This window comes from Muscardinus avellanarius (genome assembly GCF_963383645.1).
Source record: "Muscardinus avellanarius genome assembly, chromosome: 9".
Taxonomy (NCBI): Eukaryota; Metazoa; Chordata; class Mammalia; order Rodentia; family Gliridae; genus Muscardinus; species Muscardinus avellanarius.
The window spans coordinates 44533404-44605492 of record NC_137795.1 but is presented as its reverse complement, the minus strand read 5'-3'; the positions used below and the strand labels follow the sequence as shown (position 1 = coordinate 44605492).

General features: G+C 40.7%; 1 protein-coding gene across 1 annotated transcript; it reads left to right on the top strand.

Annotated features, from left to right (window-relative positions):
- The first annotated feature begins 24307 nt into the window (after window positions 1-24307).
- On the top strand, window positions 24308-70668 carry PIK3CG (phosphatidylinositol-4,5-bisphosphate 3-kinase catalytic subunit gamma). Its single transcript, XM_080700951.1, has 10 exons — window positions 24308-26314; window positions 29614-29679; window positions 29789-30014; window positions 32171-32274; window positions 36773-36919; window positions 38689-38779; window positions 40475-40605; window positions 41614-41725; window positions 43681-43838; window positions 70200-70668. Exons 1-10 carry the CDS (start codon window positions 24320-24322, stop codon window positions 70476-70478), a joined length of 3309 nt encoding a protein of 1102 aa, XP_080557077.1. The 5' UTR covers window positions 24308-24319; the 3' UTR covers window positions 70479-70668.
- The last annotated feature ends 1421 nt before the right edge of the window (window positions 70669-72089 follow it).

The following is a 72089-nucleotide window of genomic DNA, read 5'->3' as shown; positions in this document are numbered from 1 at the left end:
TTGCAAATACCCTATGCAAATCCTGAGAGCTGCTTCCCAGAATTCCCAAAGTCACCCTAACCAAAAGAGGTCGCAAACGGTCAGGCCTTTGCCTTAGTCGGATGGCAAATTGGGGCTTTTCCCTCTTGGGACCCCCTCCCCTTTTGGTGAGCTGTTCTCTCTCTCTCTCTTGCAGGTCGTGTTGGCCCTGAGAGAAGGCAGAGTGCAACTGAGGGCACGTGGCTCAGGCACTCTTGGGTAGTGACCTGAAGGCCTCTGCTGACATCAAGGCTGACCAGGGCCCCTAGGGGTGACCTGCACCTCTTTTCTGGAAGATCGCATGGACTCTGGGAGAAAGTAGTTTGCATCTGACGGCACTTGGCTCGGGCAACACTCGGGGAGTGACCTAAAGGCAACTACTGGACACCAGAAGACCCGACAGCCCGAGTGGTATTCTGCCTCTTTTCCTATTCTCTTCTGGCAGATCGCTTGGACTCTGGAAGAAAGCAACCTGCAACTAAAGGCAGTTCGGCTTGAGCTACTCTCAAGTATTGTCCTGAAGGCAGCTGCTGGACCCAGAGTTCCAGCCCCTTTGGGGGCGTTCAGCCACCCTTCCCCATTCCCTGCTATTTCCAATAAACCTTTTACTCCCCTTCCTGAGGTCTACGGGTGTCATTCTTCGCTCACCGTAGACAAGAACCCTGTAAGGAAATGCCGAGTTTCTTCTCAAGAAACTCCGTTTCATCTATGATGAAACCCCAGGTTTCTTCTCAAGAAGCCCCCTGTTTCATCTTGGAGGCTCAGAAGAAACCCCCATTTCACTTCTCTAGATATAAGTTCTAAAGGCATGCATTTTCTCTGTTTTCTCTATTGCCAACATTCCAATGTTTGTCACACAAGAGATTCACTTGTTGAGTTGATAGGTTAGAAAGACTAGATGGGTAGATGGATGAATGGATGGGTAGGTAGGCAGATAGGTAGGTAGGTAGATAGGTAGAAGATTAGATAGATAGATAGATAGATAGATAGATAGATAGATAGATAGTAGACAGATAAATGGATGGATGCATGCATTTTAAGTGGCTACACTTCAAAAACAAACTGGATGTGGGAGATGGAAAGGAGAAAGCACCAAGGAGATAATCCAAAGCTTTCAGCTCAGTTCTTTGGGCAGCTGTGAATGCCATTAACCAAAAGAAGTAGAACAGGTTTGAGGGGAAATGAAGCATTGAGTGAGGAAACTATGAACTTGATTTTGGACTTCTGAATTCAAGTTGCCTATGAAACCTCCCAGACTAGTTGTTCACGAGGCAGCTGGGAATGTGGATATGAAGTGAAGGAGAAAGGAACTAGACATGTAGTGGTCATCTGAGTTTGGGTTATAGGCAAAGCCATGTAATTTTTCAGGAAGAGGCATAAAGGAGGAAGAAAGCTGTGACTGTACTTTGCAGGGAGAAAGCACCCCTTAATGGGCTAGCAGAGAAAAGGGAAGCAGAGAGATTTAGCAAAGGCAAAGGAGTAGGAAACCAGAGAGAAACTGTTACTAATTGGACTAAGGGAGTACATTTTCAGTTGATAAAGTGGCCTGTTTCCAATGCAACACCTTTAATGAAAAGACTAGTGAGGGAACCCCAAAGAAAATGTCTAGAACATTCCCACAGGAATTCTTATTATGTATCTTGGTGTATAATTTTCTTTTTGTGGGTCTAGAGATGGAACCCAGGGACGTTCAACCTCCAAGCTACACCCCCTGCCGTTTTATCTTTTATTCTTTATTTTGAAACAGGGTCTCATTCAGTTGCAGAGGGCCTCTCTAAGTAGCTGAGGCTGTCCGCGAACCGTGATCCTTCGAGCTCAGTCTCCCGAGAGTGCTGGGATTACAAGTATGCGCCACCACGCCCGGCTCATGGTGTATGATTTAGTAAACTGCTGTTACCGCTATGACTTGTTTTCTCTTCTTTTTCTTTTTGTGGTACCAGGGATGGAACCCAGGGGTATTCTACCTCCAAGCTACACCTGAAAAACATGTGCTAAGTGAGATTAGTCACAAAAAAAATAAGAAATCAGTGCTCTCCCTAATATGCAGGAGCTAGAGAGAAAATAGGTGATAGGAGGAACTCTAGATGAAGAAGGAGAAACTACAGATGAACAAATAATGCGACCCAACTGAGGGGAATTGGAGGGGGGAGAGGGAAATTCCACAATGTACATGATGTAAATTTGAAAGAGGTCAAAGTCAATCACTAAGCCAAACATGAAAAGGGAATGGGGTGGGAACTGAGTGATGTGTGCATGTGTGCCTCTACCATCTTGTACTCCATTAAGATGTATGACTACGAGCCAGGCATGGTGGCGCACACTTGTAATCCCTGCACTTGGGAGGCTGAGACAGGAGGATCACGCAGGTTCAAAGCCAGCCTCAGCTGGCTTAAGAGACCCTGTTTCCAAATAAAATCTAAAATAGGTCTGGGAGTGTAGCCCAGAGGTAGAAGGCCCCTGGGTTCCATCCCCAGTACCACCAAAAAGAAAAAAGATGTATGACTACAATGCACCAATAAAAAAAAAAACTTAATTATATTAAAAAAGAAAGAAAGAGGGTCTCATTGGTTTGCAGATGGCCTCACTAAGTTGCCGAGGCTGTGAAACTGTGATCCTCCTGTCCCAGCCTCCCAAGTACTGGTATTATAGGCATGCGCCACCATGTCCAGCTGACTTGTTTCCTTTTTAAAAATTTTCTGCCAGCCTTAGAATAATTTCTAGATCTAGAGACAAAAATTCTACTTCAGTAGTTGACAGCTTCAGTTGTCTCTGTGAACAGATAAAGCCATGTTAAATGGGACATTAATCTGAGTCATTTAATAACACCACAACTGCAACTGCTTGGGCTGATTATTAGTGTGTACTCACTAGCTAATGAGCTCCTGGCTTGTGTAATTAAAAATAAAACAATATCAAGTCATTGTATTGAATATGATGTGCAAACATAATAGTGTGTCATTAATTGGAGTAAATGGGGCATTTCAAAGAAGCAGCGATGAGCTCTTAGCTAAAGGTGTTAAGATTTTCTCTGGATTCCAGCCTGTCTTTTCTTCCCTCTCCTCTGTTCTCCCACATCCACTCTATCCACCCTGAAATTGCTCTCTCCACATCAGAACCCAACACTTCCTGCCTGAGTGCGATTTGCTCAGCGTGCTCATCTGCTGTTTCTGACCTGATCACCGTCCACCTACACCCTCTCTTGGTAAGCTGTTCTTTGGTTTCTCTGATACCAGTGCTTTAGTCTGAATGTTTATGCCTCCCCACCCCATCACCAAATTCTTCTGTTGAAATCCTAACCCTCGAGGCAGTAGGAAGGGGGGCATTTAAGGTAATTAGGTCATGGTGGAGCCCTCAAGGGCAGGATTAGTGCCCTTATAAAAGAAGCCTTAGAGAGCTCTCTTGGCCTTTCAGCTGGGAGGTAACAGCCTAAAGATGGCCCTCTATCAACAGCCTCACCAGACAGTCGGCCAATGCTTTGACCTTGGATACCCATGAGAAATAAATTTGTTTTTTACAGCTACCCAGCTTATAGTAATTTGTTATGTCGTAGCTCAAATGGATTAAAACAACAAAGTTCTATTGGTTCTCTCTATATTTCTTCTTTATTTCTATGAATGGGTGTATTTTTCTTCTTCTACTCTAACTGTAGCTGTCTCCTAAAATTCAATCTTTATTTTACAATCTTTCTACTATACTCGCCCCTTGTTTCCTCTACTTCTGTGTTTTTCCAAAATTTTTAAATTAGTCTTATAGCTTATAATAACCTTCTCTGTTATTTTTGCTGTTGTACAGAACAGTATCTTATATGGTTATATACAAAATATTATATACAGTGTACTTACAAGGATGTGGCCTGCTCAAGTAAGAGGTCATTTTAGAAGATTTTTTTATATTAGCAATAAAGATAGATTAGGATATGGATAGATAGATAGATAGATAGATAGATAAGGATATATAAGATAGATTAGATATATAATATATATGTATATATATAGAGAGAACATCTATAACATTTTGAGAAGGAATATATGGGAATATCTGAGGATTATCTAAGAATAAGATTGGGCAGAGTATAATTCAGATTGAGGACATGTTAAAATTAGTTCAATTAAGAAAATATCAACTCAGAAGTAAAATTATATTAAAATTAAATAGCTAATCTTGGGGCACTATGCTAGGTGATAATTTACATACATTTTAAAAGGCACTCATATTACATCTAATGGAAGCTATTATTAGAGAATTCATTATAGAGGTTAAAAGTTCATTTATTTATTTCACACATTTTATTCAAAAAGGATATAATTAATCTAGTTGGGCATGGTGGCACACCAGGTACCTGGGAGGCTGAGAGAGGAGGATTACAGGTTCAAGGCCAGGTTTAGCAGTTTAGCGAGGCCATCAGCAATTTAACAAGATCCTGTTTCAAAATAAAGAAAAAAGAGAAAAGAACTAGGGGCGCAGGTCAGAGGCAGACTACCCTTAGGTTCAAGCTCCGGTACCACAAAAAGAAAAAAGAATGCACTTAATCTAATATGATATGTGTTTTGCTACATATTTAAAGTATATCTTTTGTCTACAAGCTTTAAAGCCCTAAAGTCTTCTAATAGGTCTTTTAGGAAATAAAGTATAAGTAAAATTGACCCATTCATAAGATTATTAAGTTTTCAGTCAGCTGGGCTGACACTGGGCGTGGTGGCACAAGCCAGGTGTGGTGGCGTACAGTTGTAATCCGAGCATTTGGGAGGCTGAGACCGGAGGATCGCGGTTCATGGACAGCCGCAGCTATTTAGTGAGGCCCTTTGCAACTCAGTGAGACCCTGTTTCAAAAATAAAGAATAAGAAATAGGGCAGGAGGGTGTAGCTCAGAGGTAGAACGCTCGTGGGTTCCATCCCAGTACTATTAAAAAAAAAAAAAATCAGGTACTAGATTTATCCTGGCGCCTACTGTCAGAAAATTCTTAGAGCCGAAGCAAATCAGTGATTTGTTTAAAGAAATAGAGAATGGAAAAAGTTAGTCAAGTGCAATTTAAAAATAAAATTAATAATTTTATTTTTTTGTGGTACTGGTGTTCCTGGAAACCCTTCTACCTCCGGGCTGCACTCCCAGACCTATTTTATACTTTTTATTTGGAAACAGGGTCTCTTAAGCCAGAGAGGCTGGCTCCAAACCTGTGTGGTCCTCCCGTCTCCGCCTCCCAAGCGCGGGGATTACAAGCGTGCGCCACCATGCCCGGCTAAAAAATTAATAATTTTTTGAAACCTTGAGTCCCTTAGCCGGGCGTGGTGGCACACACTTGTAATCCCAGCATTTGGGAGGTTGAGACTGGAGGATGGCGATTTGCGGACAGCCTCTGCTACTTGTGAGGCCCTCCGCAACTTAGTGAGACCCTGTTTCAAAATAAAGAATTAAAAAATAGGGCAGGAGCTGGGTGTGGTGGTGCACGCTTGTAATCCCCACGCTTGGGAGGCAGAGACAGGAGGATCGCGCAGGTTTAAAGCCAGCCTTGCTGGATTAAGAGACCCTATTTCCAAATTTAAAAAAATATAAAAATAGGTCTGGGAGTGTAGCCCAGAGGTAGAAGGGTGTCCAGGAACCCCAGTACCAGCAAAAAAAAAAAAAAAAAAAAATAGGGCAGGGGTATAGCTCAGAGGTCAAATACCCCTGGATTCCATCTCCAGACCCACAAAAAAAAAAATTGAGTCTCAAATGCAATTAGTGATGTTAAAGATGTTGTTATCCCTTCACCTAGACTCCTTTCCCATTTCTGACAAAACTATCATTATTTCCCTGGCCCTGGCCCACAGGTTTTATACCTTAGATCGGGTTTTATACCCAATTCTTGCTGATATCCAGGCTGCCTATAACTATTACTCATTTTCCTGCTTCACTTTCAGAGTCTCTGGTCTAGGCCATAAGTACTACAACATAGATACTATGGATAAATGTCCCCCCAGAGGCCCATGTGTTAAGCCATGGTGTTGCTGGGAGGTGATGGAGCTTTTGAGAGGTGGGGCCTACTAGGAGGAAGTTGGGTCATTGGGGGAATTCTCTCAGCAGGTGTTGTGAGACTCCAGTCTATTCTTCGTCCTCTCTTTCTACTTCCTGGCCACCATTAGGTGAACAGTTTGCTCCCTGCCATAATATACTGCTTCACCATAGCCCAAACGCAAATAGAAACAACTCAGCATGGACTTAAACCTCCAAAACTGTGAGCAAAAATAAGCCTTTCATTTTAAGTGGGTCATGTCAGGTCTTTTGTTACAGTGATAGGAAGCTCATTGACACAGTGAGAATGACGTAGTTACTTCACTGATCCTCTGATCCTAATCTCACTACCTCCCACTATTCTTCACATGGTGAATCTGTCCTGTGATGACATGGTTCCTCAACTGAAGAATGTTCACAGGCTTACTGCTCCTGTGAAAACCAAACTAAGAACCTGAGATTAGGTCCTTTGACTGTAAAATAACCATGTTGGTCTCAAAGAGTAGTTTTCAAACATTTGAACATCCCAAAACATAAACCAAATTAAAAGTAGTCACTCAAGTTAAAATATACAAAACAACCAGATCCTACCCACTACCCTGCTCAGGTAGCTTCCACAGACTTTCTTATAGCTGTAACACTCTAGGAATCTCTCCTGAACTTATATTAATGTCTTCCATCAAATGGCCTTGTCTTTCTTCACCAAACTCAGGTTTTTCCATTTCCCCACAGGGTTCAGGACCGAAGTCCAGATGCCCACAGAGAAGGACAATCCCAACGTCCATTCCTCATCTAAAACATTTGCAGGTCCAGTGTTGCCAAATATTTTCATTTTTCAAAAAAGGTAGAATTTTGGATCTTTCTTTTAAAAAGAAGAGATTTATTTTCTTTAGTGTTTGGAGTTTTGATAGTTATTTGTATGTGTCAGTTTGGTCAGGGTATGGCGCCCAGGCGCTTAGTCAAACATCAGTCTAGGTATTGCTCTAAAGGTATCTTATACATCTGGTTAACATCTATGGTTAGTTGACTTTAAACAAAGAAGATTATTCTTGATAATGGGGTGGGAGACTCATCCAATCAGCTGAAGCCCTCCAGAACTAAGGTTTCCCAGAGAAGAAGTAATAAAGAATTCTGCCTCGAGACTATAAAACAAAAATCCTATCTGAATTTTCAGCTGGCTGACCTACCTTACAGATTTCAAACTTATCACGTCTCACAATCACACAGAACAGTTTCTTAAGAAATTAACCTCTAGCAGTCAGTAGACTTATGATGGTCTAGGTCTGGACTGTCCCCCAAAGACTCATGTTCAGAGGCAGGACTTGTAGGAAATGACCGGATCATGAGGACTCTGACCTCACCACTAGATTAATCCATTTGGTGAATTAATCATTTGAATGGACTACTGAGGGATGGGAGAAACTGTAGCAGGTGGGTCATGGTTAGAGGAAGTGGGTCATTGGGAGTGTCATCCCTCCACCCTGCTCTGCCTCTCAGGGGCCATGAACAACAGCTTTCCTCTGCCACGCCCTTCCACAACAACCCTCTGCCTCACCTCAGGCCTAGAGCAACAGAGCTGGCCAACCCTGAACTGCAACCTCTGAAACCGTAAGCCAAAATAAAGCTTTCCTCCTCGTCATTGTTTGTGTCAGATATTTTGGTCACAGCAACAAAAATCTGACTAACACAGAGACAGAAACAGTCTATGTATGTGTATGTATGCTTTCTATATATACATATATGTATGCTTTGTATATATACATAATATGTATATATTATGTTATTTATCCACATATTATGTTATAAATAACATATAACACATGTGATATATATATATATATATATATATATATATATATATATATATGTCGCGTCCCTAGGGCTCCGGCCCACAGAGCCCCAGGAAAGAAGACACAAACGCCGAGTCTGTTGACGATGCTTCCTCTTTAATGCTTCCCTTTAATGCTTCCCCAGCGTTCCCCTGCGTTCCCCAGCGTTCCCCTTCAATGCGCACAGCAGGCAAATATATCAGTCTCATAACCCCTCCCTCATCACTCCACCAACCCCAAGCTTCCCGTAGCTAGGGCATGCGCATTTCTAACCCTCTCATAGGCGGGCTGGTGGTAGCACGAGGCGCTGCGTCACTAATCATCCGTAGGACACCTGATAGAGCTCACTGCGCAGGCTCAGGGCACCGCCAGCCTCGTGAGCCTCGTGACTTGGCAACATGCCTAGGCGCCATCTTGAGTCCACGCTGGCAACAAGCCTGGGTGCCATCTCGGTCCAGCCGAGTGGGCCCCGATATATATCATACACAATATAAATGCACATGTATATTTTACTGGTTCTGTTTCTCTAAAGAACACTGATAAAGTAGCTGACTCAAATTTTTGTGAAACTCCAAGTGGGCCAAAAACATGCATGGACCTCATCCTATCTGCCAGCTATCCATTTGTAACCTCAGTTCCCTCACAGTCAAGCCCATCTCCTCAAGAGTCACTTTCACACACAATCGTTCCCACCACTGTACCCTCCTCTGTCCTAGAAAGCCTCTCCTGTTTTACCTTCCCAGACATCAACTGTTTCCTAAGGACATGAAGCTCCAGGATCTTCTCTTTTAGGAGGCTTCTGTGATATTTGACACCATGATGATTTCCACACATTGCTTTTAATTTCTTCTGTATTGTGTGTGTGTGTGTGTGTGGGGGGGGGGTGCTGGAGATGAAATCCAGGGGCCTTCTACCTCCAGGCTACACTCCCAGACCTATTTTATATTTCATTTGGAAACAGGGTCTCACTAAGTTGCAGAGAGCCTCACTCAGTAGCTGAGGCTGGCTTTGAACTCACACAATCCTCCTGTCTCAGCCTTCCAAGTACTGGGATTAGAAGTGTGCATCACCACACCTGGATAATTTATTCTGTATTTAAACTATATTATTTTTAAATTGCTTTCAAAAGAATATCCATCTTCTCTCCAAAATAATAATAAATCTTTAACCTGTGTAAATCATACTGCTTTATTCAGGCACTTGTACTGAAAACCCATTGCTCTGAAAATTAGAAAACACAAGTTCTAGCCTCAAGTCTGCTATGCTTTTAAGTTAATTACATTGGAAAAGTCACCCAGTACCTGTGGGCTGGAGTTTCTTCATTGGGAGAAATTAATGGCTAAAATCTACCTATTGATTATCATGTGCCAGTCACTGTTCTATGGATTTTATGTATATTCATACTCTTAATCCTCAGAATTTTATAGTTTTTAAACAGAATTGCAAAGTAACATTTCCAAGTCAGACTTGCAAGCAATAGAACCAGATGGGTTCCTGAGTCCATGTTCTCATTATACTGGACAAACTCATAATGCATATTGCATAATTCCTGGCAACCCTAAATTTTAATGATTCTATTTTTAGAATAACCTTCAACATGTTCTATGCTATAAGACATAATACATATTTAATAAATAATTGTCAAAATAAGTCAGCTAGTTTTCAGTTCCATTACCATGATGGGCTGTCTGTTTGCTTAAGCATGATAGACTAGACAAAGGTCATTTTCATCGATCACCAGTTATGGGTCCTAATCACAAAGACTCCCAAACTCTGATATGGCCACATAATGCTATGTACACATTTCATGCTAGATTTAGAATGTAAGTCACTTATGGTCCATATTTTACCAAACACTATGTGTTGCCTGGAATTCGTTTCTAAGGCAAGATCTTATGTGATTTATCATATGCTACTACTGATCATGTAATTGATATCAAAAAAGACAGTTCCAGCTGATAGCACAACCCCAAAAGAAATAAGGTGGTTCATTGGTTTCTTTGCAAACAGAAATGGAAACAGAGACCTTAACCGACGGGACTTAACCTGAGGATGGCATCAATAACCCTCTCATATTCCAATGGCCTAACCCAGAAGTCTTCAGAAAATAATTCTTGCACACATTAACAGATTCTAAGCTCTGGGAACTCAGCTGAAACATAGCACAGGCCAGAGGGCTAAAGAATTATTCATCCTTCATTGACTATGCAACCTACAGTCAATGAAGGATGAATAACCAACTATATCCCTGACCAGTAGAATAGTTCTGAGGCATTTTTCACATATTTTCTTGAAGCACCCTAGAAACATTAAGCCCTCTTGTACCCAGAGTGGTCATCCATATACCCTTTGTGAGCTTTCCCCTCTTCTCTGCCTCACCATCTCATTCTTTCACCATGCTTCCTGGAATCACTTCCCAAATAAACGTATTATATCCCCATCCTTGTCTCAGTTTTGGAGGTCACTGTCTTGGTTGAATGGAGACTAAGATACTGAGCCTTCTGCTCCATGTCTCTCCTACCTCTCAGTTTCTAGACCTGCAATCTTCAAATCAGCATGGTGTCACATTCCTCGTAGCAGCCATCTGATGGTTATTTGGGGAAGCCACCAATTGTGCATGATGATGCTTTATAAGATTGTATGAACCCAGCATTTCATTCCCCCTCTTATCCGCAGGGGATAAATTTCAAGACTTCCCTGTGGATGCCTGAAACTACACATAGTACCAAACCCTACCTACATATACTGTTTTTTCTTATACAAACATACCTATAATAAATTTAATTTATAAATTAGGCACAGTAAGAGATTAACAACAACAATTATAAAAGAATTATGCAACATGCCATAAAAAAGTTGTCTCGATGTTTTGTGTTCTCTCTCTTCCCACCCCCTTTCAATTGCCATGGGGCAGGTGACATGGTTATGCTGGACAAAGAAATGATGTATGTCCCAGACAGGAAGGAGCCAGATAATAAGATTTTATCACATTACTCAGAACAATGTGCAATAGCAATATAAAATTTTGAATTTTTTAGTTCTGGAATCTTCCATTAATATTTTCAGACCATGTTGGCCATGAGTAACTGGAAACACCAAAAGCAAAAGCATCAATAAGTGGGAACTACTATGTACTTGAACACACACACAGAGAAAGAGAGAGAGAGGGAGGGATGGAGAGAGAGAGAGAGAAAGAGAGAGAGAGAGAGAGAGAGAGAGAGAGAGAGAGAGAGAGAGAGAGAACCAAAATAACCTTTCCTAAAATGTATTCCAGGGAAGAGCGGTCTACAGAATTTTAATAAATTTTACTTGAAAAAACATCCTAATGTCCAAAAAATTTTGGAAATGCTAGGTTATTTTGCAAGTAGGAGTGTATTGTACATAACATGATTCTTTTGTGCAAAGAAAAAAAGGTATATGTTTTCTGTCACTAACCTCATCTTGTTCTTTAGCTTTTATTCCTACCAAAAGAGAAAAAAAATGGTGTTCCAAATGCACTGTTAATGTGTCATTCAAAAAGAATCAGAAAGATATCTAAAAAGAGTAGCCTGTCCCCACACGTTACTCCCTTAGCCAGGATAGACCTATATACGTTTCTATACTTATTGGCCTGTGGTCGGGCACCATAGGATTGTTTCGCTCTGGGCAGAGTAACCATGGATGGACCAGACCCAGGATCATATGTTACATCTGTGGTCACCAATGCCACCAAGCTTATACCCTGCACTCACAACTCTGAGTAGGAACAAGGCTTACACTACTATGGGCTGCCTATTACTGAGGTGAGTTATGGCCCAAGACCACTGCAACCTGCCACAGGTGATGTTAGCTGGAATCGAAATCTGGAATTAACTGATTCTAGAGCTGTTGCAAAGACTTAGTTTATAGGAAGTTCTGGAAATAAGAGTATCTGCACAGAGTTAGGCCTTACTAGCTCAGCACTAAGTTCCAAGGCAAAATCGTGTGCCTAATGCTCTGTCCTACCTCCACCATACTGTGCTATGCTGCCTAAAGTTAGAGTCATTATTGGTAAAGGCAGTCCTTTGGCCACTTTGGCTGATGCTAAGCTGGGTTGTACCAGAGTCTCACAGCTACCAGAAGCTGCACAGTCTCAAGTGACTATTCTGTGTTGTGGGGATATAGTGAGATCCACACTGCAGAAGTCACTGATGTGGACTGTAACCCTAGATTGCCTCACTAGGGCACAGGTCTCTGCTTGGACAATTCTAGAGGCTCATCTGCGACAACTGGCCTGGCAAGAGCTGTGCAGACCAAGGCTGGGGCAGAGAAGTAGATAGTCCTTTGGCCACCAAGGCTGATGCTAAGCTGAGTCCCATCAGTGTCTCACAGGTACAGGAGTCTGCAGGGTCTTGGGAAGAGGGCAGGTGTATCCAGGTCCACTTCACGGCTAGAACTGATATGGGCTAAAAACCAGTCTGTCCCCAAAATTTGCAGGTCTCCCCCTGATGCCAGGGCCAATCTAGGGGCTCTGTCTGTGAGCTCTGGTTTGCTTATAGGGCCTTCAGTTTCTCTCAGGTGCTAGACCTCATCACAGTGGCCTGGCACCGAGCTCCAAGAAAAAACCCTAAGCTAGTTTTCATGTCCTACTCCCTGCTCTGCCACTTGAGAGGGGAGGGGATATTGGAGGCCAGCCGCCTACCTAATGTAGTTCCAGGGCCTGGGTCTTTGGGTATCAGGTATCAGCCTCATGGTAGGGTTTATCAGCTTTGCTCAGCATTAGGTTAAACCATGGTGGGCCTGGATCTGGGTTTCAAGTCTCACTCCTGGCTTTAATTCTCTTTTCTTCACCCAAGTGGGCATTAGCTCTCTTGCTGTGTTAAGTTGAGGAATGGGTAAGACAGGCAACTAACTCCTTCCTGCCTTCTTGGATATGTCTTCTCATTTTGTCATACTAAACGTGGCCTCTCACCTGATTTCCTTATGCCTTATGAAGGTAGTTTGGTGCATGAGCAGCTGTTCAATTTAGCCCTGAGGAGACATCACCGTAGGGACTTAGCCGCCATCTTGCCTCGCCTGTGATACTACAATTTAAATCTGCTAATTATAGATTGTTCAAAGCAGAACTGAGGATACAAAAGGACAAAAAGTTCCTCTAGTATTAATTCTAGTTATTTCAATACCAATAAGAAGAAGGAGATTCTAAGAAAAGCCACACAAAATCCCTGTGAGGAAGGAGGAACAGTTCTGTGAAGAAAGACAAAAGAATTTATATAATTTACTTTTTCTAAAACCTGTATTTAAAATCTGAAATCATATATCACTTTAAGTGAGATTTTAAAGCTAATTTTTTATAAATGTGTATACTTTAAACATTACATAAAATGTTTGCTGTTTCTTTGGTATTTATACAGTGAAGAAGTTTATAGTGTCACTTTTGAAGCATTTTTCAAGTACTGTATTTAACGAGTAAATAGAATTTTCATGTCACTTAAATTTGATTTAAAAAAAATCTTCACTAAAAACGGCATGAAAATTTAACCTTTTAAAATCTGATCCAAAATATTATGGCAGCCTACTATTTTTAAAGGAAACTTAACATGTTGTAACATATTAATTTGGACTGTAATCATAAAACAACCCAAAAGTTCATCTGATTGACCTGCCAAAGGTGCATTTCTTGCTGAGAGACGTGTCCAACATGGGTGGGTCAGGGATTCCTATTGATCTCAGTCTTTTAAAGGCCTGGTTGACAAGTTTCCATCTCAATACATGCTTTAAGTAGTCCATAAGCAGAAGGAAGGAAATGTGCCACATTGTGGCAAGTTTGCTCATATTTCATTGGTCAAAGCAAACCACAAGGTCAGCCCTAACTTCAGAGAAGGTAAAGGAATATGATCTTACACCTGATTTTTAGGAGAACAACTAAAATAATACCTGACCAGCCCTATTGACTACTTCACTTGCTTTACTGTTTATCTCCTTTTGACCTTGGCACTGTATAAAAAAAAATCTACACTATTTCCTTGTCTGGGATTTATCAATCAAAAAAATCTATGTCATCAATCCAGCCACAACAACAAAACAGCTGCTGAGCATGGTGGTGCACGCTTGTAATCTCAGTACTTGGGAGGTTGCAACTTAGTGAGACCTTGTTTCAAAATAAAAAATAAAATAAATGGGGCTGGGGATGTAGCCTGGTTGTAGAATGCCCCTGGGCTCAATCTCCAGTAGCACAAGAAAAAAAATAAAATAAAATAAAACAACTGTTTTAGAACTGCCATGTTAAAGCAAGGTCTCCTTTTTTTTTTCCTTTAAACTAATATCTATAATAAAAATGTGGGAGTAAGGATAAAAGTTTTAATTATAAAATTAAGTGTAAAATATAAATTTATATTTGGGCAGAGTCAAGGTACTGTATGTACATTCAAAGAAAAGTTGGCCATTGGCCACTCAACTGTGGCAGATGACTAGCTATTCACCAAAGATTGGCGACCTCCCTCACCACACAACCATAGTGTACTGTCATTGCTGAGTTGCAACAGGTACTATATTTCTCAAATTTCCACCTTGGAAGAGGTATGGTCACATGACCAATTTCTGGCAAGTGAAATGTAGGCTGAAATGATGTGTATCATTTTTAGACCCAGTCCATAAAACTTCTTTCCCCTCCTCCACTCCGATCTTACAGCTGATATTCATGCCTGAGGCTACCTTGAATGCCACATGTCCCTGTCAGCCTGGTCTCCAAACAACTACAAGACCTACCTTCTACCACTCACCCTGCTGGCAATAAATAAAAACCTATGATAAAAATATAATATAAATGAGCAAATAAGGCAGCCTAACTGAGGGGATGGGAGGGGGGAGAAGGAAATTCTCTAATGTTCATAATGTACATTAACAGACTTATCAAAGTCAATCACTAAGCCAAATATGAGAAGGAGGGTTGGGGAAGGAAAGGGCTGAGAATTGGGTAAGGGCTAATTGGGTGATGTGTACATGTATGTCTCCACCATCTTGTACTCCATTAAGATGTATTACTACAATGCACCAATAAAAAGTTTAAAATGGTTTTACTTTAAAAGGTCACGAGATAGACTTCTATTTTGATAAATAAGTCTTAAAATTATGAAGTAGAAGAATAAATTGATAAAACATTCAAAAAATGTAAATTTTTATAAATCTGAGATTAGTCTCAACAATGTAAGCTAGTACAATCCTTTAGCTCTCTGTATATTTCTCTTTATTTTCTTATATTGGTTCTCTGGATTATTGAAATGCTTGATTAAAATAAAATTTGGCCACACATGGTGTTGCACACCTGTAATCCCAGTACTTGGAAGGCTGAGACAGGAGGATTGCAGGTTCAAGGTCAGCCTCAACAATTTAGAGGGACTCTTAGTAACTTAGCAAGACCATGTTTCAAAATAAAGGGTAGAGGCTGTAGCTCAGAGGTAGAACTCCCCGGAGTTCAATCTCCAATACCAAAAGAGAAAAAAAAATAAAGAAAAAAGAAAAAGTTGTTGCAAAGTAAAGCAAGAATTACATTGTGGTAGGGGAATTCCAAAAAGGCAGCAGGACAGCACTGCTGGTTTCTGGTTTCATAAGACTTTACTTCTCACTACCACTCTATACAGACAAGAAATAATCACATCAGTAATTGCCTAAGGCTGGAGGGCCATGTCCTCAGTCTCTCGTGATAGAAATAATTCATGATGCATGAAATTAGATGTATGGTAGTGCTTAGATTTTATTATGCTCATTAAAGTTTTATTATCTCTAATACATTGTAATAAACACAATGCTATAGGTTTGCCAAAATTATTTTCTTGTCCCTCTGGGCACATGAATAGACTGTATTTCCAGCCACCCCTATAGTTTAGTGGGTCAATGGGAAGTGGGCATGAAAGACATTGGCCATCGGCAGACTCAGAGGAGAACCAAAAGGAGAACAGAACCTCCAGTTGAAAGGAGTGGGGCCCTGAATGAATGCTTAGAAGAGCGCCGCCCCACCCAACCTGCATGAGGTGAGAAAGAAAGAAAGCAGGGAAATGCCATAGTAGTTAGCACATGGCAGACCCTGTGAACATATTAGGACTATCACATTTGTCTCAGAGAACTCTGTGGAATCTGAACAGTATGGTATGTAAAGTATACCTTAGTGCCTTAGTGAAGCTGTTAATTGTGTTAATTGTAGAGCATGCCTTAGCAAATGTACTCTAATCCCCCACCATGCATATTCTCATTCTCTGTCTGTCTGTCTGTCTCTCTCTCTCTCTCTCTCTCTCTCTCTCTCCCTCCCTCCCTCTCTCCCTCCCTCCCTCTCCCTCCTTCCCTCCCTCCCTCCCTCTCCCTCCCTCCCTCCTTCTCCCTCCTTCCCTCCCTCCCTCCCTCTCCCTCCCTCCTTCCCTCCTTACTTCCCTCTCCATCTCACTCTCGATCTCACTCTCTCCATCCTCTCTCCATCCTCTCTCCATCCAGTCTGGTCCTTGGCAATTGTTTAACATCTACAAATTTACCTAAGAAATTCCAAGTTTAAGAAGGCCAAAACTTCGGTGAATTTCATTCTTCTAAGCTTTGGCTGCCATACACAACTCTGTCTTCTGGAATACTCTTTCCTGTCACTCCTGTCTACTCGGTTTCTACTTGTTCTTCCTGCCAATCCCACTGAGGTTTCCCTCTAGAAGGCTCAGCTAGAAAGTACGGCATCCTCCTCCAATGCCCAGAACCCGGTCCCTATCTGCTCTGCAGGCACCTCTTACGTTCCCCGCTTCGTGATGACCAGAGACAAACACCTTCTCTGTCTGCTAAGCTACAAGTTCCTTGCAGACAGGAACTCCAGGTGCCCGCTCATAAAAGACATTCAACAACATATGTCTATGAATTTGTGAACAAATAAGAATGAATGTGCAATGAATACAGTGAAGAAGTGAATGGATCTCTACATTTGTTTGGATGAGAGACTGCTTTTCCTCCAAATGAGTCTCAAAGTGCATGAGTTTCCTTTATGACATTCTGCCTAGTTCCCGGCCCTCCAGCTAACATACAAATGGAGCCAGTCAGTCAGCAGTGGTCAGAGCCTGTGAGTGGCAGGCATGACAGTCCAGCACTGTCACTCTGAAACAGCAAGATGCACCGGAGGCAGCTGCCAAGAAAATAAAAAGTGATAAATACTCTTAAGTCCTTAAGGAAGTATGAAGCCGGGTGTGGTGGCACATGCCTGTAGTCCCAGTACTTGGGAGGCTGAGACAGAAGAATTGCAGATTCAAGGACAGCCTCCACAAGCAGTGAGACTCTCATTAACCTAGCAAGGTTCTATTTTGAAATAAAAATAAAAATAGGGCTGGGGGTGTTGCTTGGAAGTACAATGTCCCCAGGTTCAGTCTCTAGTATGCCCCCCAAAATAAAGAGAAAGTATAAGAAGTAGCTTAACTTTTAGGCATTTTTAAAGAAGCATAACTTAAGGTAAAACTACTTTTTAAGCATTACTGACATAAAAAAGTCATACAGAAATATGATCATAGCAATTTAGCAAGACCATGTTTCAAAATTAAAACATAAGGGCTGAGGGTATAGCTCAGAGGTAGAATGCCCCGGGTTCAAGTCCTAGGAAAGAAACGAAACACACACACACACACACACACACACATAACCAGCCACACAGAAGGCCCTCCCCTTCAACTCAGTGCATTCTATTTTTAAAGGTAGGACACAGGAAAGGAGGAAAGAAGAAAGGAAACACCTGAGAGACCACCCTGGCATTTGTTGGAGAAGGAGAAGGAAGAGAGAGACACTGCAGCTGGAGGGCGGCACATCTCGGGGGAACTCAAGCCTGCACACAGCAGGGACATTTCCCATATGCAGAACATTCTCATGTGATAACCCAATCCCACACAAATGGGGAATTCCAGAATTGTGGGCCAACTTTTGAAGGCAAGAGGATGCCTCCTAGTGACAGCAAAGAAGGAGGCGGGCAGAAAGAAGGCCCCATTCTGCCCACATCTGTTGCTTGGTATCTGCCGGTTCCCGCAGGAGTGGATGCAGAACCCGAGCCCCAGTCCCCACCTGTCTGCTGCAGAAGGCAGTGCAGGTCTGTGGGCTCGCAGTGGCCCCCTTCCCCGCCTGCGGGCCAGTTCCCGGCCAGCACCACCACCTCTTCCAACCCCAGCCCCAGATCACTCCAGAGCCCTTTCGGTGAACCTGGAGAGACAGGGCATCTTCCTTCCAACAGAATGTGCCTCTTCAAACTCCAAGCTGAGAACTCAGGGTTTTGGAAGGAACAATGTTCCTTAGACAGGCCTGAGAAGCAGCTTCTATTATCATGTCACCTTGAGAGCAGGCTCCAACCCAAGCCCGTCTACTAAGACTACCTCTGTGCTGAGACCCTCTGCAATGCCTATGAACAGGAAACACCCCACTACTGAAGGGTTTGGAAATGTTACTCTCTTACTGCAAACAACTTTGCCTCCGTCAGGATCGCAATATGTGCTGGAGGTAGAGACAGGTAGGTGGGTGGTAGATGGGTATGTGAGCAGATGGATTAAAATCCTTGGCAATCTGTGGATAACTCTGAAGTCAGGTCCCCAGGAGTGGGTCTGAGTAAGCCATTATTAGAGGAGTTTTTGCTCACGAGGACATGGTTCAGGAAGTCTTTGGTCTTATATTTCAGTCGATATTAGCAGGAACTGACAAAGAACAGATTGGATCAACAGAAGGGCTATAAAAGGATGTTTCAAAAGCATTGTGGCCCTTTATAATGCTAGTCAAACTGGGTTCCTCCCTAAGTCCCACACTCTGGAGACCATTTTCCTTCCAAGTTTTATGCTCGGGGTGTTGAAAAGGAAGCTGATTGCAGGACTTTAGGTCAGGATGCTGGATGGAGAGCTAGGGTTTGTTTGCTTGCTTGCTTGCTTGCTTGCTTGTTTGTTTTGGGTCTTGACAATTTGGTCAATATTTGGTCAATATTCTTGTAAATCTAGCAACTTAAAAAAAAGAGACACTGTACAAGCTATCATTCCACAAATATATATCCAGGCCTACCTAGCTTCGTATGTGCCAACAGAGTGAGGATGGGAATAGAGTGAAAATGAAGAGAACAGTCGCTTGTCTCAAGAGCTCAGTCATTTGTGGGGTGTATACAGCTGTCCTCGCTGGGAGAGCATGATGATGACCAGCTGTGGGGCCTGTGGGTCACAGTAGGACCCCTCTCCTTGAGATGGTGTGAGAATCAAATGAATGTGCTAAAGTGCCCACAAGACATGAAGGAAGTGATCTACAAGAGTTTGTTTTTGTGGTGGTCACTAGTGGGGAGAATCTTCCCTAACCCTGTACTTTCCTAAACCAGAAGGCTCTCCCAGAGGAGCTTACTCATTGACAAAGCAGGAGTTGGTCAAAGGGCTGGGGGATGAGGGAACAGGGGAGAGAGAAAAGAGAGGAGATTTGGGGGAGAGAGAGAGCAACACCCAGAGGCACAGAAGGTGGAGGACTAGAGGTCAGTTTCATGCCATTGCAGAGGTGATTTGGAAGATGAGGCAGAGGGTTAAGAATAGATTATAAAGGGCCTAATGTTCCTAAGGAATTTTTATTTTTAAAACTCAATTTACAGAAAAAAAAGGTCATTACTAGCAGTTTCTAAAGTACTTTCTAAACCATGTTGGCAAAGATCAACAGAATATAGAAACCAGGGGAAATACACTAAAAAGACAGTTTTCACTAACAAGAATAGCACGGAATGTCTCATAGACACCTGGTTGTAGATCCTGGGGTTGTGTTGACAACGATTGCCTCTAGCTTCTTTTCTCCTAATGGAGTGTCTTCCCTCCACCCCCGTGGCATGACAGCAGCCTGCCTCACTAGGGTCGTCCAGGGCTGTGGCAGAGTCTCCTCAGCGCCCCCTCCTTTGTCCCTATTGGTAGAGCTCTGACATTTTAGTCTAGTATACACCATTCCCTGGCCAGCTGAGAACAGAGGAGTTAAACTGATCCGCTTAAAGTGTTCACATAAGTTTATTTCCTCTCCAATTGATTGACTGAGGAATGGTTTGGCATTTGCCACAATTCTGGAGCATGACATAAAGGAACCCAGGAGGCTTCTGGGAAAATCTTTTTTCTTTCTCTGAAAAAGAAGTACAAGAGATGCTATGGCCTCTTCTTCCTCTATTTAGTGTTGGTGTGTGACACCCAGAATTGCATGTCCTCTAGAACATCTAACACAATATCTTACATAGTATAATTAGATATATTTTTGTTGTGTTGAAAACTGGAGATTTATGTCAACTTCCTAAAAGATGAGTAGGACAGACATATGCCAGGCCTAAAGAGTGAGCAGGAATAAATCTAGGTATCATGAATGCAAGAGCTCCCATAATACCAGGATGCTTCTCTTTATTTATTTTATTTTATTTTATTTTTTTTTTTTTTTTTGCGGTACTGGGGTTCCTGGAAGCCCTTCTACCTCTGGGCTACACTCTCAGACCTATTTTATTTTGGAAACAGGGTCTCTTAAGCCAGTGCGGCTGGCTTCGAACCTGCGCGATCCTCCTGTCTCCACCTCCCAAGTACGGGGTTACAAGCGCATGCCACCATGCCTGGCTTGATGGATGCTTCTCTTTAGACTTACCAAATCCAGACAAAAAAATATTCGATGCAGCTTAATAAATATTTGTTTTTGTGCCCAGACAACAGCACAAGCTATGTGAATAAACTACACTGTTATACTAGGTTAAACATGTCTTACTGCATTTTCATTCATAAACAAAGGTATGTTTAACCTAATGTAACAGTGAAAACCCCCTTCAGCCCCACCTACCACCATGAAACCTCTAAATATTCAGGAGTCAGTCTTTGAATTAAATGACTTGCCTGCAGATCCCAATTATTTGAGTGCTATTAAAAAAAGCTAAGACCAAGGCATCTGAGTGAAAGGTGATAGGACAGATACAGCACTCACAATGTTAATATTTTAATATCAGCATAACTCAGAGGAACTCCAAATTATATACCTCCAAAAGACTTCTGAGGCCATTTCCATCCTTTCCATTGTCCCTGGAGCCTACCAGAGTCCACAAGAGTCCAGAGTGGAGGATGACTTCTGATAGAAGGAACCTGGGATGGAGGAATGGGGGCACTGTTAGGATGTGAGTGTGCTTGAGAGTTCTAGAAGGAACTGAGTTGACCTGGAAGATACAGAACTGCTCTAAAAATAATTCTAGATGTGTTCTCTGCTCCCCATGGGAATCAGGAACCATCTCCCAGTAACTATCTGCCTGATGATACAGTAGCACTCCTCAATTTCCCAAGATGCCAAGTAGCCTCTTACTCATAGTAAGCTTCCACCCTCAACATGCACCAACACACACACACACACACACACACACACACACACACACACACACACACACACTCATGCTGCAGGACCTAAACTATGAGCTTGATATTTTGGGCACTAAATGCTCAGAAAAAAATAGAGAAATCTCTCACCACTCTAAGGAAGTGAGCTCCCAGACAATGCTGTGAAAAAACACAGCTTGCTAGCTCAGCCCTCCAGATCACTAGGTTCCTCTTCCTCCATCCTTCACTTATAGCGCATCAACCAGGGCTGATTTGAATTCCCATGAGGAGACAAGTTAAAAATTTAGCTCTTAAAACTCTTCCTAACAAGGTTATCTTAATATTGTGACCATGAGGCCTTTTCTTCTACTTATAACTAGTTATAAAAATGTTTCATTTGCTTATGTCACATGTGATATTTTTTATCTGGATCTCTGTAATTTTAATTTGTCTCAGTCTCTCACAATTTTTGAAAAATTAATTTAGAGTAAAAAAAAAAAAGCTAAGACAAACACTGTTCACTCTCCAGCATGTGCCCACGCCTGTGTGCTATAACAGGAAATGCATTTCTGACACTTTTAAAATGAGCAATCACACTTATAATCAACTTGGTTAAAACTTCCTTCCTGGTAACTGCAACACTTCCTCTGCATCTGGATATGAAGGGAGCCCCAGAAAAGCGGAAGAGTTGAGAGGCAGACTGGGTAGGTTTGAATTTGTTTTGTTTTCAAAAATTAAACAAATGATCCTTCAGCATCATCGTCTCCGCTGTTTTATCAGGTATTGCTTCCTTCTGTTTTTGTTTTTTGGGGGAGTTTTTTGCCCTTTGTTGGGTCTGGCTTGGAATAGTGACACTTCCTTCTCCTCGGTGAGAATGTTCTTATTTGGAACTGTTGTTTCTTAAGATGAGCCTACCACTGAACGTCTGTGTTTCATCGTCTAGTCCAGCCTAGACGGTGGATATTCACAAGGTTCCGGCAATATTATGCAGGTGCATCTGTTCTTTTCTGTTTTTGTTTGGGAGGAAGAGGGAGGGCCCTGGAGCCCCTACCAGCTAGGCTTCATGTTCTTACAAGTGCATGCTTAGAAATTACTGTACTTACAGTGTTTCTAACATCTTTTCATAAAAGGAGAAAGCTTTTTAACCTCAACCATGAAGAAAACCTGTGAGTATTTGCTTAACCTGTTTTCCTCTGCATCCTATAAGATTGTTTGATATCACTGAAGTAGATATTCCTGTGTATTATGATACTGCCTAATTTGGACATGTTTCATTTCAAGTAAATGCTAATATCAACACATCTTAGGATTCTCTTGTTAATTATAGTATAATGTAGCAAAAGACCAAAAATGAGTCTTTTAAGCTAAAAGAGACAGTTGTTTGGGACAGTTGGTTTCACTTGCTTACTAAGTAGAGCTTTATGTTATTTTAAGACAGGGAATATTGACTTTAAAAATAAGTTAAGCCAAGATTTAATCGTAAATTTAGATCAAGTGAAAATTATCTTTTTTACGTTTTAATTAAATTCCTTTTCAGTATGTATCAAATGCCTCACTATTTCTTAAAGTAATAAATGGTTGTTTCTCATTAAAACTAGTTATTAATGAGAATAAATGACATTTTCTGGAACTTTAACTTTTATTTTAATAGTTGATTCTTATTTAGAATATAATATAAGGTAGTAATATTAAATATTAAGATCAAAATACTTTAATAATTCATCTTTCAATTTTACTGTTTCTAGAATTTCAGTCATTTGAGAGTTTCTTGCTGCAGCATGTCATATTTATGCTTCCATGCCTTGTGGAGGGGAGGTACTTATTAAATATTTGCAGCAAGTGTGGATAATTTAATAGAAATAAATTTGTGAATCCTTGATATAGAGATGAAAATATGAGGGTAAAATAGAAGCTAAATGACCATTTGGAGTCTAAAAAGTAGGTGGCTGAGGTCCAGAAACCCTGCCTTCCACCGTGAGGGTCCTCCACCATCTGAAGCAGAGGCAGGGCAAGTAAACTGGTGCAAAGTAAAAATTACCTAGATGGTCACATTAGGAGAGTGCAGCCTCGGGCAACTCCTCTTGGATGCCGCCCTAGGACAGCACTGACCGCTAAAGTGTTGGCACATTTCATGGTTCAAAATTTGATACATCTTCAAATGGGCTCTATTACAGCTTTGTAAGTTCTGGTATTTTTTTTAAATATTATGAACAAAATGACTATCTTTCTCATTAAAAAGAAAAAACATGAAAGCGACAGGAAGTTGACTAGCGAGGAGGCGAGTAGGTCCCAAGTCTAGCTAGTGTGAAAATAGAGAACATGAAAGGAGGTTGGGTACGGTGTCTGGGTTAGAGAAGAGCTGGACTGAACAGAGGAGAAAGGCAAAAGCTTGTGTTCAAAGGAGCTATGTCTGCATCTCACAGTGCACCATAAACTGGAACTGGGTCCCGAACTATATCATTTTACCTATCTGTGTGTTTCAGTATGCCTAATAACAGTTACCATTATGTCAGGTACTGTGCTAGATGAATGTTTTGCTGTGTGTGTGCGTGTATGTGCGTGTGTGTGCGTGTGTGTGTGCGCGCACGTGTGTGTGTGTGTGTGTTACGTGTGTGCCTGTGTGTGTATTTTACTGGGGACTGAGCCCAGTTGTGTTTTACCTCTGAGCTACACCTCCAGTCCTTTTTATTTATTTTGAAACACTGTACTAAGTAACCATGAGCTGCTCTGCACCTGTGATCTTCATGTCTCAGCCTCCCAAGTACTAGGATGACAGGTGTGTGCCACTGTGCCCCGCTTACATATTTACTTTTTTAGGTAAACATTTCAAACACATACAAAAGTGGAGAAAGGGATCTCCGAGCCCCATACATTCATTATTCATACCAAGAAGTATACTACCTCATTTAACTTTCACCTCCACCCTACGAGGCATTACTAACCAATCTGCCTTTATGTAAGAAACAGGCTCAGAGATCAAGTATCCCCAAGTCACCCAGATGAATGATGGTTAAGTGTCAGAGCCAAGATTCAGGTGCCCTGACTCCCAGTACTTGGCCCTCTGAGTGCCAGCGCCCACGACTATCTGCTCCAAGATGATCTCTTCTGCCATGTTGCAAAGAAAAAAGTAAAAAAGGGACAGGCCTTTCTTGTGACAGAGCTCTCTGCTTCTCTGCTCCCAGGTCACGCGGGGCATGGAGCTGGAGACGTATGATCAGCCTGTGATTCTGAGAGAGGACAACCTGCGCCGACGCCGGAGGATGAAGCCACGCAGCGCGGTGGCCAGCCTGTCCTCCATGGAGCTCATCCCCATCGAGTTCGTGCTGCCCACCAGCCAGCGCGACAGCAAGACCCCCGAAACGGTGCTGCTGCACGTGGCGGGCCACGGCAACGTGGAGCAGATGAAAGCCCAGGTGTGGCTGCGCGCGCTGGAGACCAGCGTGGCGGCCGACTTCTACCACCGGCTGGGCCCCGAGCGCTTCCTCCTGCTCTACCAGAAGAAGGGGCAGTGGTACGAGATCTACGACAAGTACCAGGTGGTGCAGACCCTCGACTGCCTGCACTACTGGAAGGTGCTGCGCCGGAGCCCGGGCCAGATCCACGTGGTGCAGCGCCACGCGCCCTCCGAGGACACCCTGGCCTTCCAGCGACAGCTCACCGCCCTGATCGGCTACGATGTCACCGATGTCAGCAATGTGCACGACGACGAGCTGGAGTTCACCCGCCGCCGCCTGGTCACCCCTCGCATGGCCGAGGTGGCCGGCCGCGATGCCCAGCTCTATGCCATGCACCCCTGGGTGACGTCCAAGCCCCTCCCGGAGTACCTGTCGAAGAAGATTGTCAACAATTGCATCTTCATCATCATCCATCGCAGCACCACCAGCCAGACCATCAAGGTCTCAGCCGATGACACCCCCAGCACCATCCTCCACAGCTTCTTCACTAAGATGGCCAAAAAGAAGTCGCTGATGGATATTCCTGAAAGCCAAAGCGAACAGGATTTTGTGCTGCGTGTTTGTGGCCGGGATGAGTACTTGGTTGGTGACATGCCCATCAAAAACTTCCAGTGGGTGAGGCACTGCCTCAAGAATGGAGAAGAGATTCACCTGGTGCTTGACACGCCCCCGGACCCAACCCAGGATGAGGTCCGGAAGGAAGAGTGGCCGTTGGTGGACGACTGCACCGGAGTCACGGGTTACCACGAGCAGCTGACCATCCATGGCAAGGACCACGAGAGTGTGTTCACCGTGTCCCTGTGGGACTGTGACAGGAAGTTCAGGGTCAAGATCAGAGGCATCGATATCCCCGTCCTGCCCCGGAACACTGACCTCACTGTGTTTGTGGAAGCCAACATCCAGCATGGGCAGCAAGTCCTTTGCCAAAAGAGAACCAGCCCCAAACCCTTCACAGAGGAGGTGCTCTGGAATGTGTGGCTTGAGTTCAGTATCAAGATCAAAGACCTGCCCAAAGGGGCTCTCCTGAACCTCCAGATCTACTGCGGTAAAGCACCAGCACTGTCCACCAAGGCCTCGACAGAGACCTCCAGTGCCGAGTCTAGGGGAAAAGCTCAGCTTCTCTACTATGTGAACTTGCTGCTGATAGACCACCGCTTCCTGCTGCGTCACGGAGAATACGTGCTCCACATGTGGCAGATATCCGGGAAGGGGGAAGACCAAGGGAACTTCAACGCTGACAAGCTCACGTCTGCCACCAACCCCGATAAGGAGAACTCCATGTCCATCTCCATTCTGCTGGACAATTACTGTCACCCGATAGCCCTGCCTAAGCATCGGCCCAGCACTGACCCTGAAGGGGACCGAGTTCGAGCTGAAATGCCCAACCAGCTTCGCAAGCAACTGGAGGCGATCATAGCCACGGATCCACTTAACCCCCTCACGGCTGAGGACAAAGAATTGCTCTGGCACTTTAGATATGAAAGCCTGAAGCATCCGAAAGCATATCCTAAGTTGTTTAGCTCAGTGAAATGGGGACAGCAAGAAATTGTGGCCAAAACATACCAGCTGTTAGCCAGAAGGGAGGTCTGGGATCAAAGTGCTTTGGATGTTGGGTTAACAATGCAACTCCTGGACTGCAACTTTTCAGATGAAAATGTCAGGGCCATCGCAGTTCAGAAACTGGAGGGCTTGGAGGATGATGATGTTTTGCATTACCTTCTACAGCTGGTGCAGGTAGGGGTTGTTGGTGTTATCAGTGGAGCCAGGAACCAGAACCCTCTCAAGGAACTTATTTGCATGCACACAGGCACCCCATTTGTTATGAGATACGCTTTGTTCTGAGCCTCCAGATCAGTAATAATAGCGCTAAGGAAACCATCTAGAAATGTAGTCAACTCTTCCACTTACTTTTTTACTGTCTTTGAGGGTTTGCCACCAAGCATTTTAAAGACATTCTTGCTGTACTTTGTTTTTTGGGAAAACTGGCCCCGTGGAAATATTTTGTTACTGTTAATTATTAGATTCAGCTTTGATTGGAAGCTTCCTTGTGCCAAGGCGCCAAGCGATTTACATGCTTTTTGTGTATTATCTTATTTAGCTTTCCCAATGTCTCTGATGGAAGTCTAATTAGCATTTGCATTTTATACATAAGGAAATCAAGACACAAAGAGGCTAAGTAATGTGTTCAAGTTCACATGCTTTGAGAGAAGCAGACCAGAATTCAAACCCAGGAGGTCTGATACCAGACCTGTCCTTCTCATGGCTCCCAGACACTCTGCATCAATCTAGCATCAGGAGAGTGGGAAGAGAGAAGGTCTACCTCCCTTCCTGTGTGTATTATAGCTCCTAGAACAACAGTTCGTATCTGGGTAGAATCCTGAAAGCTCCTCTCTTTAAGCAGGGATGGGGCTGTGTTTCCACTCCAGTTCCCGTGACATTCTCCAGGGTTCCAAGAGGCTAAGTGACATGAGAGAGGTTTGGGAAGGATCTAAGTATCAACAGGTCTCCTGCTCACTATAAAAGTTCTCAAATTAGGCTATACTGCTTGACAAGGACAAGGGGGTAAAGGAGTTGAAATAGAAATGCTATTTCGGAGCACAGGCATATTCATTAACTCAACCTCATGTACTGAGAGGACAGACTTTAAATTAGTAACCAGGCAAACATGTTTAATAAGTTGTGACAAGAGCTTCAGAGAAAACTGCAGAGTATTATGAAAACACAGAGCCAGGGGACACTTAATTTCTACTGAGGGATCCAGGCACAGTCCATTAGTCAGATACTTGGAACATTACAATTTGCCCTTCCCTTTTCCTCTATAAAATACACCCGATTTTTTTCTAGCCACTAGTTCAGATACAGGCATAAAAATAAAAATGTTTAGAATAGTTAAAGTATCTTCAATTTTTTGGCCCTCTATGACAAAACCAACACAAAGCAAATTTGCATAAACTCTGCTCCAATTCCCAAGGCTCTGTGGATTATTTGTTGTCATTTTTACAAATAAACTTTGCAGAATTAGAAGATGAACAGTGTTTTTCTTGGAAATGTTGTAAATGAAAGAGGTCAGTAAGTTATTTTAACATTGACTTTGTGGTCTTAAATTCGAAAAAGAATAGTCATTTGTAAAACTATGTGAGACCTTTTCATATATGACAAAATGACTCATCCCTGGTTAAAAATGGTCTCCTAGTTGAGATCTACATTGTCTTTACAGAAGTGAAACACAGAGAGATTCATGTTTGGGTTAGAAACCTAAAACACATTTAAAGTGAGTACTGTTAGCTAAAAAGCCACATTCTCAGAACTAAGGCCTTGAATACAGCTATGATGACGCCTATTTGACCACACCCATGAAAAGCATTTTTGAAAGTATGGGTTTAATTGAAACATTGTGAAGTCAAAATTGATTATTTCCAAAGGGGAAAACCAAAGTAAGAATTAAATCATGCCAACAAGATCCCAGGACTCCAAATATAAACTAGAATGAAAGTTTCTCCTGTGAGGGCAGGGTAGATTATTTCTACTTATAAAGAGAATACTCCAGGATAATTTTAAGCTTCTTTAAGTTTATACATAGCATCTACCTACTAACTTTAAGTACAGATATAATTTAAATAATATTTGTTAGTGTCGGTTCTTTTCAAATTATGAGCTATTACAAACTTACTGAAAAGTAGAGAGAATGATTTAACAAATATACATGAGCTTATCAAGATTTAATTTTAAAAATATTTTATTGATTCTTTTTCAATCACTTAAATCAATATTCTCTATGTTAGGGGATGGGTATATCTCAGTGGTCAAGTGCTTGCCTAGCATAAATGAGACCCTAAATTCAATCCCCAGTACTATGCACTCACACACATACACACACACACACACACACACACACACACACACACACACACACATTAACCAAACTGGGCATGGAGGTGCATATCTGTAATCTCAGAACTTAGAAGGCTGAGATAGGAGGAGGACCTCAGGTTTGAGGGCAGCTTCAGTAACTTAGCAAGACTTTGTTTCAAAACAAAAAAATAAAATAGGTCAGAGATGGAATGCCCTGGATTCAATCCCTAGTAGTAAAATTTAATTAATACCAACCAACAATATGAAAACTTTTAAACACTAAGAAGTAAAATCATGCTCAACCTGAGGAAGCATATAAAATCAAAAAATTTTGACAAAAAATTATGTACATCATGGCATGACAGTGTAAGGACTGCTCTGTGTGGACAGATGAGCTACCCATGAAGCAACTCAGTGACTTGCCATGAGATGCAACAAGGGAAGCTGTAGAGCCTAAGAATCATCACAATGAACAATTATTCTTCTCTTTCCATGTACTATATTTTCACTGTCCATTTTCTTTGTAAAAACCTCTCTTACTGTCTGTGTCGTAGACTTGTTATAGCTATCTTCATATTTTCCCTTCATCCTTCCAATAGATCAAGTCAGCCCTTAATTGGGGCAAATGCCCTTTACCTCTCCTCCTCTAGGTTACGAAAGCACACAATAGTGTCTGACCTCCAACCTCAGTTCTGTCATCAGCTACTCTGTGATGCTAAGCAAGTGATTCACTCTGGTCCAAGTGTCTTTTAACAACAAAAAAAGCAGAATCGAAGTTGGGCATGGTGGTACAGGCTCGTAATTCCAGCTACTTGGGAGGCTGAGACAGGAGGATCACAGGTTCAAGATCAACCTCAGCAACTTGGTGAAAGCCTGTTTCAAAATAAAAGCAAAAAAGGCCTGAGGGTGTAGCTCAGAGGTAGAATGTCCCTGAGTTCAATTCCCAATACTGACTACTACTACTACTACTACTACTACTAATAATAATAATAATAAAAACAACAACACTAGTAGTAGTAGTAGTAGTAGTAGTAAATTGAATTTAAGTGGCTGGTAAGGTTCTCATCACCCTAGCCATAAAGATCCATTCAAGCAGAACACCAGTTTTTCTCCATTGCCTATTTCCTGTCTTACCAACATAGAATGCAGTCCTACTAATGCCCTATGTGTTCTTCTTTTAGGCTGTGAAATTTGAACCATACCATGACAGTGCCCTTGCAAGATTTCTGCTGAAGCGTGGCTTAAGGGTAAGTACTTCCACTTTGATAATAGCACGGCATTTTAGGTCACTAGGAACTAATCTATAAACCTAGAGCATTAGTCATAATAATTTTAACCTTCTTGTATCTATCTCAGAACAAAAGAATCGGACACTTCTTGTTTTGGTTCTTGAGAAGTGAGATAGCTCAGTCCAGACACTATCAGCAGAGGTTCGCGGTGATCCTGGAGGCCTACCTGAGGGGCTGTGGCACAGCCATGCTGCAGGACTTTACCCAGCAGGTCCAAGTAATTGAGATGTTACAAAAAGTCACCATCGATATTAAATCACTCTCTGCTGAAAAGTATGACGTCAGTTCCCAAGGTACCAAATGCTCTGTTTTCTTGGTTCTCTTTCCAAATGTCATCATCTTTATGATGCTTCTTTCGGGAAGCCAAGTTTTATGTTCCTAAAGGCAGCCAAGAATACAATCTTTAGTCTCTTGTCTGCACAGAGTCAGCAAATTTAAAGTTCTCCTCTTACAAGTCACTGATCTTTAAAAACTAAATATTCTTAATCATGAAGTTATGATGATAAATGTTAAAATCTAAAAATTAAACATTTTGTAAATATAAGATGTAATTTTTTTTTTTTTTTGGTGGTACTGGGAATGGAACCCAGGGGCCTTCTACCTCCAGGGTATAATCCCAGACCTATTTTATATTTTATTTGGAGACAGGGTCTCTTAAACCAGCTGAGGCTGGCTTCGAACCTGCATGATCCTCCTGTCTCAGCCTCCCAAGTGCGGGGATTACAAGTGTGTGCCACCACGCCCAGCTAAAATGTAATTTTTAAGAATAACTTCATATACACAATAAAATATTTGCTATCTCTAAATGATTACTTTTTCACTCTATCTTTAAATATGTGCTTACCATTTTAAAATTTTCAGTCTTTAAGGTAACACATGAATAAATTAATAGCATATTTATTTTTGCATTTCTTCATATAATTTATACTGCAGAGTAATACACACATACTATAACACACACGCCACACATTACCTCTCTGAAGCCATTTCCAGTATTTTCTTATTCCTACCCTAAGAAATCCTGTCCTTTTCCTTAAAAAAATTAATCACTTCTTCTTTGTAGTTCCATAGGTATAGATTGATATATTATATTATAGTCATTAACACATATTTCTGGCCTGATAATCTGTAATAACTTTTAAATTAAGGAACATCTCATTCATTTCTATATACTGAGACCTAGCACTGTGGCTAATAATAGACACTGATGCACTTCTGTACTTCAGTATAACAAAGGAAGAAAGGGAGGGAGGGAGGGAAGAAGGAAGGAATGAAGGACCAAAAAGCACAGTCTCTCACTAAGTTGCTGAGTGTCTCTCTAAATTGCTGAGGCCGGTCGCGAACCTATGATCCTCCTGACTCAGCCTCCAAAATACTGAGATTCCTGGCATTCACTACCATGTCCAGCTACACTTCCGTATATTTCAAGTTTCTACTTTCCTCTGATTCTTTTCTAGCACATGAATAATGTTACCTCCTAAAAATGATAGCGGAAATAATTATCATCTTATATTTGCACTGGCCTCCATTCTGTTCTCCAGAGAGTAATTGTCACTGTATGTATTTTGCCTTAAGAATTTTGAAGTTGTCATTATGTTCTGTACACATTCTAACTTCCTGTTTGGAAAAGAATTTACAGAACCCTAACCAAACTCTAATATTGCCTTCAAATATCTGTTTCCTAAATCAAATGGCAGGACAATCATTGGTAGGAGGGGGGAAGGGAAAACAGGGGCGGGGGAGAGAGGGCACCAAGTATAGTTTAAATGTATACCATTTATGTTCAATAAAAAAATTTTAAAAAAAAGAAGACAAAGGATTAAGCCACTGAATCTGAGTGATAGCTGTATATGTAGTCATAACTGTATCTCCTTGTTACATAATTATATATTATTTAGTTGTATTCCATACTTTCCTATTTGTTTTAAAAACTTAGCAAGTTATATGAATTTTTGACTTTCTTTTCAATGTTTAGTAAAGGCACTTGTTAAATGTAATCATTCCGGAAAATATAAAAATATAGGAAAAGCATGTTAAAGTGTGGTCAAGTATTGTATATTAGTCAGATTTGTGTTACTCTAATAAAATATCTGATATAATTTTAAAAAAAGTTTCACAGATGAAAAGAAGAGTACATTGTTAACTCCTTAGCATTATTCTCAAAATGTCCTGCTCTACCTGAGTGCAAGGCCCGCGTGTGCTATTCCACATAATTCAAATATTTCCATCCTCTGTGTGGACCTGTACACGATGATGTTGCTGACAGTAAGCATGACTTTCATCTTGCCACCTCAAATGGTTAGTTCCTCCAAGGCAGGGTCCTACCCACTTTCCACCCTAGCCCAAATATATAGAATGCTGTAAATAATTATGGCTACAGGAAATGTTGTAAATAACACTGGTAATTTCTTGAACTCACTTAATTCTTTTGTGCTTTTGACAATTTCAGTTATTTCACAACTAAAGCAAAAGCTTGAAAACCTGCAGAATTCTAACCTCCCCAAAAGCTTTAGAGTTCCATATGACCCCGGACTAAAAGCAGGAACCCTGGTGGTATGTATCACGTGAATCTCTCTGGGTAGTCTTCATGTCTTGCAAATGTCTAGCATACGTTCTGGAGACCAGTCCTGACATACGAGGAGACAGGGCAGCTGGAGAGTCTGTGGGCAGGCATCTGCAAAGACCTTCTCTAGTCACAGGCTACTAAAAGCTTCAAAGCCAGCTGGTTTCCTTTCCATTTTATCTTAAATCAGCATTTTGAGATATCCTTTACATACAATAAAACTTGTCCATTTTAAGTACACAGTTCAATAATCTTTGGCATATATATGTTATCATAAAACCACCACCATAATAAAGGTAGAGAACATTTTTCTAAAAAAAATGTTTTAGGGGAAAAAAAGTCTTTCAAATGTCAACTGATCATTATTATATGTGGGTCTATATCTAGGTTCTCTATTCTCTTGGATTAATCTTAATGTCTATACTTAAGTTGATACCACACAGTCTTAACTATATTCATATAACAAACCTCTTTGTGTATGTGTGAGAATCTTAGATCAGGCTGGATATGATACTTGGGAGACTGAGACAGGAGGATCCCAAGTTCAAGGCCAGCAGTAACTTAATGAGACCCTATTTCAAAATTTTAAAAAAGGGCTTAAATGCAGGTCAATGGTACAGCACTCCCAGAGTCTATCTCCAGTACCACATACACAAAAATGAATCTTATCAACAGTTTACTCCCATTATCCCTTCTCAATCCTTTGTAAGATTTCTATCATGCTTTCAATTTCTGCATGTGCTATAAACGCCACAGTACATTCTTATCATCTTTGTTTTACACAAAAATAAACTTCACAGGCAATAGACTGAAACAGTTTTTAATATTTATAAACACATTTACCATTGTGGGTACTGTTTTGTATTAGCCCAGATTTCCACATGCCAACATTTTTTCTTTGACACCTAACATTTTATACTGTAAGTCAGCTGGCAGTAAATTCTTTCAGCATTTGTTTATCTGAAAATCTTTTTATTATTCTTCATTTTTGAAAAAAAATATTTTTGCTAAATGTAGAATCTTATAATGACATGAGTCTTATTCTTTGAGGAATACTTTCTTCTGGCTTGTCTATTTTCTGATAATAAGTCTCTGTCCCTGTTATCTTTGATTCTCTCTACACAGCACGTCTTTTCCTTTTTTCTCTAGGCTTCTTTTAAGCTCTTCTCTCCCACTGGCTTTTGAGCACATTGGTTATGATGTGCCTTGAGCTGTTTTTTTTTTTTTTTATGTTTAGTCTGCTAGGGTTTGGTGAGCTTCTTGGACTTACTGGTTTGTGTTCTATCACATCTATTGATTTCTGAATGAATATTTTCCTATCCTCTCTTTTCTTTCTTTCTGAGACTTCAGTTACCTTATTCTAGACTGCTGGATCATTGGCTCAATCCGGGTCATCTTTCATTGTGTTCCAGCCTAGAAACAGCCCCCAGCGATAACCTGTGGCTAATACGGGGCTCTTTTCATTTGTCTTCCTTCTCCCTGGGGTCACAGACCTCTGCCGCCTACTGCCTGATGCCTAAAAAAAATGTATAATTATCTAGTCTTATAGTTGTTTATATCAGGACAGTAACCTCTATAACATTTAAATCTCATGGAAAGAAAAAATCCCCTCTCTTGTATGTTTATTTTTATATACAGTTACCAGTAAACTAGACCGATCTTAAGATCATACAGTTGGGCGTGGTGACACACACTTGTAAGCCCAGCATTTGGGAGGCAAGACAGGAGGATCGCCGTTCACAGACAGCCTCACCTACTTAGTGAGGCCCTTTGCAACTCATTGAGACCATGTTTAAAAATAAAGAATAAAAAAAAAATAGGGCTGGGGGTGTAGCTCAGAGGTAGAATGCCCCTGGGTTTCATCCCCAGTACCACACACACAAAAAAAAATCATACATCAATGGCCTTCATTTAGAATTTGGTAGTGATAACGATATACTATCACAGCTTTCAAATTATATTTGCTGTGTCTAAACCTCCTAAAAGAGTTTTTGTTGTTTTTGTTGTTGAGTGGCTTCTAAGCAATATTTCCCCTACCTTAACTTTGTTTAGGTGTATGGGGTGGGAGGATAAGAAGGAGTGTTATACTTTTTTTTTATTTTTTAAAGACCTTTATTAACAGGTGCTTGCAGTTTTTTGACTTTTTATTTTTTTATTTTTTTAAGTAAGATCTTTTATTAATTGTTTATTGGTGCATTATATTCATACATCATATTGGGGGAAAAACTTGTGTGTACATACATGTACACATCATGCATTTAGTTCCTACCCATTTACCATCTCATTCCCTCCCCGTCCCTCCTTCCCATGCTTGGCTTAGTGGTTGACTTCGATATGTTTAAGTACATTGTGTATTTTAGAGAATTTCCTTCTTTTCCCCTCCTGTCCCCTCATTTAGGTTGTCTTCTTTGCTCCTCTACAGGATTTCCTTTTTCATCTAGAGTTCCTCCTATGATGACCCATTTCTCCTTAGCTTTCACATATTAGGGCAAGCATCTGATTTCTTATTTTTTGTGACTAATCTCGCTTAGCATAATGTCCTCCAATTCCATCCATTTGATGTAATTGAGTTTTTTTTAATGGCTGAGTAAAATTCCATTGTGTACATATTCCACAGTTTTGTAATCCATTCATCTGTTGATGGACATCTTGGCTGGTTCCACAGTTTGGCTTTGGTGAATTGTGCAGCTATGAACATAGATACACATGCATTAGTTTGGTAGTTTGGTTTCCTTTCTTTTGGGTAGATACCCAACAGTGGTATTGCTGGATCAAATGGTAGATTTGTTCCCATTCTTCTGAGGATTCTCCATACTATTTTCCAAAGTTGTTGTACTGATTTGCAATCCTACCAACAATGTTTTAGAGTTCACACTTCTCCACATCCTCGCCAGCATCTGTTGTTGTTTGTGTTTTGAATGATTGCCATTCTAGTTGGAGTTAGGTGAAATCTCAGGGTAGTTTTGATTTGCATCTCTCTTATTGCCAATGATGTTGAGCATTTTTAATGCATTATTGACCATATGAATTTCTTCTTTCATAAATTGTCTATTTAGTTCACTTGCCCATTTTTTGATTGAATGATTTTTTTTTAGTGTTGAGTTTCTTGAGTTCTCTGTATATTCTAGATATTAGTCCTCTATCTGAGGTGGTAAAAATCTTGTCCCATTCTGTTGGCTCTCGAATGAGGTCCTTGACAGTTTCCTTTGCTGAACAAAAGCTCTTCAGTTTTATGCAATCCCACATATTGATTGGCCTTTTAATTTGTTGTGCCTTTGGAGTCTTGTTGAGAAAGCATTTATCTTTGACTATGTGTTACAGTGTTGAACCTATGCCCTCTTCAAGGAGCTTCAAAGTCTCTGGTTTAATTTCCAAGTCTTTGATCCATCTTTAATTGATTCTTGTGCAGGGTGAGAAAGTGGGATTAATTTCCATTTTTCTGCATATGGTTAACCAGTTTTGCCAACACCATTTGCTGAACAGACTATCTTTCTTCCAGTGTATATTTTTGGTCCCTTTTTTGTAAATCACTTGGCTATAAGTGTGTGGATTTGTTTCTGAATCTTCTATTCTGCTCCATTGGTCTATATACCTGTTTTTGTGCCAGTATCATGCTGTTTTTATTACAATGGCTTTGTAATATAGTTTAAAGTCAGGTATTGTGATTCTTCCTGCATGGCTTTTGTTGCTGAGAACTACTTTGGCTATTATTATTTTTTTGTTGTTCCAAATGAAATTAAGGACTGATTTTTCTAAGTCTATGACAAATGATCTTGGTAATTTAGTGGGTAGTGCTTTGAATCTGTATATCACTTTTGGAATGATGGCCATTTTGATTATATTTATTCTGCCTATCCATAAACATGAGAGATCTTTCCATCTTCTAATATCTTCTTTGATTTATTTTTTCAGTGTTTTATAATTTTCTTTGTAGAGTTCTTTTACCTCCTTGGTTAAGTTTATTTTTAAGTATTTTATGTTTTTGTGGGAAATCGTAAGTGGAGGTCTTTTTTTAATTTCTCTTTCAATAAATTTATGGTTGGTATATTTTTTAAGATTGATTTTGTATCCAGACACTTTGCTGAATTTTTGATCAGTTCTATAAGTCTCTAACGCTGGTTTTGAAGACATAAATGTCTTCAGTTTCTGTTTGTCATGGAAGCTTCTTATTTCCCCATCTAATTTGATAGATAATTTTACCGGGTAGGAATTTTTGGCTGGAAGTTGTTTTCTTTCAGAGTTTGGAATATGTTACTCCAAGCCCTTCTGTCTTTCATGAACCACTGGATGAAATGTTGCAAATTTGCTCTCACTTAGCATATCTAGATTTGGTAAGAACGCCTTCTGTGTACTTTTACCCAAAGATTAAAATCATTTCCCAACCAGGACTTTATCCTGGTTTAGATTATAGTGATGTTCTGCAAGAAAATTTGTGTTTCCACAATGCATATTCATTATATATAGGAAACATAACCATTTCCCTTACAGATTGAAAAATGTAAAGTGATGGCTTCCAAAAAAAAGCCCCTGTGGCTTGAGTTTAAATGTGCCGATCCTACAGCCCTATCAAATGAAACCATTGGAATTATCTTTAAGCATGGTGATGATCTGCGCCAAGACATGCTTATTTTACAGGTATGCTAATGTTATGGAATTTGTTCAATCATCTGAAAAAATAATTTTGTATTAGAGCTAAAAAAGCCTTCTATTTATTCTATTCCCATCCTCTTCTTATATATGATAAGCACTATTTAAAGGTTACATGAAACTATTTACTTGTGTAATATGGCTGTGGATGGTTACATATGTTATCTGATATGCATCACAGTTCTGTTCATTTCTTCAAAGATGAAGATCCACCATCCCAAGTAGCCAGACCCACTTCCCTCACCTAACTCTTTTTCTTACACTCCATTTCTTACACTCTGATACTGGTAACTTAGAACATAGCCGCATTTACCATAGCACCCAGTTTATTCTTATTAGTAGACATATCTACACACCCACAGGCACTTTTCTTGGTTACAACTCCTCTGATGCACATACACAAACTCAAGTAAACGATTTTATGGGAAGGAGAGAGCAGGTAGATAAAGAGAAGAGCAAATGTGTTGTTAGGGCAGAAGGTAAATTACCAAGATATCAGTGCCAATTATTCTCATATTTCTCACATTTCTGTACAAACTTTAGCTTCACAAATATTTGAAGTTATATTCTCCAAATTCCATTTACTCAACATTGTAGAGGTAACAATTTCTAAAAATTTGAAGTAGACAAACCATACTGACTTAAAGGTAGGCTATTTAAAAATGGGCCATATTTTCAGTTCTAAAATTCTGTTTTTACTTATTTCTAATATGGAAACAATAATACCTTTGCTTTGCTTTATTTTCAAGAATGATATGTGTATTGTCTAAGAAGTATTTTTAAAAAGAAAAAATCTTTCAGTCCTTTCTTTAGGGTAATTCAATTTTTAATAAATTTGCAGAATCTTTTGAATTGTTCAAAGATGAACATTTCAAAAGATGAAAATTGCTCTGTTGTTCCTCTCATTTTGAGGAAAAGTTTGCACTAGAACTCTGTGTACTTTGTTTTCTTTACTAAGACATAGTTTGACAGATATGGGCAAGTTATTTAAACTCTCTAAGGCTTTGTTTCTTCACTGGAAGAGTGGGAATAATAGTCATACTTCCAGTATAAGATTAATGTAAGGATCACACATAAAAAGCCACAAAGCAGATGTAAGTTGTTATTATCATCATTGTTATTATTACAGCTTTGGTTGTAGCCTGAGAATGTCTTATGAATACTAGAATAATAAACATTATTATTGTAAGGACGTTAGAGTTAATACGGGGAAAATATATATATATATAACAGAATGGAACACTTTGAACAGATAATGAAACATGGCTAAAACCAACCCCAAAAGACATCCATTTACCCTCTTCTCCAAAGTACATTTCAGGGACTTTGTGAAATTAACAGGCTTTCAGTGAGTGAAAACTTTAGCAGACAGGGTTTATTAATAAAAGATATACTGTTACTTATATATTTGTTTACTCACATATTTTGTGTTACCAGATAAGATTGCTATTTTTAAGGGAAAATGCAGTAAGTAAATACATACTTATAATAGAAACTTTTCTGTGTGTGTGTGTGTGTGTGTGTGTGTGTGTGTGTTTTCTGTTTTGTTTTGTTTTTGTGGTACTGGGGATGGAACCCTTCTACCTCCGGGCTACACTCCCAGACCTATTTTATATTTTATTTGGAAACAGGGTCTCTTAAGCCAGAGAGGCTGGCTTCGAACCTGCGCGATCCTCCTGTCTCCACCTCCCAAGCGCAGGGATTACAAGCGTGCGCCACCACGCCCGGCTGAAACTTTTCTGTGTTTTGATGCCCAGATTCTACGAATCATGGAGTCCATTTGGGAGACTGAATCTTTGGATTTGTGCCTCCTACCGTATGGTTGCATTTCAACAGGTGACAAAATAGGTATGTGGCTACCTCAGGAGTATATATGCCATTCAGCTATTTTATTTTATAAAAGATCAGAGTTTCTTTGGGGTAGACATTTAATACTAAAAATTGCAATCATAAACCATATAAAGAAGAAAACTTCCCCAAGCTATTGACTGTGACTCTCATTTTAATTAGATATGTTGAAAAGACATGAGTACACAATCCAAATCTATGTGACTGTACATGGAGATGATTTCAGTTCGAACTTGTTCCCTCCTCTTTACTTCACCCCAAACTTTTAGTAATTTCATTACACATTAAACTTTTCTCCCACAAATAACATTTAAAATTAGAAAGATCTGTCACTTCTTTTTAAATTCCAGAATTCACATTATTAAAGCTATCACACACTCTTATTACTCCCAGGTACTTTTATAGACATTTAAGATTTTAGTTAGATCAAACATACTTTTATTCAAGTTTCTGATACAAGAACTGTGCAAAACCATTTGCATTTGACCCTGTAATTTGGGGCAAGTACTGGGGATTGAACCCAGGAGCATTCTATTTCTGAGCCAGACCCCCCCCCAGCCCTACTTTATTCTGCTGTTTAATATGCTTGTATTAAACAAACTTATTGCTTATTGTAAATTGGTGTATTTCCCTCTGGATTCCACCCTACTCCTTCCCCTTCCCCACATATGTCCTTGAGATTGGTGTTGATAATTCCATATATGTGCAAAGCAATATTTGAACTGTTGCCTTCATCAATTATCTCCCCCCTCCTCATTTAACTCCATGACTCCACTGGAGTCTCCCCTTCTTTACCTGAAGTCTCTTTTGTTACCCAATTTCTCTCTAACTTCCACATATTAGAGAACTCTTCTCTTTCCGAGACTGGCTGATCTCTCTTAGCATAATATTCTTTATTTCCATCCATTTTCTTGCAAAAGACATAAATTTTGTTTTTATTTGTGGCTGAGTAAAAAATCCATTAGTGTATATACCGCAGCTTTGTAATCCATTCACATCTTAATGGACACCTAGGCTGATTCCATAATTTGGAATTGTACTGTTAGAAACATGGATGTGTGTATTACTACACTATTCTAACTTCAATTCCTTTGGAAAGGTATCTAGGAGTGGTCTAGCTGGATCATATGGTGGTTCCATCCCCAGTCTTCTGAGAAACCTCCAAACTGATCTTCATTGCCCCTGTGATAATTAGAAATCCCACCAAAAGTGTATAAGGGTTCCTCTTCACCAGCAATGATTATTATTTATGTTCTTGATGATTGATACAGGGTCTCCCTAAGTTGCTGAGACTGGCCTTGAACCTGCAATTCTCCTGTCTCAGTCTCCCAAATACTGGGATTACAGGCATGTGCTGCCATGCCCAGCTGACCCTGTAATTTTAAAAAAGGAATAAACACAGATCGCCGAGTGAGGAAGACTGTGCTCAGCACTAAGTGCCTTTACTCATTATTGCTCAAAGCTTTGCACGGCTCTTGTAGGACTATCCCACACAACTTCCGTACTCTCCCTCTGTTCTCTCTCTTCCTCTTATAAGCAAGACAACAGTACAGACCTCTGGAAAAACCGCCCTCTGATTTGAGAACAAAAACCCTCTGACCTTCTGTCTTTCACTCAACAAAGACAAACTCACTCTTCCTCTGGGTCAGTCTGGAGGCCCCAATCTCCACCATACTTTGTGCCTTCTCAACATAGGCATGATCGAGATCGTGAAAGATGCCACGACAATTGCCAAAATTCAACAAAGCACGGTGGGCAACACGGGCGCCTTCAAAGACGAAGTTCTCAATCACTGGCTCAAAGAAAAATGTCCGATTGAAGAAAAGGTGAGCTGATGTCCCCCCACCCAGGCCTCTGACAAGTTGTCCTTTATATAGCAGTAGTGGCTTCAGGCTTTCAAAGGACTTTCCAAGGTCTTGTCTCCCTACATTGATGAAGTCCTTCTGGCGAGGTGGCGGAGGTTTTAGGGGGCTTTCCCTGATGACAGAGCATATTTGTGTAAAACAGAGGCGCACGTATTCAAACTGAGCTCCTGCTTTGCCTTCTATTCCCAGGCATGCTTTGCATGGAATTTGGTTCTGCAAAGCAATCCATTAGCACTTTTTATGGCTATGTTTGCTGTTCAGCACAAAGATTTAGTTCCCACATATAAAGTCTTTCCTACCTGGGAAATACCACATACCCAACAAAATCATTTATAATTTACCACTGCACTCTGATCTAAATGGTAAATTATGGATGCTGAAATGTCATTTCCAACATCCTCTGTAGTGAACACGCTTAGTCCTTCACAAGCTGTGTGGTTAGTCTGTTTGGCTGTCCTGGAAAGTTCTGCTCAGGATTTGCACGTTGCATTTGCATGAGTAGCTGCCTTTTGAGGAGGAAATATAATTAGCAGCACTTATTAATCTGCAATACGTGCGGATTTGTGAACCTATGCACACTCTTAAATGGCCACAAACAAAACATATGTTGACGAAGGATGAAACATATGTTGAATGAAGGAGAACTCTCCCTGGGTGTCTGTAGTTGTGAGCGAGTCATGCATGGAGAGGAAGCGGACCCTCTGATTGAATTACCATTGCCCTCTGACTCTCCTGCACTCTTCTTGCTATTGTGATGCTTTGAATTTTTACCTTTTAAAATTTTTAAATACAAGCAGGGCAATGCAAACATTGGCACTTAGTAGATACAATTTTAATGACATCAAACACAACTAACCTGCTCTCTGAAAACAGTTCCCCAAACAGTGTCTCTCTGGAAGTCATTTCTAACAGATTTGTGCTGCTCTTTGTAGCTAGAAGACAATTAATATTCAGATGCATTTTAATTAGTTTCAGGCAGCAGTGGAGAGATTTGTTTATTCCTGTGCCGGCTACTGTGTGGCAACCTTTGTTCTCGGAATAGGGGACAGACACAATGACAATATTATGATCTCAGAGACAGGTGAGTTGCTCTGTCACAGAATAATCTTATTGTGGTAAAATACACATAACATAAAATCTTCTATTGTAACCATTTTTACTGTGCAGTTGGGTGACATGAAGGACATTCCCGTTGTGCAAAGCGTCATGACTTTGTCTCCAGAACTCTTCCATTTTCCCCATTTGAAACCCTGTCCTCACTAATCATTACTTCCTCATTTCCCCAGCTGCCCTGCACAGAGGGTTTGGGTTTTGTTTTTTGTGGTATGGGGGATTGAACTCGGGGTGCTAAACCTCCAGCCCTTTTTATTATTTTGAAACACCATCTAAGTTACCACCTGCTGGCCTTGAACTTGCACAGAATAATTTGCCAGAGCACTGATTTAGAAGTCATTACTGTCCAGGGAGACTGATGCTGAGATCGCCCTAGAAAGACCACCCACCTTGAGTCTGAGGAGTCTAAGGGAAGAAGAGGCAAGAAATGAGACTTAAAAGGGAAAGTTAGAGAGAAAGCTAGAATAGCGTGTATTCCAGAAGCCAGGGGAGGTCAGAGTGACCCTTCATGTCAGGTGTTGCAGAGAAGTGGTAAAAAATGCCTCCAAGATGCCCTTGAATCTGAAATGTTCTGCTTCCCTGAATCTCCCCTTTTGCTGGTTCACTATCTACTCTGACAGTGGCCAGCAGTGGCCACCACACTATGAGGTTTTTGTATATGGAACTTGAACCATTTAAGAGAAGAGCTGGGCATGGCGGCACACACCTGTGTTTCCAGTACTTGGGAGGCTGAAACAGGAAGATCACAGGTTTAAGGCCAGCCTCAGCAACTTGGTTTCAAATTTTTTAAAAATTTAAAAAAGATTTGGAGTATAGCTCAGACAATGAATGCCCCTGGGTTCAATGCCCTGTAACAGGAGAGACAGAGATCTAGAAAAGGCACCAGGTTGGGGCAAATTGCTTACTCTCTGTGAAAATAGGATAAATATAAAAATGATGTATTTATGGACTATAAAAATCAAAAGAGACCACATAAATGAAAATGAATGGTATGGTGATAGTGGCAAAAACTGAACCAAAGGAGATTCAGAATGATTTATTTCTATTGTGCCATTCAAAAGTAAGAGGAGAATGTTCCCCAAACCCACCCAAGCAGAGCGTAACATCAGTCTATCCTGAGTTACATGAAGAGCACAAGAGAGGCTCACGTATCAGGGTGACATATTGGCCAGAAATTTTTTATTTCTGTTTCTAAGAATAATTTTGAGGTGAGACTTTTTTTTAAAATGGCATTTGGCTGTCATTTAAAGAACACTGGAAGGATATCAAAAACATACTCCGCTCAAAGAATGCTTTGTGGCTACTATTCTCACTCACCTGCTAAGACTTAAAATAGCACAGCTAGCCGGGCGTGATGGCGCACGCTTGTAATACCCACGCTTGGTAGGTGGAGACAGGAGGATCGCGCAGGTTCAAAGCCAGCCATGCTGGCTTAAGAGACCCTGTTTCCAAATAAAATATAAAATAGGTCTGGGAGTATAGCCTGGAGATAGAAGGGTTCCATCCCCAGTACCACCAAAAAAAAAAAAAAAAAAAAAATCACAGCTAATAAAACATGTAAAGCCAGGCATGGTGGCGTACGCTTGTAATCCCAGCATTTGGGCAGCTGAGACAGAAGGATCCGGTTTGCGGACAGCCTCAGCTAGTTAGTAAAGCTCTTTGCAACTCACTGAGAACCTGTTTCAAAATAAAGAATAAAAAAATGGACTGGGGGTGTCACTCGGAGGTAGAATGCCCCTGGGTTCCATCCCCAGTACCACAAATAAATAAATGAATACGTAAATAAAAATAAATAAAACATGTAAAAAATTCCTTTTACCCAAGACAGCTTATGTTCAGGCAACTTAAAAAATATTTCAAGAAACAGTGTTATTGCAAGCACTTGTGTCAGTGTAATACTGTCAGACATTTTCTTTTCTTAAGGAAACCTATTCCATATAGACTTCGGGCACATTCTTGGGAATTACAAGAGTTTCCTAGGCATTAATAAAGAGAGAGTGCCTTTTGTGCTAACCCCTGACTTCTTGTTTGTGATGGGAACTTCCGGAAAGAAGACAAGCCCACACTTCCAGAAATTTCAGGTATGTCCTCTCCCTTTTCATTTCCTACTGAGAACACCAGCCAAGCTGACCCTGTGCACAGCCCTTCCTAACCCACATGGAGGCTCAGCTAGCCTCAGCCTTCATCTCCTCCTGGCATGGACCACCCTATCTCCTCCCTGTCACTCCCCAAGTGCAAAATGATTCTCCCATCTAAAACCAAATAGCAAGTCAAAGTATCCCATAGAGCCCAGGATTGTGCAGGTACTGCAGAAAAGAGGGCTTTAAGGACAAGCACCTGGTGAGGATGGCTTGGTGGCCATTGGATATTTGTTTATTTGACATTGACCAGAAAACTCAAACTTCATACATGCTTTTTGGGGCTCTCAAACAATTGTGGGCTTCACTTGGATTTTTGCTTTCTGTATGTATTTACTGTATCACTACTGCAGGGAATTCTTGCTGTACTTGCCTGCATGTCTTGTTTTTATAAAGTAAAATCCATTCTCTCATTGGAAATCTCACTGCTGTAACCATGGATGCTACAGAACTCTGCTTTTCCCTGCTTCTAATCATCTATCTGAGAGTGTTCAGATACGTATTTCTTCATTCCTGCCAGGTTTATACCTAATTTTGACGATTGAATATTTCAAATATCCAATGAGAACATTTTACACTTGCAAATCTAATAACTGTTAAGGGGGACAGAAGAAACATAAAACAAAGAGTGATTACTTAACATATCCATTTGCCCTGGGCCCCTTGAAATGAAATAGCCACCCTCCTCAGTCTTAAGCTGGCTCAGATTTGCACTCCACATCTCTGGCACAAATCTATTTATTTCCTGAGTCCCTTGAGTCCAGTGTGACCCATGGGTGACGGGGACCTTGAACTTTAGTGGAATCGATTACTGGACGGATCGTTGCATAATCTGTGTGTGCTTGGCTGTTCTCTCAGTTGTCTTTCTATTTGATAATTACAAGAGTTGCCCTCCCCTAATTCCAGGGGTGTTGTCAAAGAAACAGATCTCGGTGCCCAGATGGATTTTTACTGTGTGTTTTTCTTCATAAACTCAACTGGGTTTTAGACTATTTCCAGGGATTTGACACATTTCAGTCCTGTTTTTTTTTTAAGTTAAAAATTGTGTATTTTGACAACTTCCTGGGAGACAAAAATGGCTCAAAAAAATAAAAAGAACCTGGGAGGCTTTCACCATTTAAAGTGGGAGTGGGAGAAGTACTTAGTCCTACTCCCCTGGAAGTGGTGTTCATCTGACTAACTTCAGACAAACACAGCAGCCACCATTGCGATTCAGAGACTCAGACACACCGAGGGGTTTGGCCTTGCTGGCAGGCTCTCCTTTCTGTACAGATCTTCTCTTCTTTTTGCCACTGATGCTCCCCGAGACAACCATCTATGTGTCTGTCCTGTTGACTTTAATGGCCCCATCAACCTCCACAGCACCTGTGTCGCCCAATACAATCCCAGCAGCTCTTCCCTCTAGCTTTCTCTTTTGCTCTTGCTGTTGTTGTTGTTTTTAACTCAGAACTCTTTTAATGGGAAGACCTTTGGAATGGGGAGGCCAAGGAAAGATTCTCTCTCTGCCACTACCGGCAGCTTCCACCCAGAGCAACGTGTGTTTACAGTGAGTCTTTGCAGGCTCAAAGTCTGTCCTTCTGGTCCCAGATCATTTCTCCACCCTTGGTGATCAAAGCTTGTTTCTTAAGTCATTAAAGCCCTTCTTCACTAAAGCAACACCTAGGCAATATGAATCTCCAAAGCAGACCTTCATAGATTCGGTTGCCCTTGTATACATCCATGTGTGTGTTGGCAGACTGGCTTAGAGTTTAAGTACCTGTAAATATAACCAGGTCCAGCCTTAAACACAGACAGAGCATTGCATGATGGTGGAAAGGATGACCTTTGAAGCAGATAAACCCTAAGTCTGAATTCTGGTCCTGCTGCTTAATGGCCGTGTGTGTGATGAAAATCACTTGCCCTTTTTGGGGAAGGGGTTAGGGTATTAGGGATTGAACCCAGGGGCATTCTATCTTCAAGCTATAGCTCAAGCCCTTTTATTTTTAAACAGGGTCTCACTGAGTTGCTGAGGTTGGTCTCAAACCTGCTATTCTCCTGTCTCAACCTCCCAAGTACTGAGATTACAGGTATATGTTGCTTTCTTCAACTGCAAAAAGAAAACAAGAGCTACCTCATGTGGTTTTTCTGGGAAATATTTATTATACTTTTTTTTTTACATGACAGGGTTATTTAGCTTACAGTTTTGGAGGTTCCTGCCCACAATTGGGCAGCCTCGGGGCTCTGGGCCTCTGATGAGGACACCCAGGGACACTGCCAAGAAGTGAACTGTTCCCATCTCCAGCTGAGAGGCAGAGTCCGAAACTTGGCTCAATGCCAAGACCACAGCAGAGACTCAGTGACTCAGTCAGCACTGTTATATGTGTATCACAGAGGGCCTTCACACTTTGAAAACTTCTAGTTGGCAAAAGTGTGTGTGTGTGTGTGTGTGTGTGTGTGTGTGTGTGTGTGTGTGTGTGTGTTTACTGGGGATTGACCCCCCACGGGCATTCAAACTCCGAACTACCCCCCCTACCCTATTTTATTTTTAAACAGGGTCTCACTAAGTTGCAGAGAGCCTCACTAAGTTTAGGCTGGCTTTAAATGTGTGATCACGTGTCTCAGCCTCCTAATTAACTACTGCGCCCAGCTGAGAAGCCATTTTTAAAATGAGATCTCAGACAGTATATGAAACATGACAAAATAACGGGATCTAGTAAGAGTGGAGTCCCCTCTCCACCTGTTCTGCTGCCCGCCCCGCCTCTGCTTCTGTCCATCCTCCCTCATTTTCCTCCACCCTCCTCCATCCAACAAGAAAAAGCTGAAACTGCAACATTAAGCTGCACATGCTAAAACTTCCCAAAGTTTCCCACTTGATGAAGAACTTGATAAAGAACTCTGACCTTTCTTTTCTCTTATCTCCTCTCGTCTTTCTGTCTTTCCTTCTCATACTGTTAACCCAGGATTTTCTGTTTTATTTTATGTTTCCTTTATGAATCAAAGTTTTCGAGCTCAGGGACTGCCTCTCTAAACTCAACAGTGTCTCAGCATCTCAGATAACAAGGCTGTTGTGTTTAGGCAAGCTGGGAAATGTTGTATACATTTGCATTTTGAATTAAAGGAAGCTAGGGAGAAAACTGGTCATAAGAGGAACTCTAGATGAAGAAGGAAAAACTGTAGATGAGCAAATAAGGTGACCTAACTGAGGGGGATGAGAGGGGGAAAGAGGGAAATTTCCTAATGTACATGATGTACATTCACAAACATGTCAAAGTCAATCACTAAGCTGAACATGAGTGGGGGGGGAAATAAGGTGGGAGTTGGGTAAGGGCTAATTGGGTGATGTATACATATATGCCTCTACCATCTTGTGCTTCATTAAGATGTACAACCACAATGCACCAATAAAATATTAAAAATAAAAATATAAATAAATAAAGGCATCCTCATTTCCAATAAATTGATCATTTTGACCCAGTAAGGTTAATTAATATATATCATATGTTTAAATAACCTGTTAGGAAGGGTGGAGAAGAGTTGGCTCACTTTTTTGTTAAAGGTGAGGTGAGCCTTCTTCCATAAAGAATTAAAAACACCAGCTGGTGGCCTGGGGGTGGAAGTAAGAAAACTGAAAGAAGAGGATGTCACTTTATCCTATCTCTCTTCTTTCTGAGGCTGGTAGTTGACCCTGGGATTCTGTTTATATATTACTTCTGGAGGGGGAGAGGGGCATTCAGGAAAAGCTATAATTACCCAGAGAGACACATTTGAACCTAAGAGTATCTGTCAGTCTTTGGACATCATCTTACATATAGAACAATGAGCAGATGTAGCTCAATGCTGACTTTTATTTGCTCCTGTATGGTTTCTCCTTCTACATCTGTAGCTTCTCCTATGACCCTTTTTCTCTTTAGCTTCTACATATTAGGCAGAACATTCAATTTTTTTACTTTTTGTGACTGACAAATCTTAGCATAATGTTTTCCAGTTCCATTCATTTCCCTACAAATGACATAACTTTGTTCTTCTTTATGGCTGAGTAAAGTTCCATTGTGTACATATACCATAGTTTTGTAATCCATTCATCTGTTGATGGACATCTTGGCTGGTTCCATAGTTTGGCAATTTTTAATTGTGTGGCTGTGAACATAAATACATATACATTAGTTTGGTAGTTTGGTTTCCATTCTTTTGGGTAGATACCCAGAATAGTTATTGCTAGATCATATGGTAGATTCATTTCCATTCTCCTGAGGATCCTCCATACTGTTTTCCAAAGTGGTTGCATTAATTTGCAATCCCACCAACAATGTATTCAACTTCCTACTTCTCCACATCCTTGCCAGCATTTGTTGTTGTTTGTGTTTTGAACGATTGCCATTCTAGTTGGAGTTAGGCGAAATCTCAGGGTAGTTTTGATTTGCATCTCTCTGATTGCCAATGATGTTGAGCATTTTTTGGCCATTTGATTTTCTTCTTTTGTGAAGTGTCGATTTAGCCCACTTGACCATTTTTTTGATTGGGTAATTTGTTTTCTTAGCAGTGAGTTTCTTGAGTTCTCTGTATTTTCTAGATATTAGTCTTCTATCAGAGGAATAGTTGGCAAAAATTTTCTCCCATTCTGTCAGCTCTCTGTTGAAGTTTTTGATAGTTTCCTTTGCTGTACAGAAACTTCAGTTTAATACAACCCCACTTATTGATCCTCCTTTTAATTTCTTGTGGCTTTGGGGTCTTGTTGAGGAAGTTTTACCTCTGCCTATGGGTGGAAGTGTCAGACCTATGCTCTCTTCGGGGAGCCGCAAGATTGTTGGTCTGATTTCCAAGTCTTTGATCCATCTTTAATTGACTCTTGTGCAGGGTGAAAAAGTGGGGGTTTCCCCCCATTTTTCTGTATATGGTTAACCAGGTTTTGCTAACACCATTTGTTGAAGAGGCTATCTTTTTTCCAGTGTTAGTTTTGGGCCTCCTTTGTCAAATATAAGTTGGCTGTAAGTGTTCAGATTTGTTTCTGAGTCTTCTGTTCTGCTCTATTGGTCTGTGTCTGTTTTTGTGCCAATACCATGCTGTTTTTATTACTATGGCTTTTTAGTATAGTTTGAAGTCAGGTACTGTGATGCTTCCTGTGTAGTTCTGGTTGCTGAGAACTATTTTGGCTATTCTGGGTTTTTGTTATTGTTGTTGTTCTAAATGAATTTAAGGACTGATTTTTCTATGTTTGTGATAAATGACCTTGATAATTTAATGGCTATTGCATTGAATCTGTAGATCATTTTTGGAAGAATGACCATTTTGATGATATTTATTCTGCCTATCTAAAAACATGGATGATCTTTTCATCTCCTAAGGTCTTCTTTGATTTCTTTTTTCAATGTCTTATAATTTTCTTTGTAGAGGTCTTTTTACCTCTTTGGTTAGGTTTATTCCTAGGTATTTTGTTTATTTTTACAGAGATATCCTGAATAGAAGTGTTTTCTGGATTTTTCAGTGGATTTATGGTTGCCATACAGGAAAGCTTCTGGCTTTTTAAGATTGATTTTGTATCGAGACACTTTGCTGAATTTGTTGATCAGTTCAATAAGCCTTTTGGTTAAGTTTGTTGGGTCTTCTTAGTATCATGTCATCTGCAAAAGGGATAGTTTTAGTTTTACTTTTCCTATTTATACTCCTTTTATTTCCTTCTCTTGCCTTATTGCTTTGGATGGAGTCTCAAGTACTATATTAAAAAGAAGTGATAATGGACATCCTTGCCTTTTTCCTGTTTTAAGAAGGAATTCCCATAGTTTTTCCCCATTTAATATGATGTCGGCTGTGGGCCTATTGTATTTGTCTTTATGATGTTGAGGTATGTTCCTTCTATTCTGACTCTCTGTAGTGCTTTTAGCATAAATTTTGGGTGTTGGATTTTGTCAAATGTGTTTTCAGCATCTATTGAAATTATCATGTGATTTTTGTCTTTGGTTCTGTTTATGTGATGAATTACATGAATTGAGTTTTGTATGTTGAACCAGCCTTGCATCCCTGGGATGAACTCTACTTCATCATGGTGTATGATTTTCTTGACATAGTTTTGAATGTGTGTGGCTAGTAATTTTGTTTATCAGTTTTGCATCTAAGTTTATCAAAGATATAGGCCTATGGTTTTCTTTTCTTGAGCTCTCTTTATTTGATTTTGGTATTAAGGTGATTTTGGCTTTGTAGAATGTATTTCTATGTCATGGAATAGATTGAGGAGTGTTGGGCTTAGCTCTTCTATAAAGGTTTTATAAAATTTACTTTGGAAACCATCTGGTCCTGGACTTTTTATTGATGGTAAGTTCTTTATTGCTGCCCCAATATCTTTGAATCCTATTGGTTGGTTTAAATTTTCTATATCTTGCCAGGTGTGGTAGTGGATGCTTGTAATCCCAGCATTTGAGAGGCTGAGATGGGAGGATCACGGTTCATGGACAGCCTCATCTACTTAGTGAGGCCCTCCACAACTTAGTGAGACCCTGTTTCAAAAAATAAAGAGTAAGCCAAGCGTGGTGGTGCACTCTTGTAATACCATCATTCAGGAGGCTGAGACCAGAGGATCACGGTTCGCGGACAGCCTCAGCTACTTAGTGAGGTCCTTTGCAACTCAGTGAGACCCAGTTTCAAAATAAAGAATAAAAAATAGGGCAGGGGGTGTAGCTTGGAGGTCAAATGCCTCTGGATTCCATCCCCAGACCTGCAAAAATAAATAAATAAATAAATAAATAAATAAATAAAATTTCTATATCTTATTGATTCAGTAGGAAGGCTGTAATGTGTCTAGAAAATTGTTAATTTTTTCCAGAATTTTCATTTTGTTGGAGTATAGTTTTTCAAAGTAGTTTCTGATAACTCACTGGATTTCCACACTGTCAGTGGTAATATCTCCTTTTTCATCTCTTATTTTAGTTATTTGGATTGATTCCTTCTTTCTTTTAGGTTTGGTTAGCTAGTGGTTTATTTATTTGGTTTGATAGTTGTTTGTTTAATAGTAGTTTATTTTTTGAAAAACCAGATTTTGGTCTTATTGATTTTCTGTATTTTTTATTCTCTATTTCATTAATTTCTACTCTGATTTTAATAATTTTCTATGTTCTACTGGTATTGTAGTTAGTCTGTTTCTGTTTTTCAAGGGCTTTAAGGTGTGTCATTAAGGTATTTATTAAATGATTTTCTGTTCTTCTTATCTGAGCCCTCAGTTCTATAAACTTTCCTTAATACTGCCCTCAAAGTGTCCCAGAGGTTTTAATATGTTGTGTCATTATTTTTATTTGTTTCTAGTAATTTCTTAAACTCATCCCTTACCTCTTATATGACCCATTCCTCCTTTAGCAATGTGGTGTTCAGTCCCCATGTCTTAATGTGATTAATTTTGTTCTTCTTATAGTTGATTTCTAGTACTTTTTTTTTCTTTTGGTGGTACTGGGGATTGAACCCTTCTTCCTCCAGGCTACACTCCCAGACCTATTTTATATTTTATTTGGAAACAGGAACTTTTAAACCAGCAAGGCTGGCTTTAAACCTGTGTGATCCTCCTGTCTCTGCCTCCCAAGCGTGGGGATTACGAGTGTACATCCAGTGTACTTTTTTATTTTGAAGCAGAGTCTTACTAAGTTGTGGAGGGCCTCACTAAGTAGCTGTGGCTGGCTATAAACCTGAAATCCTCCTATCTCAGCCTCCCAAGTGCTGATATTTCAAGGGTGAGCCACCATTCCTAGCTCAATGATGACTATTTTAATAAACTAACTCCCTTTAGAAAAATCTTCCTCTTACTGAAGAGATTTTTCTTCTAAAGTAAACACTCTTTAAGCCACTGCTGATTTATTTTAGGCCACTTTATTTTAAATTTCAATGAACAGTTATAGGACATATATAACACAAAATATATTTATATCAATGGCAAATAAATTTAGTCTTCCAATTTATTTTTATATGAAAATATGTCAGCCTTTCCCTAGGTTGAAAAGCAGTATGTATTCTTTTTTCTTCATTTTATACATTTTTTAATTGGTGCATTGTAATCATACATCACATTGGAATATAAGACTTGAGAGGATATACAAGCACACATCATCCAATTAGCCCTCATCCAGTCCCCATCCCATTCCCTCCCCCTCCCTCGATCCCATGCTTGTTTGGTGATTAACTTTGATACATATGTTTATGTAACTCCTGCTTTTTAAAGAGGCTCCATCCTCCCCTATTCCATACCCTCTGATTGGTCACCTTAATTGCTTCACTATAGGGCCCTTTCTATAGCTCGACCAACTTCCTGTTGCCACTTTCCTCCTAGTTATTGCTGATTAGGGGAAGCATCTGATTTTAATTTTCTGCAATATTTCTCTGTGCATGCCACGTTGAAAATACCGATCCCACTCTTGACGGCCCCAGTTGTGGCCTGGCTACCCGGTGGACTGATCCAGACCTCGCTGACTCAAGCAGTGGCCTTGCCTCATGGGAGGCCCCGGTTCTGGCCTCGCTGGCCCCGACACTGGCCTAACCCCTCAGCTGGCTTCGATCCCAGCCTCGGAGGCCCCAGCACCGGCCTTCCTCACAGCAGGCTCCGATATTAGCCGATGGCCCCGGCATTGGCCTAACCCCTTGGCAGGCTCCAATCCAGGCCTCGGAGGCCTCAGTAGCAGCCTTGCTTCATGGAAGGCTCTGATGCCGGCCGCTGGCCCCGGCACTGGCCTAACCCCTCCGCAGGCTCCGATCCCGGCCTCGGAGGCCTCAATAGCGGCCTTGTTTCACGGAAGGCTCCGATGCTGGCCAGTGGCCCTGGAACTGGCCTAACCTCTCAGCAGGCTCTGATCCCAGCCTCGGAGGCCCCAGCACCGGCCTTGCCTCATGGCCGGCTCCGATCCCGGCCTTGCTGGCCCCAGCACCGGCCTAACCCCTCGGCAGGCTCCAATCCCGGCCTCAGAGGCCTCAATAGAGGCCTTGCCTCACGGAAGGCTCCGATGCCAGCCAGTGGCCCCGGCACCGGCCTAACCCCTCAGCAGGCTCTGATCCCGACCTCGGAGGCCCCAGCACCGGCCTTGCCTCGCGGCAGGCTCTGATAGTATGTATTCTTATTAAGAACAAAAAAAACAGTGAAATATTTTAAAAATATAAGTAAAATATCAAAAACCTATTGCCCCACCTTCAAAAGATAAAACTGTCAATATTGCAGTGTTTTCCCTTTATTCTACTAAGTAGTATTTGGTCTATTATAAGGTTGTAGGTTAGCAGGGTGTGGTGGCACACACCTGTAATTCCAGTACTTGAGAGAATGAAACAGGAGGATCTCAGATTCAGGGACAGCCTCAACAATTTAGGAAGATTGTGTTTCAAAATAAAAAAATAAAAAAAGGGCTTGGGGTGTAGCTAGAAGGTATAGTGACCCTGGGTTTGATCCCTATATCAATAAAATAAGGTTATAGATTAATCAGAATTTGCATAAAACCTGAACTTAAGAAATAGATAATATGTTAGTTCCTTATTTCAAACTAAGTAAAGCTTGCTAACTCCAAGGAAATAGTATTTTGCTCTGTGGAATAAAATCTGAGTGTTGAAGTTTGGCCTAGAGGCCCGTAGCATGGCCCCGTGCCTGCACCTCTCCAAGCATCCTCCACTGTCTCAGGCTCTCACTGCACAGCCCCTGCTCAGAATGCCTCATTACCCTGAAGGTTTCAGCTCCAACGTCATTCATCAGTGTGGCTTTCTAGCCTGAGTCCTCTTCTGTTCTTCTTTGCCACAGCCCTCTGCCCATATCCCACATGGCATCACTGCAGCTTATAGTTGTTTGTGTTGATCTACTGTGTGACATTCCACACGGCAGGCTCTGTGCAGCAGGGACACTGCGTCCTGGGCCCCACATGCACAGCCCGAGATCCAGTAGCACTCAGAAGAGATTTGCTGAGCACAAAAGCAAACGTAGAGGGGCAGAGCCACAGGAGGAGCTGTTTCCAAGTGGATCAACCTCAGCGTGTCTTCTTCCCTACCATACACTGAATTTTGAATTTATAAAGTAGCAACTCATTCACAGATTATATAAAAGAGCAACTTATTCATAAACCATCACACAACTCTAGTACAATTTCACAATGCCAGTAGCACATCTGCACATTGGATGAGGAACTAAATCTAATTATGAAAGCAAGTGTTTTATTAAGTAATACAAAATAGGAGTCGTATATGGTGCCTTTTCACATTTGTGTGGAATTCCTTACTGGAATAACTATTATATTTTCTGTGTGTGTGTGTGTGTGTGTGTGTGTGTGTGTGTGTGTGTGTGGTGCTGGGCATTGAACCCAGGGGCTATGTACCTCCGAGCTATGCTCCCAGCCCGTTTTGTTTGTTTGTTTATTTATTTGTTTGTTTGTTTTTGGTGGTACTAGGGATGGAACCCAGAGGCCTTCTACCTCTAGGCTACACTCCCAGACCTATTTTATATATTATTTGGAAACAGGGTCTCTTAAACCAGCCGAGACTGGCTTCAAAACTGCGGGATCTTCCAGTCTCAGCCTCTCAAGTGCAGGGATTACAAGCATGCACCACCACGCCCGGCTTAATTTTTTTTTTTTTTTTTTTTTTTTTTTTGCGGGCCTGGGGATGGAACCCAGGGGCATTAGACCTCCAAGCTGCACCCCGTGCCCTGTTTTTGTTTTTATTCTTTATTTTGAAACAGGGTCTCCCTAAGTTACGGAGGGCCTCACTATATAGCTGAGGCTGTCCGTGAACCACGATCCTCTGGTCTCAGCCTCCCAAATGCTGGGATTACAAGCATGCGCCACCATGCCCGGCTATTTTTTATTTTTAAAACAGGGTCTCGCTAAGTTGTAGAGGGCGTCACTAAGTAGCTGAGGCTGGCCACAAACCTGAATCCTCCTGTTTCAGCCTCCCAAGTACTGGGATTACAAGCATGTGCCACCATGCCCCACTAAGTATTACATTTTCTTAGCAGAGCAGTAATCTATGCCCAGATGGGACAAGAAATACACACATATAGATTATACATAATACGAGCAGGAACAATTTGTCCTTTTGTAAATAAATATTTTAAGGTGTTCTTTGCACACAGTAGGTGCTAAGCAAATGTGTCGGAAAAATATGAATATCAGAGGAGTCAAACGATGTTTACAGCCACATTTGTGCAAAGCAGGCAGTTGGAGTGTCTCTGAAAGGCACTCGCCCCTAGATGTCACTGTTAAGAAGCATTTCATAGAGAGGTCTGGAGCCCAGTGGTTGTCATTTTTTAATCTAGGCTGATTGAAGTTTTCTTGCTGGTTTTCTCAGACCTTACCCTATTTGCAGTCCCAGCAGTCTTGTCCCCATGCCAGGGTACCCCCATGTCTCCAGCCTACAGGCTCAGTTTTGTGTTAAGGCTCACAAAGTTTCTATGAACCTTTAACTGAACTGAAGTTCATCTCTGCTATACTCTGCTCTGCCCCCATCCCAGGTTCTTCATGTAACTTCTTCATCCTCAGTTCCTCCACCAAAGGCCCCACCTCTGGGGCCCACTGTCTCCTCCTGGAGACTCAAGTGCTCCCCCTAAGCCCAGCCCCAGGACCACAGAGGCCTTGCCACAGCGCTCCTCTGAGGCCGCTTCACCATTATTCCCTGTGGCTATTCTCCATCGCCTCCTTCGTGCAGTAGTCTTAGATTTTGTACACACCTGTAACCTGTAACCTGTCAGCAGGACTTCCTCAGCCTCTTGCTTTGTCCTGCTGTGGCCACTAGACCCCATTCACCACATGCAAAATAGGTCACCGATTCAACATGTACTTAATACCTACTCTATTTCAGGCACTGCCAGGCACAAAGACAGATCAGGTATTGTCCTTGAAAAGACAAGATATCCTTCCAATTTAATCCCCTTCAAATATAATTGTTCTTCAATTTCTCCTGCTTTTCTTTCTTTTTTTTTTTTTTTTTTTTTTTTTTGTAGTACTGGAGATGGAACCCAGGGGCATTCTACCTCCGAACTACACACCAGCCCTATTTTTTATTCTTTATTTTGAAATAGGGTCTCACTGAGTTGCAAAGGGCCTCACTAGGTAGCTGAGGCTGTCCGCAAACTACAATCCTCCAAATGCTAGGATTATAAGAGTGTGCCACCATGCCCAACTTTCTCCTGCTTTTAAAGCAGCAAGCAAATCTTGCCTGAGACTGAACTTGTCTACTGCACATTAAGCATTCATCCATCTTGCTTGTGCAGATTGGCTATATTGTGCCTGGCTCTGTGCTGGGTGCAGAGATAGTGACCCAGAGTACAGCAAGGGACAGACAGGCGCATGTTTGCACTAAGGAATACTTTGTGCTGAGAGTAGTTTGCAGAAGGAGCAATTAATTCTGCTCTGAAGGATAGAAAAGAGCTATTCAGAGAAGGATTTGTTTTTATTGGGTCTTTAGGGTTGAATTCAATTTCATTTTGTCAGGCAGAGACAGGAAAGGAAAAGAACGTCGCAGCAGTAAAAACAGCAGGAGTAAGTGCATGGAGCTAGGAAATCACAGAAGTCAGTATTTAGGAACAAAAAGTGCAATTGCCTAGTATAGATAGAACATAGGTATCTATGGAATGTGTAGTAGAATCTGAGTCAAGAAAGGAAATTTGGATCAAACTTGAGAAAGGGCATGGGCTGGATTATGGGGGGTAGAGATGGAGCTAAGCAGAGAAGCCACTTGGAGCTCAACTGATTAGCCACACGTCATTCCATTAAGGTCTACTGTAGGGCAAGTGGGGGTGACAAGCTCATCTGTCACAGCACGGATAATGTACTGAGCTAATAAAGAATTCTCTCTTGGGATTTGCACCCTGGCCTGCTAACTAGGTCAGGCTCAGCCCACTCCCTCCCTCTCCAAGAGACTCTCCGCCTTCACCAACTCTCTCTGTTGTCCATTGGAAGATGCCCACAGAGAAGGTCCAGCCTTGACCCTTTATAGGTATTTGAATATGTTGATATGCACACAGTTGGAGACTTGTATGCAGTTGTCAAAGTGTTAGGACTTGCTTTTCCTTATTGAGTTTAATCACTATTCTAAAAGAGATATGAATCCAAGACTGGAGATGGCCTTAGGTTGGACATTACCAGCAAATAGCATCACGCAGGGCCTAAGATATTAGACCCTGGTTACTTTTATTTTTTTATTAAACAAATTTTTTATTGAACATAAATGGTATACATTTTTTTTTTTTTTTGGTGGTACTGGGGGTGGAACCCAGAGGCTTTCTACCTCCGGGCTATACTCCCAGACCTTTTTTATATTTTATTTGGAAACAGGGTCTCACTAAGTTGCTGGAAGCCTCACTGAGTAGCTGAGGCTGGCTTCGAACCCATGCGATCCTCCTGTCTCAGCCTCCCAAGTGCGGGGATTACAAACGTGCGCCACCACGCCCAACAAATGGTATACATTTAAACTATGCTTAGTGCCCTCTCCCCTCTGCCCCCATTTTCCCTTCCCCCCTCCCACCATTGATTGTCCAGAGTAGACCCTGGTTACTTTTAAACACCAATCAGGAATAATCTTTCATTCAGCATCATTCCTTCAGTGTTTGCTTTCTTGTTTATTTATGGCACTGAGGATGGAGCCCAGGGGCATTCTGACTCTGAGCTGTACCCCCAACCATTTTATATTTTTGGGTTTGAAACAGGTTCTCATTAGGTTGCTAAAAGTCTCACTACATTGCTGAGGCTGTCCTGGAATTTGTGATTCTCCTGTCTCAGTCTCTCAAGTTCTGAGATTAAAGGTATATGCCAACATGCTCAGCTTGGCTTGCCTTAGAGAATCATTTTGTCTACCATAGGAATACTATCAAGTCATTCACCACATTACAAAATGTGCTCTCCAGGAAGACTGTCTTGTGACATTTCTATTGATCTAACTTCATAGAAAAGCAATGCTTCTCCTCAACAAATAGATCTTTAAAACTCTTCTGAGCACTGGATGGAGAAATGGATTTGAGTTTCTTTTTGGTTAGAGATTTCACTGAAGACCACCCAGAGCAAGTTCGTAGGATTTGTGATGTGTGGGTTTAAAATAGTTTCTTTCTCCAGGACATTGTGGATCATTTCCTTTGTTATTGCATTTCCTTTTTCCATCCGCTTCTAACTTTGTTTTAACTTTTACATATCTAAATAGTTCACCTTAAATCCTTTTTGGAACAAACCTGGAAAATAACACACACACACACACACACACACACACACACACACACACACACACACCTACTTATAGGCTATTCAGAATATTGAATAAAGTAGAACAATTTAATTATAGCCTTTGTACTTCTAAGGAGTTTCTAGCTAAATATTTAAGAAAACGAACCATACAGCCCCTTCCGTGGCAAATAGCTAGTAAGATAACCTGAGTCCATGAAGAGATAACTCCTAATTCAAACTCAAACTACATGACCAAGTCAATGTCAGGCACCTTCTTCTTCCTTCAGATTGACCAGAGAGTACCTCTCCCTGCATTATTAGGTCTACCCATCAATGACCTTCTCTAGTTTGTCAAGATAATTCTTAAGAGACATTGGATAGCTAATGCATTGATTTTTATTTTTTAAAACAAAACAGAAGCCGGGCATGGTGTTGCATGCTTGTAATCCCCACGTTTGGGAGGCTGAGACAGGAGGATCGCGCTGGTTCGGAGCCAGCCTTGCTGGCTTAAGAGACCCTGTTTCCAAATTTAAAAAAAAAAAAAAAAAAAAAAAATAGGTCCGGGAGTGTTGCCTGGAGGTAGACGGGCTTCCAGGAACCCCAGTACCACCAACAAAACAAAACAAAACAAAACAAAAAAACAGAATAAATTTTTGCTTTAGACTGAAATATTTTTATTCTCTACTGTGTCCTTCCCTTAGCAGACAGAGGCCACATTACTGTTTAGGAAAAGTAAGTGGGTAATGCTTATTTTTCTTTTCATTGATAAATATTTGAAAGTTTCTCTTCTCTCTCCCTTCAGCTTCAGAATCTTTCCCTGACATTTCTGCTTTCTGAACATAATATTATTTCTTAATTTTTTCTTAATTATTTCTTAATAAGTCCCATATGTACATTAATACTTCACTTCCATTTCATTTCTATGTGCAAATAGAGGATTTTGATTATAAGAAAAAGATTCCATATGACCGTGGAAAGTCTACACAGCTACAGATCATCAGTGCTTAAGAAATTAATATCTTATATATAGAAGTAGTTCGTTTTCTATTAAGTGAGCTGATAATTGGGGCAGTTAGCAAATGAAGTCAACGTTGGGGCCCTGAAATGGTAATGCATTTATGTTTCCAAGACTTGTGGGGGTGGTAGCTTTTGTAAAAGCATCCTCCTTTTTAGTACTTGGCTGCTATAATTAAGGCATTTAAATCAACAATGAAGTTAAGAGCAGACCTAAGCATCTAAGCTCAAGCAGACCTACATGCACCCTATTTATTAGCTACTAATGGAAAGTGTTCTAGCTAATGACATTAATGATAATGTATTGTTTCCCACATTCACACTCATTAACAAGTACATTAAATCAAGTCCCTGATTTTCTGAGAAAAGCTAAAATTTCTATTTTAACTGAAAATGGGAGAATTGGAGGTCATCCTGGAAGCCGCAGGCTGCAGAGTATTGGATTAAAAAAATAGTTTGGGGGATGACCTGATCTGCCTCTCACCCTAGCTAAGCTATTGAATCTTGGGCCGGGAAAGGAGGGTAAGCCTTACATCAGGCCTTTGTCTGAAATCTCACTGTGATCGCCTAAGGCTCTTTAGTCTTAACTCAGGTGGTGGGAGTTGGGAGAAATCCCTGGGAACCTAGTTCTGAGGGAGGGAACTGGGGGCGCTCAGCCGTTTAATGGTCCCCCTTTGCTTGGAGAGCCAGGCCTCGTGGTTGAGGGCATTTACGCCTGAGATGCCCTTGCTCTCCACCTCTTAAAACAGACTTGAACTTAGGCTTCTGTGCTCGGCCAGAATTCTTTCATGGCTTTTGCCCGTCTGTCTTTCCCTTTTCAAGACCTTATTAAACTGAATTGGCAGCCTGCAGTAGTAGACTTTGTCTGAGAATGGCCCCCCTTCTACCAGATTAAAAAAGAATTGACTAAGACTGCCTGCACCTATTGTTTGAGTTGGTGATGTAGCTTTAAACTCAGCCCGTAAAAGCTGCTTATGGCTAGATCCAACTTTAAACTTCCTTCTCCCCATTGGAGGCTAATCTGGGTGTTCTCAGAGGTTAAAGAACAGCTGAAGATAAACTACTTCAATCCTTTTTTTTTTTTTTTTTTTTTTACAAAATAGATCTAGTTACTGAATAATGTTATAATTTAAACCTCCCTGACGGGGCCATGTGTCTCCATCCCCAGCACACACTGTAGCCATACTTGGGTGCAGAAAAAAATGAGTTTTCTTTAGTGTTTTGGGATCAAACTTTTCCCAGCTGTGGAGAACACATGCGAATGGAGATCCGGCTTCCACTTTGGATTGATGGGATCCCATCTTTTGGGGTGCAGTGGTACCAGGACCACCAGCGAGATGCACTGGAATTCACTTTCAGAGATGCAGTGATGCAAAGGCTGCTCTATAGTTGTTTAAAGCTCAACATCTCACTGGGTGTGGTGGCGCACGCTTGTAATCCCCGCGCTTGGGAGGCGGAGACAGGAGGATCGCGCAGGTTCGAAGCCAGCTGCACGTGCTGGCTTAGGAGACCCTGTTTCCAAATAAAAATGTAAAAATAGGTCTGGGGGTGTAGCCTGGAGGTAGAAGGGCTTCCAGGAACCCCACAAAAAAAAAAAAAAAAAAAAAAGCTCAACAGCTCTACAGCTGGAGCTAAAGCTGCTGCTGCCCACCAACCCACTAGCCAAAAAGTCCCATGAAAATTACTGAGCCACGTGCCCCACATTGCCCCAAAAGGTTGGGCGCCAATTATGTCATGGTTTTGGAGGTCAGTTGGTTACCATTTGGGGGAAACTTTCCCTAGGAGTCTTTGTTAGACCCCTGAGAATAATTTCCCGGAAAACCCAAAAACAGAAAAAAAACGCAGGTTTTTGTCCTGAGCTAAGGATAAGTATACAATAGCCTGGACTCTTTTTTTTTTTTTTTTTGGTGCACTGTATTCATACATCATAATGGGATAAAAAACTTATGTAGATATACGTGCACACATCGCCCAGTTAGCCCCTACCCCACACCACTCCCTCCCCCTCCCTCCTTCCTATGCTTGGCTTAGTGGTTGACATCTAATATTATACCAATTTATCCAAAATTAACAATGATAATCTCACATAAGAGATACATTTGTCTGATATCAAACTTTTGATCACTTAGAGATAACATTTCAATATTTCTTTTTGCTTTCTTTCTTACCAGAGGATTTTTTTTCTTTTTTTTTTAAGGTGAAACTATCATACATTTTTTCCAGAAAAAAACCTATCCTAACATGAACTATGAACTCTAAATACCCAAGACAGTCTCAAAAAAGAACAAAGCTAGAAGATGTACATTTTCTGATTTCAAACCTTATAAAGCTACATTAATTGAAACAATGTAGTACTGCTATAAAGGCAGATATATAAACCAGTGGAGTAAAAAAAAAAAAAAAAGCCTAGAAATAAATTCTTCCATATATGGTCAAGTTATTTTTGACAAGGTTTCCAAGAACATTTGGTGAAGGAAATAATGATCCTTCCACTAAATATTGTTGAAAAAGAATAAAGTTGGACCCTTACCTAAAACCATATACAAATATTAACTCAAAATAGATAAAAGACCTAAATGTAAATCTTAAGACTATAAACTTTTAGAAGAAAACCTGGGTCATAACACTTCACAACATTGAAACTGGCAGTTCACAGGCAACAACAGAATAAACAAACAAACTTCCTAAAAAATAAAAAAATTGTACATCCAAAGGCAATGTAAACAGATTTAAAAGTTACTAATAGAATGGAGTAAAATATTTCCAAATGCTATATCTGAAGGTATATTAATATTCCAAATAGAAATCATAAAAATTAGGAACAATAAAAGCAAACAATACAATTTAGAAATAGATAAAAAACTAATATAAATAATGAATCTCCAAAGATTTTAACCAATAAACACATAAATATATTCTTCTTTGCTTAGTTGTCTGCTGGATGGAAAATCTTGTTTCTCTGGTTCTGGTGTATATTACTTATTTCTTCTTTGTAGTTAATCTTTTTGAGTATTTTCTCTAGCACTGGTTTTGAAGACATAAATTCCTTCAGTTTCTGTTTGTCATGGAAGCTTCTTATTTCCCCATCTAATTTGATAGATAGTTTTGCTGGGTAGGAAATTTTTGGCTGGAAGTTGTTTTCTTTCAGAGTTTGGAATGTTATTCCAAGCCCTTCTGGCTTTCATGACTTGGTTTGTGAAGTCTGGAGTGATTCTAATTGGTTTGCCTCTGAATGTCACTTGGCCTTTTGTTTTTGTTGCCTTTAAGATTCTATACTTGGCTTCCACATTGGTCATTTTGACAATTATGTGGTGTGGGGAACCATTTCTCTGATCTTGTCTAAAGGGTGTTCTATACATTTCCTGAACCTGTGTATCGATCTCTTGCTCTATGTTTGGAAATTTTTCTGCTATTATTTCTTTGAAGAGATTATTGATCCCTTTGGTTTCACCTTCTTTTCCCTCCTCTATTCCGATTATTCTTAGGTTAGCTCTCTTAAAATGGGCCCATATTTCTTCAATGTCAGATTCCTGCTGTCGGATTTTTTTCCCTAAGTTATAAATTATGCGTTCATTTTTGGAGTGATCCTCTTCTAGGAGCAAGATTCTATTCTCCATGTGGTCTAATTGATTGTTTATAGTTTGAATTGAGGCCTTTACCTCAATGATTGCATCCTTTATGTCTTTTAGACTCTCTCTAAATTCTTTTTGAAGGTCCTGTATTATTTCAACAGTTATATTCCTGATTTGATCCTCTGGAGATCTCTGAATTTCTGTGTTATCAGGTTCTGACAATATGGGGTTGTGGGCATTCATTGCTCTATTGTCATTCCTCTTTCCCATTATTTCAGAAGTTTGTGCCTTCCCTGGATCACTACGACTTCACTTAGGGTGCTCTGTATCTCAAGTCTGTGGTAATCTCTGCCACCGCTACTCCTTCACTGGGTTGGACTGCAAAATCTCAGACCCAGGGAGATTATCAAAGTCCCTGGGCATGCAGTACAGGGATTTCTCCTTTAGAGGTCGCAATTTCACTCATGGTTATTGTGCGTGTTAATCAGGAGCTGTCGAGGGCGCGGTGAACTCCTTGTCACTGCTGGGATTATGGCGCCGCTGCCACGCCCTCGGCTGTGAGGCTGATGTATTTCTTTTCTGGTTTTGAGCTCTGTTCTGAGCCCCTGGAAGGCATGATGAGCTTGACCACTGGGAGTTTTAGACGTTCTTTGTGCTGAAAGAACTGCTGAATTACACCCGAATGATCCGCAGCTGCTCACTTCAGTGCCTTGTTTACCTTTCCTCTCTGGATCCTGGTGCTGTGAGGGAAGATAGTGCCTGCGCGGCCCCGCTGCTGCATTGCGGGCTTGATTTCTGGTCTCTGGTTGTTCTCCTAGTCTTTTTTTTTTTCCTCTGTCCCTGTGTTTACATTTTTTATTTCTCTGCTGATGGCGTTTTCTGGCTATGAAAAGCACTGATTTTGTGGCAACAGAGATCGAGTTTTAGCAGGGCTCATAAACACTGCTTTTCTTGGTCGCCATCTTCCCAGAAGTCTAGCCTGGACTCTTACTGAAGATTTAAAAGAGTTTATTAAAAAAAAAATAGAAATGCAGAAGACAGTTACAGCTCCATGCTATTCAGAAATGACACGCAGGGAAGGGGGAGTCGAATGAATTCACCCAAACCAAGTCCCTGAAATCTGGTTCTTCCCTTACCCCTCCTCTGCTAGGTAACACTGAACCTCCAAAAGGCAGCTGAGAAAAATGTTTGAGGTCAACAGCAAATGGCCCTGGCAGGAGGAAAAGTTCTGTTTCTACAGGCAGTAACTTCTGTGTTCTGGGTCTCTCCTGCCCCAAACTCCCAAGCCACATCCTTCTAGTCCTTCAAGCCACGGGCCTCTAGGCTCAAGAAGCATGGTCAGGACCCTCTAACAGGCCCCATGGCTGAGAGAAAAAGGGAGAAAAGGACAGAAATGAGGCTTTGGGGGCTTGAGTGGTGCAGCAGGTGCTCAACAGGGCCCCCACGGCAAGAGAAACACCTGCAGCTGCCACATGCTTTCATTTGCCCACCTCAGTGGGCAGTGTGAAGACAGCCCTCCTCCAACACTAGGTAGCACAAGGCTCACCTCCCACGCCCACCCACCTCCCCATCTGTCTTTACCCTCTAGGGAGACATCTCATCAGCTGGCCTAGATGGGAAACCTGCTTAGCACTGAAGAAAGTGGGTGTTCAGTAATGCAGCTCTTCCTGGTATTTAGTAACAAATGCTATGTCACAACCATTTGCATGGCACTTAAATCTCATGCAACCTTATGAAATCAAGGTCCAAAGAAGTTAAGTGACTTCTCTGATAACAGTTTCTTAGTAAGAAAGCCAAGATTTGAATTCATATTGCTAGGTATGACTGTGCCGTCAATCACTTTCCACACTGCCTTGCAGCAACGGGTAATTAAACGTGAACTGGGTCTTTCAATCTGTGTCAACAGTCAGAACTTGGACATTGTGTTTGACAAGCATGAGGCATGTAGCTAAACTGGGGAGGAAATTTCTTTCTTGTAGAAGAGACCCTTGTGTATTAAATCAGAAGTAACCAAATAAATCAGAGCCAACAAACGCATTCATAAGGACTGAAAGGGTAGCTCAATGGTAAAGCACGTGCCAAGCATAAGCAAGCCCCTGGTTCATCCTTCACACACACACACACACACACACACACACACACACACAAACACACACACACACACACACACACACACACACAGCTGGGTGTGGTTGCGTACACCTATAATCCCAGTATATAGGAGGATGAGAAAAGAGAATTACAGGTTCAAGGCCAGAGCATGGTAACAATGAAACTTTGTTTCAAAATAATAATAATAAAAAAATGAGAAGGCTAGACATGTAGCTCAGTGGTAGAATGCCCCTAGATTCAATCCCTAGCAACACACACACACACACACACACACACACACACACACACACACGTCATTCATATGAATGAGTTGGTCTTAAAGAGAAGCAGGACAGTTCCTTTCCCTTGATGCATCCTTTTGGGTACTACAAGAATCCTCCATATGTGCATGTCTTGGCCTAACAAGTATTTACTGAGCTCCCATTGACTGGTGGGTAATAATTTGGCCTTAGGTTAATTTCCCTCCTTGAAAATTTTCGATTAAAAAGAAATTGACCACACAGTGGGCTCACACAGCATGGAGTTTGCCTGGAGCCCCCAGTGTGTAGGAGGATAGAAAATAATTAAAAATCAGAATGCACTCTAATTCAAAATCAAAAGGCAGCCCCATCGACGCCTGAGTGAAAATCATGCAAGTAGGCAAATTAACGAGACTATAGCCTGAGGTGAAGCCTGCACTTAGCCTTTGCAATTACCAAGAAATGAGGGCGACCTCAGTGGGTCCTACAGATGAGTGAAAGAAAATGATTTCCGGGTACCAGTGGAGTCATTAAGAATGCAACAACATTAATACGGTGGGGCTATCGCCAGGGCCCGGTCAAGGCTTGGGCTGCAGTAGGAACAGTCCAAATAGACTTTGGGGTCTGTTTAAGTCTTGTTTCCTGTAAACAAAGAAGACATGTAGAGTCTGTGGTAGGACAGCCAGCCCCATGCCAACATTTTATATGCAATGCATTTAATATAAAATGCCAGAATAGTCCCTGGCTTTTGTGTTTGCCTTTTAACTTGGACAGAATGATGTATTCATGGTCCAGCCCTGACCCAGAATGACACAGGCTGGACCTCTATGATCACTGCAGTTACTCTGCCATATTCAAAAAGCACAAAGACCATCTAAAAGCAAAATAAAATATCACAAAGAACATTTTTACCTAAAACATATATTTTTTCATATAAATATTTTGTGTCCATTGACCAAAATGGGATGATGCTATGTGCATTATTTTATTCCTCCCTCTTAACCCAAATCTTTTATATGCTTATTAATCTTCTTATACATTATCATTCTCACACTTGCAAAACATGCAGCTCTAGGCTGTGTGTGTGTGTGTGTGTGTGTGTGTGTGTGTGTGTGTGTTAGTGGGATTCAACCCAGGGGTATTCTCCTGAGGTAAACCTCCAGCCCTTTTCATTTTTTGTTTGGAAACAGTCGCACTGTTACCTTATGTTGGCCTTGAATCTGTGATCCTTCTGTCTCGGCCTCACAAGTACTGGGATTATAGGCATGTACCTCCATACCCGGCTTGTCGGTACTTTTCATAAGCTATAGCCATTTTTATCAATCTTCTGCTGTAGGACATTTAGATTACCTTCAACTTTCCATATGTTTAGTTGGGTGCAGTGGCACATGCCTGTAATCCTGGCTACTCCAAAGGCTGCAGCAGGAAGATTATAAGTCCCAGGCCAGACTGGCCAATTTAGCAAGCAAGACCCTGTCTCAAATATAAAAGAAAAATAAAAGGGGTTGGGATTGTATTTCCTTGGTAGAGCACCTCAGTCCTCAGTACTGCCAAGAAAAAAAATCTTTCACATTTTTAAACAATGTTCTAATGAGCTTTCTTGTATATAAATTGCTGCAAAATTATCCAGTTTTTTTTTTAAAGTTCAATTCCTAGCATGAAAATTGCTGGGTAAAAGGATATAGATATTTTTAAAGTCAAGCTTATTGAAGCATATTTTACAGACAGCAAAATTCACCCTTTTTTTTTGAAAGTTGTCTAGTTCTCTGAATTTTGAGAAATGCATCAGTCGTGTAATCACCGCCACAATTACGTTCTACAACACTTATAAGCATTCTAAAGCTTTTGATGCGTGTGTTCAAATGGAGCAGGCCATTTGAACACACGCATCAAAATGAGCCCACAGGAACTGGGCGCGGTGGCGCAACTTGTAATCCCAGCATTTGGGAGGCTGAGACAGGAGGATCGTGGGTCGTGGACAGCCTCAGCTACTTAGTGAGGCTCTTTGCAACTCAGTGAGACCCTGTTTCAAAATTAAGAATAAAAAATAGGGCTGGGGGTGTTGCTTGAAGGTAGAATGCCCCTGGGTTCCATCCCCAGTACCAAAAAACATAAAGGTCTGCTCATAAAGTTATACCTATTCCTATTTAACATCAGCCTATGACAACTGAACATTGGGTATTATCTTTCAAAAAACTAAAACATCAAAAATTTTCCAATTTGTAAATGAAAGTTGCCCTCTTGTTTGTGCTTAGTTTATTTGATAACTAATGAAAATTTGTCTATTTTTAAGTCTTATCGTATGAATTATCATTATGTCTTTGATCTATATTTTTAGCCAACTCTTTCTTTCTTACAGGTTTGTAAAAACTATTTTGGGGGCTGAGGGTCAGAAAGAGACCTGACATGCTGCAAACGTTTTCTTTTGTCATTACCCTCTTATAATAATTACGTACAGCTATCTTTTTTTCCTCAAAAGTGTTTAAGTTTCTGTAATCTCTTTCTCTCTTCCACCTTGAGTGTCCTCTAAATAAGTGCTTTCTCGCTTCACAATTATTTAGGTATTTGCTCTTTTTACATTTAAATCTTGAGTGCTTCTAGAATTTATTTTGAAATATCATATGGAGTAAAGGCCGGATTTTAATTTTTCTCCCAAATGATGAGCCAAGCCAGCTGTCTTGCCTCCATTTGTCAAATAATAGATCATTTCCCTCTTTGTTACATATATGTGTATGAACCTAGGTATGTCTCTGCACTTTTCATTCTGTTCCACAAAATTTGTTGTATTTTGTATCTATTATTTAATAGATACCAAGCATTTCACACTGTGTGTGTGTGTGTGTGTGTGTGTGCGCGCGCGCGCGCGCGTGCATGTGTGTGTTACTGGGGATTGAACCCAGGGGCGTTTTACCTCTGAGCTACACTCCAGCACTTTTTAGTTTTTGTTTAGAAACAAGGTTTCACAAGGTTGCTAAGAGTCTCACTGCATTGGTAAAACTGGCTGGAACCTGTGTTCCTTCTGTCTCAGCTTTCCCAAGTACTGGGATTACAGGCATGTGCCACCATACCAGGCCACATTGTTCTTTAATATTATAGAGTTTGGGGTTTGGGTTGTTTGGTTGGTTGGTTAGTTGGTTGGCTGTCTGGTTGGTTGGTTGATCTTAACTACAACACTGGAGATTGAACCTGAGGGCTACCACTGAGTTATATCCCTAGACCTTTTCATTTTTTTTATTTATTTTTTATTATTTTGTAGTACTGGGGATAGAATCCAGGGGCATTTGAGCTACATCCCCAGCCCTATTTTTTATTTTTTATTTTGAAACAGGGTCTCAGTGAGTGGCAAAGGACCTCACTAAGTAGCCAAGGTTGTCCATGAACCGCGATCCTCCTGTCTCAGCCTCCTAAATGCTGGGATTACAAGTGTGCGCCATCACACCAGGATTTATTTTTTATTTTGAACCCAGGTCTTGCTAGGTTTCCCAGGCTGGCCTTGAACTTTTGTGATCTTCCAACATTAGCCTCCCAAGTAGCTTTTTCAAAATGTCCTCTCAGGCCCTTATTATTCTGGATCAACTTAAAATCATATGAGTTTTTAAATAATTTTTACTGAACACTATGTTTGTAGATTAATCAGAAGATAGCTTGCTTTCTGATAATAAGCAGTTTTATCTTTGAGGAACATGCTATGTCACTCCATGTATTCAAGTTTTCTTTTACGTGACTCAGTAAAATATTAGTTTTTGTAATTACTTCTGCATAGTTTTGTGTGTTTATTCTTTGTATCGTGCTCTTGTCATTACCACTATCCACAGAATTTGTTTTTCATTAGACTCTCAACTGGTGGCTCCAAGTTACAATATTGTACAATTTTTACAAAAAGATAGCTTATTAAAAATGTGTTATGATGATATTTGAATTTTTTTCCCTTCAGCGTCCCAAGAAGATAATGTCATTTGTAAATAGTAATCATTTCATCTTAAATTTTCTGATTTTATACTTCACTTATTTTTTCTGACATTTCATTATTTAGAGTTGCTTTGATAATACCGGATAAATTCTTCACACTGTTACAGTTTAATGTCATATTAATTTACATGTTACTTTTTAAAAATCAGAAATGGATCTTAATATAGTACCTTACAAAAACGGACCTTGGGGTTATATAATAAACCCTGTGTGGGTATGGCATGTTATTCTTTTAACATTTTAGGCAGTATTTTACTTAAAATATTTATATTTGTAATTATTAACTTTAGTCTCTCTTTGATGTTCTTCTCTACCAAGTTATGGTTTTAAGGGTTGGGTTATTCTCATATTATGAAATCGTGAACTTTGCATCTTTTCCTATGCTTTTAAACAATTTAAGTGGCAGGATCATATCTATTGCTTAATAAGTGGCGTATCTTTTTGGGGGGTGCTGGGGATTGAACCCAGGGTTTGAACAACATCCCCAGCCCTATTTTATTTTTTAATTTGAAACAGGGTCTTACTAATTTACTGAGGTTGGTCTTGAACCTCAGCTCATTTTGTCTCAGCTCCAAGTAGTGCGAGTATAGGCGTGTGCCACTACACCCACTAATAAATGGTATATCCTACCGGTATCGGTTATTCCAAAGCTTTTGGGGTCAGCACTATTCATCATATTTTTAAAAACCCTCTTTTGCCCTCTCTCAGTATTCAGAATTTGTATTCAAATTCTAAAGTTCACTCAACAAAATTTGAGAATCAGACAGTGAAAAGATAATTTATTTACTTTCTTAGGATAGAACAAAGTGTAAAATACAGATGAAAACAAAATTTCAAACACATTTCCTTAATTTCTTTGGATTTCATTAGCTCTTGGCAAACATTATTTTGTTTACATAAAGCTCATCGATTCTGGTATGGTGCTCAAAAAGTGACTCATTCTTCTTCAGAGAGTCAGATATTCCTACCTTCAATTTCCTAGGAGATAAATGAGTTTAAAAGGTAGGCCAACAAATAAGATGAAATTTATCTGAATCAACTAGTATTCCTTGAGCATACCCTGTATCTATACAATTACACTGAGAAGTTGAAAAAAGTATGAAAATAGTTTATGTTATCATCAAGTTTTTTCATCTGAGGCAGAGACCTACCTTGTTTGTGATGGTTTCTTCTCTTGGACAGTGACGCTAGGTAAATTTCAGTAGAGCCCAGTGGTCTTCAGCCTATAGTTACTATAATGCCAGTAACAGCACTTTCTTCTTTGTCCAGGATGTCTGTGTTAAGGCTTATCTAGCCCTTCGTCATCACACAAACTTACTGATCATCCTGTTCTCCATGATGCTGATGACTGGGATGCCCCAGTTAACAAGCAAAGAAGACATCGAGTACATCCGGGATGCCCTCACAGTAGGGAAAAATGAGGAGGAAGCTAAAAAGTATTTTCTTGATCAGATTGAAGTTTGCAGAGACAAAGGATGGACTGTGCAGTTTAACTGGTTCCTACATCTTGTTCTTGGCATCAAACAAGGAGAGAAACACTCAGCCTAATACTTTGGGCTTGAATGAAAAACAATGTGGTGTTCTAAAGCTTTTAAATCAGCACGTCAGTCATCAAAGTTGGGTTTGAGATGCAGTGGGAGCATTGAAAAGCTGGCTCTTCAGAAACGCAGCCCTTTCCCAGATGGACTGCTCACCGGAGAGAAAGGTTGTTCATCATTTGCTGAAGGAATATTCAGTGCTAGGCTTCTTTGCAGGTTTCTGTTTTTCTCGTTTGTCTCATTAATGTTGGAGAATATTCCAAGTTTAAACAGGCTGATGACTTCCTTATTGGGCTTGATATTTTCACTGTCTTATTGAGTGCTTCTTTAAAATGACTTGTGACACCAGTTTTCATCTGGGTTTACTCTCAGTCTTAGTTGTCCTCATGTTCTTTATGCTCTTTACAGAAAAAGATGTGTTCGTTGTAACTTTTTCTCATTCTTTAAATGATGCCTCCAAATAACCCATCAGTGTCTATAGATGTAAATAGTGTGCCAAAAACAAGGACAAGTTAGTATTCTCAGTATCTTTTGCAATTAAATTCTGTTATAGCCTACCCTGAAATTCCAAAAGAGGAAACTGAAACTTGTGCATTGGCCCACCTCTGCTTGTCTGCCTCCAGGGTCACGATATGAAAAATAGAGACTATAACTTTTTTCTCAGCTCTGCCCACGGAGGCCAAATTATCTAACACATTAGATAGCCTTCTCCAGTACAGGGACAGGAAGTAGCTAACAAGATTCTTTCCTGGCCTGTGAATTTCCTCTCTCCCTCCTCTCCTTTCTTCTTCACTTGCTATCCTTCCATAACCATTATAGACCTGTAAAATCTTCAAGGGACAGCCTTACCTCAGAACCCAAAAATTAGTTAAAAAGTAATTTCTACTCCAGGATTACTAGGTTATATAGATACTGATTTATGAATATGTTTATGACTAGCCAGGCATAGTGGTGCATGCCTGGAATCTCAATTCTTGGAAGGCTGAGACAGGAGAATCACAGGTTCCAGGACAGAGTCAGTAATGTAGTGAGATTCTCAGCAACCTTGTTTAAAAAAAAAAAAATAGCCAGACATGGCAGTAATCCCAGTACTTGGGAGGCTGAGATAGGAAGATTATATGTTTGAATCCAGCCTCAGCAACTTGGTGAGGCTCTCCACAACTCTGTGAGATATTGTTTTAAAATAAAAAATGAAATGGGGCTGAATACCCCTGGGTTAGATACCCAGTACCATTAAAAAGCATATTACTAAAGGAAACATTCACAAAATATTTTCTAATGCCTCAATTTAAAAATTTTTGTCTGCACAATTTTTTCTTTAGCTTTTAACAGAAGATATTTGTAATTTAAAAAGTATTCCAAGTTTGGAACAGCAACTACTTGTCCTATCTATGTCTCAGTTTAGAGAATTTATAAACTTTAACAGATCCTATATTTCCTAAAAACAATTAAAATATCTTCCTTAAAAAACATTTTTCATCTCAGCCGGGCGTGGTGGTGCACACTTGTAATTCCATTACTTGGGAGGCTGAGACAGGAGGAGTGTAAGTTTGAAGCCAGCCTCAACTACTTAGTGAGACTCTCAGAAACTTAGTGAGATCCTGTTTCCAAACAAAAAGTA

What these genes read in the sequence shown, in the direction of transcription:
- PIK3CG (XM_080700951.1), top strand. Translation starts at nt 24,320, where the DNA reads ATGGAGCTGGAGACGTATGATCAGCCTGTGATTCTGAGAGAGGACAAC. An exon ending in GTATGACGTCAGTTCCCAAG is followed by an intron (nt 30,015 to 32,170) that starts GTACCAAATGCT and finishes TGACAATTTCAG; the next exon opens with TTATTTCACAACTAAAGCAA. An exon ending in AATGTCCGATTGAAGAAAAG is followed by an intron (nt 40,606 to 41,613) that starts GTGAGCTGATGT and finishes CATTTTAATTAG; the next exon opens with TTTCAGGCAGCAGTGGAGAG.